General features: G+C 42.5%; 1 protein-coding gene across 1 annotated transcript; it reads left to right on the top strand.

Annotated features, from left to right (window-relative positions):
* The first annotated feature begins 33,379 nt into the window (after positions 1-33,379).
* On the top strand, positions 33,380-71,749 carry DRD3 (dopamine receptor D3). The gene is made up of 7 exons (XM_070403557.1): positions 33,380-33,517; positions 40,688-40,991; positions 51,071-51,183; positions 59,033-59,175; positions 66,443-66,639; positions 70,090-70,372; positions 71,529-71,749. Exons 1-7 carry the CDS (start codon positions 33,387-33,389, stop codon positions 71,723-71,725), a joined length of 1,368 nt encoding a protein of 455 aa, XP_070259658.1. The 5' UTR covers positions 33,380-33,386; the 3' UTR covers positions 71,726-71,749.
* Positions 71,750-72,089: the final 340 nt, after the last annotated feature.

The raw sequence follows: 72,089 nt of genomic DNA, 5'->3' as shown, positions 1-72,089 counted from the left end.
CAGATAAACAAATTGTGATACACATACAATGCTCTTCATATACATACATACACAGAGTAGAATCATGGAATATTTTTCAATCATAAAAAAGAACGAGGTTCTGAAATATGCTATAAAATGGGTGAACCTTGAAAATAATGTAAGTGAAGTTATCCAGACACAAAAAGACAAATATTGTATGCAATATCCACTTATATGCAATATCTAAAATAGTCAAATTAGCTGGCTGTTGTGGTTCAGTGTTGACCTATGAAGCAGGAGGTCAAGGTTTGATTCCTGGTCTGGGCACATGCCCAGGTTGTGGGCTCGATCCCCAATAGGAGGCAGTGGAATAATGATTCTTTCTCATCATTGTTTCTATCTCTCTCTCCTTCTCGCTTCCTCTCTGAAATAAATAAAAATATATTTAAAAATAAAATAATATAGGCAAATTCATAGAGCTAGAAAGTATATTAGAGATTATCAGGGACTGGGGGAAGGGAGAAATGGGGAATTATTGCTTAAGGGGTACAGAGTTTCTCTATAGGATGATGAAAGGGTTTTGGAAACAGAATAGTTATATTCATCATTATGAATGTAATTGATGCAATTGAATTGTATACCTAAAAATAATTTAGGCCCGGCCGGTGTGGCTCAGCAGTTGAGCATAGACCCAGGAACCAAGAGGTTGCCTGGTTAGATTCCCAGTCAGGGCACATGCCTGTGTTGTGGGCTCAATTCCCAGTAGAAGATGTGCTGGAGGGAGCTGATAGATGATGTTTTTCTCTCATCAATGTTTCTATTCCTCTATCTTCCTCTCTCTGTGAGAATCAATAAAAACATATTAAAATATATAATAATAATAATAATTTTAATGGTGAATTTTATGTTATATATATTTGGCCACACATTTATTAAAGATAATGAATATAGTGTAGTAGCTGCTCAACAAATTGTAGACTTAAGTACTTAACCATCAGCAGAGATCATGGAGGCAATAGCTTTGAATGCCTTGGACTATGGCCCTGCCAAATCTGGGATATAAAAGAGGTTGTAGAGAAGAGATTGGGGAACAAATATGCTTCCACCAACAGCTGCTTCCTTGGTTGTCTTTTCTGGGCACTGCACATTTTTCAGAAATTCTAAACTCTAATAATCTGAGAGGAATGAGGGGAGAGATTACTATATTCCCTGTGAAAGTTTGGGGGACAGACAAATGCTCATGGTCTCAGGTAAAACTTATACAAAAGCAAAATTTGCCTTTGTTAGGTCATCCTCTTTTTACCTCCATTCCCCTCAGGATTTGAAGTGATTTCACAAAGTGTTCTAACTTGGCCCAGCTGTCTTTCTATAATGGTTCCTTTCCCATGACAATCTGGACCAGCGGTTAAGGGCTCAGGCTTGAAGCCCTTAACCTGGGGTTTGAATCCCAACTCTGTCATTCTTGAAAGAGTGATCATGAGCTGGCTACCCAATCTCTCTAATGCTTCAGTTTCTTCCTCTGTAAAATGATGATAACAATGCCTAGCTTATAAGGTATTATAAAGTATAAATGAAATAATGCATATAAATAATTTAGAAGGGAGCCTTACACAAATCACAGTCAGAGTTGCAATAAATGGCAGCCAATATTACTTTAGAGCACTGTTACTTCCCTACTGAAGCTTATAAATATCTGTCTGTGAAACTTTAAGTGAGGAAAGGGTTATTTACCTAGTTTCTGGTATCTGATGAATAAATAGACCATTTATTTCTCCATTCAAATATTTAGTGGACATTTATTATGTGAATGGTATTCTATTGTACCTTATTATGCAATCTTGCTTCACTCAATGAAGATGTGGGAGCCAGGAAGGGAGGTGTAAATTGGATAATAGTCATGGAAGTAGTCACTGTAGGAATTAGATGAAATACCTAGAGCAATTAATATCTTCCAGGTAGAGTCTAGTGTCCAGATCACCTGTGTTACGAATGGTTTTGAAAAGTCAATGTGACTGTGCAGACTGTGCAGACTGCTTCCTGAGTATGGCTAATATGAAGAACAAGTCTATTCTAACCCTCCCTAGTAGGAAATAAGACTCATGTTTGGTACTGCTTATGATGATTATTTGATAGATAGAGCAGAAGGCAAAGGAACACTTGTTTGAGTTCAAATTGTGTAACACTCCATCAGACAGCTTTTCCTTTAAGAACATCTATAATAATAATAAAAGCGTAATATGCCAATGAGACCGGATGTCCTTCCGGATGTCCTTCCTTCTGGACAAAGCCAAAGCGGGTGGGGGCTGAGGCAGAGACAGCAGAAGCCCCTGGACACAGTGGCGGCAGGTAGGGGCCAGGGCCAAGGCCCTTGCACGAATTTCATGCATCGGGCCGCTAGTAAATAAATAAAAAGAGAAAGATGCAGCATTGAACCTATGAACCTTTCTGGGTTCTAGGGGCATGTCATAAACCATCCTATTCTGGTTTAAATTTCTCCTCCAGGATATTTTTATATTATTTTAAAACAGGTATTATAGTAGCCAGTTTCATATGCTGATTGTTCTGTATAACTGATTGTAATCAAATGAAACAGATTGACATATCTCAGAGGGTATAGGAAGAGATTAACCAAAGAACTCATGCTTGGTACTGGTTATACATATATGTATAACCAATGGACACAGACAATAGTATAGTGAAGGCCTGGGATGGGGCAGGGGTAGAGAGAAGAGGTAAAGGGAGGGGGGAGTTGGGGAACATTTGTAATACTGTAAACAATAAAATAAAATTTAATTAAAAAATAATAATTGATTTTATTTTCAAATATTTTTATACCCTATCCATGCCTCCTTACATCAAAATATTCTAAATTAAACATATTAGACAATTTTACCCTAGTCTTCAATTCCTGCTCTTTATATACTGAGCTGAGTATAGGTGAGGCTTAGTTCCAATGTAACATCTGGCATAGGTTGCCCTGCCAGGCAAAAATTAGAGACACTGCCCAGGCTATTCCATACCAAATACAGAAAAGATATCCTTTGACAAAGAGACAAAATTCTCTACAGAGTTTTCTTCTGGCTCCAGCTGCTTCTCCACTCCCTCAAGCCTTCAGCATCTCTATACTAGTAACACAGATTTATAAAATATGTAAACATTCACTTTACACTTTTTCCTTCATTTTCAACTTGGAAGTTGAGAAACTAACCACCTTAATCTCTTTAAATAACCCATTTTAACTAGTATTTTACAGTAAGTTAATAATTGTTGAGCATAACTTGACTTCCTAAAGATGAGTAAGCAGAGGAAAATTATTGGATCTTTATAAAGGTTCTGGGATTCAAAAGAAAAAAATTTGGTTCCTATTCCAGTATGGCAAAGTGAGATCCAACTAGACTGATTCTTCTACATATAAACAGCTATAAACTTTGCACAAAATACAAAAGGTCATCTGAAGACACTGAAGAATGAACAAAACCAGGTAGATTCCAGAGAAGTATTGGAACTTGTAAAAGTGAATGAACACATGGTGAGTTTTCATGTTTTATTATGGTGTTTATCTTGAAGGAAGGCTGCAGTCAGTAACTACTCAGAGCAGCTAAAACTCCACTAAAAATTGGAACCAACCTGGTTGGGAGAAGCAGAAGACAGAGTTGGAGGAACCACAGCCACTGGAAATTGAGAGGTGAATTCAAAAAGAGAAGGAACCCCAGTGGATGAGCCCTAAATTCTGTGTATAAATTCTGTGTAAACCTCTGGTTAAGTCCTGAATCACACATTTGTGGGGAAAACGCCAACTAAAAGACAAAGTCTACATTTTGAATGCAATCAAGTCAATTATCTAATAAAACAACAAAAGCAAAACAAATCTTTGGAAGAATATGGCAGAATCCATACCTACCATTCACAATGTCAGGATAAGATGAAAAATTACTCACCATACAGAGAACTAGGAAAATATGACACTTCAGGAGAAAAAGAAATTAATGGAGAATAACTCCAAGATGATCCAAATGTTGGATTAGCAACTATTGTAACTATAATTGATGAGTTAAAGAAAATTATGCTTTTAGTGAATTAAATGATAGGAAATCTCAGAAGAAGAGTATAAACTATATTTTTTAAATGTTAATTCAAGAACTAAAAAATTACACATTTTTAAAAATTACTGCATGGACATACAATGTGTTGGAGATGGTAAAGGAAAGATCAGTTATTTTAAAGATAAGTCAATAGAAATTATCCAATTTGCAGAAGAGAAAAATAATTAGAAGAAAAACATGGAGCTTTCAGAGACCAATGGGAGAATATTAAAAGATCAAACAATATAATTAGTCTCTGAAGGAGAAAAGTGTGAAAAGGGACTATAAAATATTTGAAAAAAATAGCCAAACTTTTCCTAATTTTGGTGAAAAACATAAATTTACAGACTTAATTACAGGCAAAATAAACACGAAAAAGCATCATAGTCAAATAGTTACAGAATAATAAGTAGCAGCATCAGAGCCAAACTTCTGATTATCAAAAATAAAGAGAAAATCACATTAATGTACTGAAAGAAAAAAGTCAATCCAAGATTTTATATACAGAAAAAATGAAGGCATAATAAAGAAAATGAAAGAATTTATTATCAGTAGATATGCAATATCAGAAGTTATAAAAGAAGTTCTTCAAGCTAAAGGAACATAAAACCAAGTTGAAATGAAATCTTCAGCAAGTAATGAAGAGCACCAGTGGGTAGGGAGTGGTCAAAGGTGGAAGAAGGCATAGAGGGGATAAATGGTGATAGAAAAATAAAATAAGGAATGAAGAGCGTCAGAAATGGTTAAATACCTGTTAAATATAGGGTGTCCCCAAAAAATGGATACATACTTTAACAGCTCATAGGTCGATTTTGAAAATGAAATGTATTTTAGTAAACACTGCCTTTATAATTATGTAAAGTGTGTGTATACATTTTTGGTACACCCTATATATAGAACTACTTATTCTGTTAATTTTCACAAAATACACACAATTGTCTAAAGTAAAAACAATAATATTACCTTGTTAGAGTTTTTAATGTATGTGGATGAAATACATACAACCACTATAGCGTAAAAGACAGAGGTAGAAGTAAATGGACCTTATGGTTGGAAGATGTCTACATTTCATGTGAAGTGGGGCAATATGAGCTATAAGAAGAAACAAAAGTTAAAAGGCATATTATAAACCCTATAGCAACCAATAAAATGTAATATAAATAGGCATAGCTAAAAAAAAAAAACGATAAACAAATTAAAATGTAATTAAAAATATATATATAAATAATCCCAAAGAAAAGGATCACTCTATCACAGGCAAAAATGTCTTCTTCAGGGGAGAAGTTTCTCCACAATACTCTTGCTTCTTTCATAATTCTCAAGAAAGAACATTTTTCTATATGAAGCTAAAACCAATAATTAAAAGAGAAAGCAATATAAAAGAAAGACTTCATGAAGAATTAAAATAAGCAGATCATTGTGATAATTGAAAACACTCATAAAACAAATAAATAGCAAATTGAATATTGAAAAAAACCCACAAAACACCAAAACCTAAAGAACAAAATTAAAAACATTGCAATTAGAGGAAACAGGAATGGTGTGGCATTTTGAGGAGAAGTATAAGAGTGCAGGTCTAGGAAATCCCACCTGGGAACAGTAAGTGCTATAGAGAGCAAGAGTGGACAGACGGATAAGTTGAACTGTGATGTGTCTCCATTTCTGCTTCCCATGGAAGACTGCCTATAAAAACTTATAATGAAAAATAATTTCTATTCACTGTTTTAATAATAATAATCCTATCTAATAAAAGAGAAACATGGTAATTAGCCGTACAGCCGCTACCCTTCCCATTGGCTAATCAGGGAGATATGCAAATTAACTGCCAGCCAAGATGGCAGCCGGCAGCCAGGCAGCTTAAAGCTAACAAGAGGCTTGCTTTCTTCAGTGATGGAGGACTCCAACATTCCCCACCTGCCGCTGCCGGCCTCTGAGCTTGCAGTTTGAAACATTGTAACAAATATAGAAACTAAACAAAACCCCAGTAACCTGTTTTCAGTCAGCCGGGATCTCAGAGCTCGAGTTGCAACAAAGTTTCAAATAAAGAAGGTAAACAAAGGCCAGAAACCTGCTTTCAGCAGCTGAGCCTCAGAGAGAAAGCAGGCTCTCAGCTCCAGTGACAGCCATAGAAGGTAAATAAATGCCAGAATAAAAAAAAAAAAAGAGAAAAAGGAGAGGTTTGGAGCTTCAGTCGCCCGCCAGCCTGAAAACAGCCCTCAGCCCCTCACCCAGACTGTCCAGGCACCCCAGTGGGGACCCCCACCCTGAAGCAACAAGATGGCGGCTAATTTGCATACTGAAGGCAGGCGGAAGCAGGCAAGGCTGTCTGTGGTCTGGGACCCGGATCTGTTACCCTGCCAGGCAAGGGGCAGTGCTTGAGGCTGTCCGCGGTCTGGGACCTGGATCCATGTCCTCGCGGGTGGGGCGGCAGTGCTTGAGGCTGTCCGAGGTCCCAGGACCTGGATCTGTGACCCTGCCGGGTGGGGGGCAGTGCTTGAGGCTGTCCGAGGTCTGGAACCTGGATCCATGTCCTCGCGGGTGGGGCGGAAGTGCTTGAGGCTGTCCACAGTCTGGGACCTGGATCCATGTCCTCGCCAGTGGGGCAGCACTGCGGGAGGCTGTCCGTGGTCCCAGGACCTGGATCTGTGATCCTGCCGGGTGGGGGGCAGCGCTTGAGGCTGTGCACGGTCCCGGGACTCAGATCCGTGACCCTTCATGGCGGGGAGGCAGCCATCAGCGCCCAGGAGTGACTGCGCAAAAATCCGCCTCCTGGCCCAGAAGGTGCAGGATCGCAGGGACAGCCACCATGGTGGGCCAGACTGACGTCCTCCTGGCCGCACCATGCGGGTTTGCAGATCCGCAAAGCCAGAGGCCTCCGGTGTGCACATAACCCCCTGGCGTGCGAACATCCCCCAGCACACTGTCACCCTCCCGCGCCTGCAACAGTTGCAAACCAAGGCGTGCACAGGTTCCCTCCGCCTCTCCACCGCACTTCCATATACCCAGCATGCCTAACACCCCCACAGGATGTGCACACATCCCCTCTGATGCGTTCACGTCCTTTGGAGAGTGGCTGGGTGCTCTGGGTGCCTGTGAGATGACAGTGAGAGGGCGGAGTGGTGATGCCCTGTTCCCACGGAGGCCAGTGCAGCTACGAGATCACCTCTGGGGGGTTAATGCAGGTGCTGAGTCAGGAGCAGGTGCAGATAGACACACCTGGTGGGCACGGGCGGCCCTCGCTGAGGTGCCTTCAGTCAGCGTTCAAGATCAAGAGCCCAGAGGCAGAGAGGAATTCCGTCCTCTCAGTGAAACAGTGGGATAGTCGGGGCGACTGTAGAGGAGGAATGTGCACTTTGGGTGCCAGCACCCATGAGTGAAGGCTGCCCTGACTGAGCCTTGCTTGCTTGGGGCCTAGCTCACTCCTGCCGGGCAACGGGTGACAGGATGTGCTTTTCCGAATTAATGAGAGAAAACATTGATTCTGCTGCCCACGAAGGTGGAAAGTGAAGTGGGGAGACATGTGGGGAATGAGCAAGGTTCCCTGGCTGGGGGTTCCAAATCTGCTGTTGGTTTCTTTCACCACTGACTAGAGATATACAGGGTGTCCCCCCAAAATGTATACACACTTTGAATACCTACTAATTCCAATGGTTTTAAGCATAAGAAAGGAACAACAATGGAGCTGTTATCTGTTAAAAGTGTGGGCACAAACAGGTAGTTGGAGGCAGAAGGGAGGGGAGTAAGAGATCAACCGAAGGACTTGTATGCATGCATATAAGCATAACTAATGGACATAAGACACTGGGGGGTAAGGGAGGGCAGGGGATTGTCAAGGGCGGGGTTGAGGGAAGGACACATATGTAATACACTTTGTAATACTTATTATAATATTTTTTTAAAAAAAGAATAAAAAAAATAAAAAAAAAACAGGTAGTTGGACATTCCCTGAGGGGTCTCAGATTGGAGAGGTTGAAGGCCAGACTGAGGGGCCCCTTCTCCCCCTCTACCCCAATGCACGAATTTCGTGCACCGGGCTACTAGTAAAATAATAATAATAATAATAATAATGCCAAGTATAATTCTCTAGTCAGAAAGATGATGAATAATCTAAAAGATAATAATAAAAATAATCTGGATATAACATCTCCAATTTTATTAATAAAATCTGGGACTTGGAAGAAGAGACAGGAAAGAAGTAAATGAGTAATAATGTTTTTACCCATCCCAGAGATTATCAATATACATTTCTTTCCTATTTAAATTAAAGCTATGAGAAGTCATTTTATATAAATACTAGAGGCCCGGTGCACAACATTTGTGCACTTGGGGGGGGGGGGGCGGGTTCCTCAGCCTGGCCTGCTCCCTTTTGCAGTTCAGGAGCCCTCGGGGGATGTCCTACTGACTGCTTAGGCCACGGAGCAGGCCTAAGCCACAGTTGGACATCCTTGGACATCCTTACCACTGCTGGGGAGGCGGGCTGCTGCGCTCGCATGCCAGCCATCCACCCAGTTTCTGGCTGAGCGGCGCTCCCCCTGTGGGAGCGCACTGACCACCAGAGGGCAGCTCCTGCGTAGAGTGTCTGCCCCCTGATAGTCAGTGCGCATCACAGAGACCAGTTGTCCCCCCTACATTTGGTCTATTTGCATATTACCCTTTTATTATATAGGATGACAGGAAAAAGAAAGTAAAAGGAAACCTTAGCTCACTGAACTTCAGAAATTTATTTATTCAAGACAAGAAATATTCTATCCAAAAGTTTTTCTTTGAGGTTAAAAGAAAAAATTAAGAAAATGACATTAAGAGGGTTAAATGGGTGTGTGAGTTTTTCAATGTTTCCTAATGGGAATCAGTTTAAGTTTCTAAAGAAGATATTCATAAACTAACCCTTAAGCATCTGAAGATACCACCAAGGCTAAATGAAAAGGAAAAAAATGTTTTTTAATGTAAAAAAATAAGTTTGAAACTTTGGAGAAAATTAATACGAACAAGCTTCTCTGAAAGGAAAAATAACCTATAAAAAAGACAAATTAGTTTCAAGAGGGGAAAACTAAATACATCACAGGAATATGATTAAATCTAGTGATTATGACAAGCCCAAAGAAACTACACATGAATACAAAATAGTTGGTCCTTTCCATCTTCCTGAAATATCTAAAATTTCGCTTCATTATTTCATAAAATGTTGCTTTTTCATTTCCATCAATTGCTCAAAACAGAATAATTTATTTCGATTTTATAATGTGACTTTCTCACATGCACTTAGTTTTCCCTGAATTTCTAATTGTATTTCTTTGTTGTTGCTGCTGTTGTGACTTTTCATTCATAGAGATATTTTTTTACCTTCCTCTTATCAGTAACATACTTCATACCTCCAGGTTCTTAATGATCAATTCATAATATTAATTCCTCTCTTTGGAGACATTTTTCATGGATCTTCTGATTTTATATTATAATTTGGACTGTTTAATTTTGGCCTGCTAATCAGTTGCTAAACTAAAAAATTTTTAAATTTCATTTTGAGGTTAGTTTCAATAGTTATTAACTCCTCATAATGGGGGCAGGGAAATCAATCAAAAATAACCCAGAACTCATATAGGCATTAGATTTAGCAGATAAGGACATTAAAACAATTATGACAACTGCATTTTTCATATTCAAAAATTTAAGAAGAGATATGCAAAAAAGAACCAATTGAATTTCTAGACACAAAAGCTACTATATGGGAGATAAAATATTTGTTGGATGGAATTAATGTCAGGTTAGACATCACAGAAGAAAAGATTAATGAAGCTGGCATAAAACAGAAACAATCCAAAATGAAACAGTAAGAATTTTTAAATATAAGAGGCAGAGAGAGAGAAATAAAAGTTAGCCAAATTAGACAGAAATAAAACTGTCATTTTCAAGTGACATGATCATCTATGTATAAAATTCAAAAGAACCTAAAAAACAGCTACTAGAATTAATAAGTGTAAATAAATACTAGAATTAATAAATACAAGATTGTAGGATACCACATAAATATATAAAAAGCAAATGAATTTTAACATACTAGCAACAAACAATTGGAAATTAAAATTATACAATAACATTATCTACAATAGCATTAAGAATATGCCTTGGAGATATATCTGACAGAGTGAAAGAACTATACACTAAAAACTACAAAATATTGCTGGAAAAAAAACTAAAGAAAACCTAAATAAATGAAGAACTATACTTTTGTTCGTGTGTTAAAAGATTCAATATTGACTTATAAGGTCCACCCTAACTTGAGCTATAGAATAAATACAATCCCCACCAAAATCCCTGCAGACTTTTTGGGTAGAAAGTAACAAGCTAATTTTAAAGTTCCCATGGAAATGTAAACATATCCACACAAAGATTTTTAGGTGCATGGTTATAGATGCTTTATTTGTAGTAATCAACAACTGGAAATGGATAAACAATGGAATACTATGCAACATTAAAAAGAAATGAAATTATTCACACACACACACACACACACACACACAAATAACTATGCCAAGTGAAAGGCAGAAAAGAATACATTTTGTATAATTCTATTTAAATGAAATTCTTAACAATGCAAACTAACTTATAGTGACGGAAAGCAGAGCAGTGGTTGCCTGGAGATGGATTGGATACAGAAAGAGATAGCTTGGAGAGGTCACAAATGGGCACAGGGGAATTTTGGGGGCGATGAATACCCTCACTATCTTGACCATAGTGATGTTTTCAAGGGTGTCAAACTTACATTAAAATTTATCAAGCTCCATACTTTAAATACAGGCATGCCTCGCTTTATTGTGCTTTGCTATAGTGTGCTTCACTGATGCTGCGTTTTGCACAATGTGAAGGCAAGACCCTCCACCAGCAAAAAGATTGAAACTTGCCTCTTCATGATACATTATTGAGATGGCCTGGAAACGCACCCACAATATCTTCGAGGTATGCCTCTATGTGAAGCTTGTCGATTATGCTCCAGTTTTAATAAAAACTTTAGGGGTGCTTCTGAAGCATAGTTTACGTAAGAGACACTGCATCGGTCCTCCATCGTGGGTACCAATCCCTCCAGTAACAGTCATCCTGCTCAAAATGTGCCCTCCGTCCACACCGACCTTCCAAAGACCTGGAGCTTTGGCAGCACTAAGGGAATACTCCCTGGTTTTGTAAACTTTTGTTTATACAGCCTACGGTTGCACAGTTTTGAAGTTTTGTGCATGTTTCCTTTCTTTTCATCAGACTGGTAAATATTTTTTAAACTTATAATCCAATCAACCATTTCCCCAACAGTCTTAGTCCCATAAGTACGAGTGAGTCAGATCTCCCTATCCTCTACTTACATCATGATTATTCTATATGCAGTGAAGATATTTTTATCATTTTAAACTCTCATTCTAAAATCTTTTATAATATTAAAAATACAAATGCTCTCTATTTAATCCTTTTGAGTCCTAATTGCACTAACATGGTAATATATTAGCTACCCCTCCCCCACTTTGCATTAACTTCAAACTGGAAAGTAAAATAATCTGGGTTTTTTACCACAAGGCCAAAAATTTTAAAAGTCATTCCATGTCTTAACTGTCTCTCTTTGCCAGTCTCTGTTACTACTAGTAATAAAGACTGCTGTGGAACTTAGTTATTGTGCTTAGTTAACTTGTGAGTAATTGAAATATTTGTATAATGTTTATTGACTGTGATTGCTGACATTGAACCTGGCCTCATTTCGACGCTCACACTTTTGCTAGGGTGCGTCGCCATCCTTGGGCGCGCCTGGTGAGCCAGCACAATGTCAGCTTGCATCTCCTAACCAGACCAAGGCTGCACATACTTCGTCTTCATTTCATAGAGCTTTCTGAAAGTATTTCCCAGTTACTGCAAATAAGACAAAAATGAACTAAAGTTACTTACATGAAATAAAATTCTCCCTTTAGAATTCAAGGTCTTCCTCTAGACAAGGTTTAGCTGGTATTTAGTAGCAGATTCATAAGCTCCCCCAGATCCTCTCTTCTTCGCCCACCCTTCTCGTCTTTCCCCAGCTCCCCACAAGGCCAAAAGCACTTGACAAGCTTCTGGCTCAGCCTCCAGTGGTTCCTTTTGAAAGAAAATCATTGATGAGTACATGAGAGTTGATTGGAGATACCTGCCTGGGGGAATTGCCTAAGAATTGAGCACAGACAAGCTTTCTCCTGTCTTGGGAAAATTGTCCCTCCTTCACTGTAGATGACTAGAGAAGCAGGTTTTGCTCTAAACGTTAATGACAAACGATTTGAAAGCAAGAGGAGACTTTGTTTTACTTGAGTGATTTCAAAAGAAAAAAAAAAATCTTTGTAGTATGATCCAAGACTATGTCAGCCTTTCCTGTGGAAGAAGGTAAGGTAGGAAGTGACTTTTGTGAGACAAGACAGCATGTCAAAGGAACAGAGAAAAGTGGGGAGGAAGTCCAAGTTCATCACATGGGAAACTGCAGGCAGGATGCACCGTGGTTTTGCAAAATCAGAAACACTAGCATTCCCGACACGTCCTTAAAGATCATGGAGGACAGAAAGTATGACGGATTCAGGACTCAGGTGTGCCTTCTGAAACACAACTAGACAGGAAGGCCTTCATCTGGATGGAAACAGAACAAGGGGACTGAGTTGGTGCCCTGGCTGAGCAGCTGGGTTACAGCATCTTCCCAATACACCAAGGTTGCAGGTTTGATTCCCAGTCAGGACAAATACAAAAAACAACTTGTGAATACATTAAGTGGAACAACAAATTGATGTCTCTCTCTCTCTCTCAAATCAATAAATAAAATAAGAAAAAACACTGACTTGAAGGAGGACAAAAGTCACATTGGCTGTGTCATTTTGAGATATCCTTTAGCAGTGGTTCTCAACCTTCTGGCCCTTTAAGTACAGTTCCTCATGTTGTGACCCAACCATAAAATTATTTTCGTTGCTACTTCATAACTGTAATGTTGCTACTGTTATGAATCATAATGTAAATATCTGATATGCAGGATGGTCTTAGGGACCCCTGTGAAAGGGTGGTTCGACCGCCAAAGGGGTGGCGACCCACAGGTTGAGAACCGCTGCTTTACAGTGAGTTATCTCAGTCACTACAGTGAAAGAGAATAGACGCTGATTGACACCTTGACCATATTTTATGAATCAAAAATCAGAACACATGACCTGTCAGCTACGAATTTACTGTTAGGACAGAATATTTTAAATTAAAATTGACCAGGAGACTCTCCAAATGTATGTTGGCAAAGGAATAGGGCAACAAGACAACCTAATTTGTGTCTACTCATAGAACTCCACAAATGAGCTAACTGAAATGGGCTTACACAATCAGACTATATGTGCGTATTTATTTATACCCAGAAAAAACTGAATAAATAACATTTAAGATGCTTAAGATTTTCTTTTCTAGGCTTTGATATTGTACCCCTCTGTGTCTTTAATGAAGGAAGCCAATATTTAGATACACATAAGCCCCAATAAGGGGAGGTGAGAGTGTTTGAGAAAAGTTCCAGTTAAGATACAAGGAAGGTCAGCTCCTTCCTCCTCACCCCACTTCTGCCCATCAAACCATAAAAGGCTCTCATATGCAATAGGGATGCTCTGGGTCAGCAAACCTTGTGCAATAAAAGCCTGGAGTAGACTCTACTGCAGCGGTTCTCAACCTGTGGGTCGCGACCCCTTTCTGCCACAGTGGCCTCTGTTTTGTACGCCTAAATACATCCTGCATATCAGATATTTACATTACAATTCGTAACAGTAGCAAAATTACAGTTATGAAGTAGCAGTGAAAATAATTTTATGGTTGGGGGTCACCACAACATGAGGAACTGTATTAAAGGGTCGCAGCATTAGGAAGGTTGAGAACCACTGCTCTACTGACTAGGGAAACCCTCTGAGAGGCAGGCAGAGGGGGCCTTTCAGGCTAGGAAAGCAGCCCTTCTTCAGTCCAGTCAGACACAGGTCTCTGACCACACACATAAGCGCTATTTGCTATTTTCTTACTTCCTCTTCTCATCATAGTTATTCAAGTGCTAACCACTGTAAGGGATCTAGCCTAGTACTTCTCAAACTATCTATAATAATAAAAGCATAATATGATAATTAGACCAGACATCCGAACGTCCTTCCAGATGAAGCCACAGCAGTAGGGACTGAAGCAGAGGGGGTTAGGGGCAATCAGGCAGGCAGAGTGGTTGGGCTGATCAGGCAGACAGGCAAGCAGTTAGGGGCAATCAGGCAGGGGAGGGCAGTTAGGAGCAATCGGGCCAGCAGGGGAGCAGTTAGGCATCGATCAGGCAGGCAACGTGGTTAGGGGCAATGAGGCAGGCAGGCGAGTAGTTAGGAGCCATTGGTCCTGGATTGTGAGAGGGATGTCTGACTGCCGGTTCATTCCCCGAGGGGTCCTGGATTGCAAGAGGGTTCAGGCCAGGCTGAGGGACGCCCCTCCTGCCCCTCCCCTCAGGCATGAATTTCATGCACTGGGCCTTTAGTCTGTTATAAAAGTCCAGGCTTTTTTTTCTTTTAATTTACAAGCCACACATTGAATTGATGAAATGGGGGGGGGAGGGAAGCACATAAGCCTAAAATTTAAATATTAAGTTCAACAGATATAAAATTATTTAGTCAAATTACTATAAATGTTTCTGAATGCTTACTCTCAATTTCTGTATTTTTCTGCCTCCGACCAGTAACCTTTGCCTGCCAGCACCATTTGGGATACCACACTTTAAACTCTAGAGGATATTCTTTTGACCATTGGAATAGGTGGACCTAAAATGTCATTAGGGCCCTGGCCGGGTGGCTCCGTTAGTTGGAACATCATCCCGTACAAGAAATGATTTTGGGTTCAATCCCTGGTCGGGGAGCATAGGGGAGGCAAGCAATCAAGGTTTCTTTCTCACATTGATGTTTTCCTCTCTCTCTCTTCCTCCCTTCCCTTCTCTCTAAAATCAATGAAAACATGTACTCAGGTGAGGATGAATTTTAAAAATAACCCCCCAAAAAATGACACTAGATAACCCCAGATCTTAGGATTGGAAGCTCAATTAATATCTGTCATAAAATAGTCACCTAGTGTAGGTGGATACTAGGCTTATGGGGTGATCATTTCATAATGTATATAAATGTCTAAACACTATGTTGTATACCTGAAACTAATATAATATTGTATGTCAATTTTAATTGAAAAATTTTCAATTATTAAATAAATAAATAAAACAGTCACCTGAGAGTGGTGAGCACTGTATGAACCACTGAAGGACAGTCTAGTTTCCAATGGAAAACTGAGGTATACACAGGGAACAATGAAGACATGAGGAGATATAAAACTTGCAGGAGCTTGAAGAAATACATAGAAATTTATAACCTGCTTTTAAATAAAAACAAGTATATCAAGACATTGAGAGACTGAAAACACAATCATAAGGTGGCCAGGCCAGACCATATGTAAAAATAGAATGTAGTCCCACAATATGCCGAAACCTGCCCTAGAATCCAGCCCCTTATCTACAAACAACCCAGGCAGCCAGCTTGGTCCAAGTCAGACTTTCAAAAGCAGAGATTGCTGTCTCTCGTGACAATCAGGAAGCTAAAAAACAGCTTATGTAATATCAGCCCCAAATAACCAGGGCTTGATTAATAACTGACAGCTTCCCTAATTTTTGTCCCCACTTCCAACTCAGGGCCAATCAAAGAAAGCCAGACAAGTACCCTTAACCATCACATATTTGCCCCACTTCTAGGGGCACGTCTACAGTTCCCCATGTCAATCTCCCATTGGGCCGTGCCTGAAGCCTCTTTTTGCCACCATAGGCTGCCCGCTCTTGAACCTCTGCCTAACTCTAAGGCTCTGCCAATAACCAAGCGACAGAGGCTGACTCCTCCGCTACAGCAAGCTCCTTCGGTTTTCTTATTGCGTCATTCTTCACTTATTTTCACAACGTGCTTATTTTTGTTTGGCGAGCTCAGTGCTGTGATGGAGGTTCCATAAGCATTTCAGAGAAACCAGTGCATTCTCAATAAATGAGTCCATTTCTGTCACTGTTTTAGCAACTCCATTTTCTTCATGCCCATATCTAATCTACTGGTAAGTCCTATCAACTCAATATCTAAAATGTAACCCAAATGTAGCCATTTCTCCCCAACCTCCAGCACCACCACTAGAATCCAGAGAATCATCAATGCGCTCCTCGGTTGCCACAGTGGCCTCTGTACTGGTCGCTGCTTCCTCTCTCACTCCTGTTGTGGCCCATTCTCCTGCAGCAGCCAGAGGGACCTGCATATCAGACATAGCATTTCTCTTCTTAAGCCTCAAAATGCTTCCATCCCACTTAGAATAAAATACAAACTCCTACGCCACCTGGCATATTGCCTCCGCAGCCTCACCTTGTTGCACCCTCACGTCATCCACTACATTCCAACGACACTGGCCTTCTCAAATGTGCCAAACATGTTCCCGTCCCGGGGAACATGCACCAGCTGTTCCCTCTGCGGGGAATGCTCTTCCCTGACCTTTGCATGGTTGGCTGCTTTTTGCTGTTCAGATATGAGCTTAGTTGTCACCTCTTCAGAAACGCAAAGAAAGCACCTACCCTACTGTTGACACCCAATCACTGTCACATCACCCAATTCTACCTCCCTGCAGAATGCTCACCACCACCTGAGACTTTCCTTTGTTAGTTGGTTTTATCCTCCACCTCTTTCTATCAGAGCGGAGATCTGTGTGCCATGATTATGCACTGTGTCCTAGGGCCTACAACAGGCCGGGAATAGAATCAATGCTCAATGACTATTTGTTGAATGAACAGGACGAATGGATGAATGAAGGAATGAAGTGTCTGAGGCTTTGGACTCTGGTAGGTGAACTGTTCTCCCTCACCACACCCTAGCTCAGCCCTCGCTCCTATGCACTGTAGGCCCCAAATCAATTCCCAGCTTCTCTGGAAAGTCTTCCTGTTCCACTCGAATGCTGTGCCTTTACCTTCTCCCCACACACAGCTCTGTCTGAAGGTTCGTTTGCGTTTGATCATATCTGACCTTGAAGCTATTCTCTTGCAGCCTGCTGCCTAGTCCTGTTAAACTCTTCCTTGCTTCCTAGTTTAGCACAGGTGCATTTTCTACTCACCCAAACACACTTCTTGGTACCTTCCATAAAACAGTGCAGTAAACATGGTGGGCACTCAATAACTAGTTGCTGAATAATTTTTAAATGTATATCAGGTAAAATTAGGGTAGCATCAAAGTTGTGCGGGATAGAGCCCACATGAAATGAGGTCAAAACTGAGAACTCAGAGCACTTCCCCATGGAGTCCCTGCTGTTGTAAATGGCCCAGGTTTCCCACGGCCCATTCATTGGTTTGCTCTGGACAAAGCCTAGTTCATCTCTTTTTCTCCTCTCCAGGATACATTCTGTGCTGCAACAGCAATGCTGTGCATGGACTGGGGTAGCATTTACTGAGGACAGGCTTATATGCCCAGTGGGCAGCCAGCCAGAAATTCCAGCTTGGATGACATTTTTTTATTGTTTGGCAAAGAGAGAGTTGCTTCACCACCCCAGAGCTTAAGCACCAGTTCACCTGGTTTGATGAAGGCTCCTTGCTAATTTATTGAAGTTACACTCCTGACAACTCGGTACTCACTCCCCTAGAGTCTGGTTTGTGATACTGGCTCTTTCTAAAGTACGTAAAAAAGCTAAAATAACGTTTTCAGGAGTGAATTTTCAAAAAGGATCAGCAATTCCACAGGTTATTCCCGACTTTTCTCCCCATCTGCTGTGACAGCAGGTGTGATTTCACAAGCCCACTCCCATCAATCATCCTCTCCAACCTGTCTCTGGTGCCTGACAAGGTGTTTATGTGCATAACAGGGAAAGCATCGCTGGATCTTGCGAAGGACTAAGGCTGCCTTTCACAATGCTCTGAAAGAAGACTTCCATGGAAACCTGGGTGCTGTGTTCAGGTGAGTGATTCATTTCATTGTCACAGTCTCATCTCTTCCAGAGAATGCAAACTCAAAGCCCTTCAGGGGCAAAATAGGTACTAGGGAAGGGTAAAGGAAACTAGTGAAGAACACCAAAAACTGGAGAAAACTGTGGCCAAAATGGATAGTGCATGCTCCATCGAAAATGTATTTGCGTTCACTTTACATTAAATGTGCTGACTAAACCCAAGGTTTCTACCACCAGTTTTCAATCTCTGGGACTCTGTTAAGTATTCTAGCCTGAGGCCCAAGCACTTAGGCTGTTCAAAGGATCTTAGAATTCATAAAATTGTGGACAATTGGAGCTGTAAATGATCTTAAAGTTTTATTCTAACTTTATCTTTTCCAAGTAAGGAAACTGAGGCCCAAGAGATTGATAAACCAGTCACGGGTGCACAGCAAGCATGTAGCGAGGTTAACAAAATTCCGGTCTCCAACTCCAAGCCTAATGATTTTCCAGCTCCTTGCCATCATTTTCCCTGTTAGTTAATATAAATATCCCCTTTAAAGGTTTATTGCAGTGATATTAATCATAAGAAAAGTCCCCTCCAAAATTTCAATAGTGCTGAGACTTAGAAACCTTGGTTTAGCAGGGGTGGGGAACATCCAGTCCCTGGGCCGTATAAGGCCTGACCTGCAAAATCATTTGCTCTAGACCTGCCAGGATATTAGGGGTGAGTTATTTAAATGTTTGACCATCCTATATAATAAAAGCCCAGTGACCAAACAGGGAAATGATGGGTCGACCAGTCACTATGATGCACACTGACCACCAGGGGCAGACGCTCAACACAGGAGCTGCCCCCTGGTGGTCAGTGCACTCTCACAGTGGGAGCACTGCTAGGCTGACTGGGATGAGGGGTGCTCCCACAGCGGGCAATCCCCACAGGCCACGCCCCCCACCAGTGCACGAATCTGTGCATGGGGCCTCTAGTGTACATATATGCATAAGCCATGGACACGGGCAATAGGGTAGTGAAGACCCTGGCATGGGGGGGGAGGGGAGACAGGGGCTGGGAAGGAGGCGGGAAATGGTGGGGAGGGGGAAATAGGAGATATCTGTAATGCTATCAACAATAAAAAGTACATTTAAAAAAGTGATGAACTTATTTACATACCTTTATATTGCTGTTCGAAATTTAAAAATAATAAAAATAAAAAATACATGTTTGACCAATATCAATTTTTAAATTGATATTTTGTATGGCCCACGAATTATGTTATAAATATCAAAATGGCCCTTGGCAGAAAAAAGGTTCCCCACCCCTAGTTTAGAGGGTACCCAATAGTCCTTTACTAATTTTATGTCTCTTACCAAGATTAAAAATAACAATTAATACCCTGGGAGGAAAAAAAGAAGAGATTCAAATGATAAAGAATGCATTAAAATGTTATATCAATTCAATAAAAGAGAATTTGATTATTAAAGATGAAGACAATAATGTAAAATGTGTCCAAATATTATTCACAATTATTTTACACTCAGAGGCCCAGTGCATGAAAATTCGTGCACTGCGGGGGGTGGGGGGGGGGGGTCCCTCAGCCCGACCTGCCCCCTCTCACAGTCTGGGAGCCCTCAGGGGAGTGTCCTACTGATGGCCACAGTCTGGCCTCCCTTTGTGGGAGGCGACCGGGATGTTCAGGGGAAGGCGCCACCCCCACCACCCTGCTGCTGCTGCCACTGCCGGCCACGGCGGCTGCGAGGCCTGAGCCCCGGGCCTCCCAGCCACAAGGGCTCACGGCTGCCTGAGCCCTGGGCCTCGCAGCTGCCAGGGCTCACAGCTGCCTGAGCCCTGGGCCTCGCAGCCACTGTGGCTTTGTCTGGATGAACATCCAGATGGTCATCTGGAAGATGTCCACCCTAATTGGCATATTACCCTTTTATTAGTATAGATGATAAACATAGACTGAGACATTAAGATTTCAACTGTGTAAAAGTGCATATGAACAAAGACTAGAATGAAGTTTGTAAAATGAAACTAATTCAAAAGGCAGGATTGTTGTTATTCTTTTTTTATCATTTTAATACTGTTATAATATTTTTATAGGATTTTAGAAGATTCTCTGTAACATGAGGGTTAGTTTTAATGTCAGGGCCTGCTCTTTGCCACTTCCTACCTTTTTCCTTGCTAGCAAAACCCTGTGTTTTGTTCAATTATCCAGACTTTTCCCTGGAGACTCCAGAATGTCCTTCTGTCAACAGCAATGTTCCCATTTCCTTGGTTCAAGTATGGACACATGATGTCAATTTAGCAAATGAAATATAAAGAGAACTTGCTAACGAGCTACGTGGGAAATTTAATATTTTTAAAAGCAGGTTTTTTTCTCCACCTCCAGATGTTGCGGTGAGAATACAAAGACCTGGAGCTGCAGCAGCTATCTTCTGACTCAGAGGCAAGCCAGCCTATGCTGAGACTGGCAGAGCAGAAAGATAGAAATGATCCCTAATGGATTAGTATGAAGTCACCTACCTCTGGACTTCTTAGGGGATAAAAGCACCTCCTCATCATTTAATTCAGTTGAGAATGGCATTTTCCGCTGTTTGCAAAAGCCAAAACAACAAATGTGATTCTCCCCTTTGTATTTTGGAACCCACACTTGAATTATCTTTATGGAGAGGGCAGTAACCCTTCATATTTTCTTCTTTCCTCTTCCTAAGGCATAGACAGCATGACTGCATTTCAATACTCAAGCGTCTGGTTTCAGGGGTGTGGCCAGGATGGATATAAGCATAATTCATTTGCCTGAGCTACCAGTTTCGGTTCTACTACATACTCAGATATGACCACAACCTGATGACCATCAGCACTTGTATATGGCATCTTTAAAACATGAGAGATTTGGAACCAGTTTGACAGAGAATTCATCTCTTAGGAGAAAATAAGATAAAAGAGGAAACAGACATTTCTAGGAAGAAAGATATCATCCCAATAAATCTGAGTTTTTAACTCCCTCAGGAGTTCTATTGGCACCAAAATGACCTTGTTTGGATGCTTAAATTTGTCCTTTCTCAAACCAGCTACTTTGTAATAGTCTGTCACTTTTCTGTACTCAGTAAGTGACCATATTTTAGTCATGGCAGTGCAGTAGGATATCTGGACAATAATGAAAAGTTTAAAATGAGGCTGTAGAGGAAACAAAAGCTACCACTGAATGCAAGATTATTGTTATTAACATGCAAGTTCTACAAGTCCTATCTGTTGGGAGAACTGAACTCTTGGGGATTAGAAAAGTATAACCTGTAGAGCAGGGGTCCTCAAACTACGGCCCGCAGGCCACATGCAAATACAAATATTGTATTTGTTCCCGTTTTGTTTTTTTACTTCAAAATAAGATATGTGCAGTGTGCATAGGAATTTGTTCATAGTTTTTTTTTAAACTAAAGTCCGGCCCTCCAATGGTCTGAGGGACAGTGAACTGGCCCCCTGTTTAAAAAGTTTGAGGACCCCTGCTGTAGAGAATGACCGCAGTTAAACTTTATATATAATGAGTATCTTGAAAAATCAGATATGAAGTTAAAGGGGTTCCTTTGTGCTCTAGGGCAGGGATCAAACCATGACAAAGGCACTTACCCAAGAGAGGCATGTTGTGTGCACACTCAAACTCCAACGTATGGCAACAATAATAACAGTCATTTTTAATCTTAGAGAACATTTCCTCCTGGGAAATCCTAAACGTCTTTAAAACTATTTTACAAAATAAACGTACACATTTTCATATATATATATAGGTATTTGAAACAAAAACACCGCCTATGTTGTCAGCTATGAAAAAATTAAAATATCTCTACTATTCCTCTACCTTATTCCCCATAATGTCCTTGGCCCACTAGAGTAAAATAGTTGAAATATGCCTCTCTCAGTCTAGAATCTCCAGGCCCCTTTTGGACTCCTCACTTTCCCAGCCATTTTTATTTCTAGCATAACACTTCTTTTCCATCTCCCTCATCTCCAACCCCACACAAACAGCCTCCTGATTCCCAGGGGGCCAATAAAAGCAACTGGAAAACAAACAATAAATTCTTTGTCTAGTGTCTATAGCTGCATCTGCGTGACAGATTTGTTCCTTACACCAGTGCCTCTCACACTCTAATAAAAACCCTGGGCATCTTGTTAAGATGCAGGTTCTGAATTCAGTAAGTCTTGGGTAGGGCCCTAGAGTCACCATTTCTAACAACGCCAAAAGTGAAGCTGGCGCTGCTTTGTCCTGGTCTATGGCCCATACGTTGAGTAACAAGATTTTATAAAATTTGTAAGATAAACAGCACCTGAGATTCAAACAAAACACACTAAATAATTAAAGGGCAATTGCTTTAAAATATGATCAAATTTGATAGAATTTGATATGTGCTCTTCTGGATACTAACTATGACAAGTTCTAGAAAAACTGGGCTTCTGTGTATCTATTATTACCACTACACAACAAAATTCTTGGTTTAAAACAATACATTTGTTTTTCTCACGAATCTAAAATTTGGGCAGAGCTTTCAAGAAATAGCTTGTCTCTGTTGTCCGCAGCATCAATTGGAGACAGCTCAATTGGAGATTGGAGAAGCCACCTTCAAAATGACTCACTGGTTTGTTTGTTTTTTAATTATTGAATTTATTAAGGTAAGTTTGGTTAATAAAATTATATAGGTTTCAAGTGTACAATTCTATTATACATCATCTGTATATTGTATTATGTGTTCACCACCCTAAGTCGTTTCTTTCGGTCAGCATTTACCTTCCTCTACCTTCCCCACCCCCCTTTTCTTCTTGTAATCATCATTCTGTTGTCTGTGTCCATGAGTTTGTTTGTTTTTTGCTTAATCTCTTCATCTTTTTCACCCAGCTCCCCAAATCCCCTCTGACAGCTATCAGTCTGTTCTCTGCATCTATAAGTCTGCTTCTATTTTTTTTGTTCATTAGATTCCACGTATAAGTGAAATCATATGGTATTTGTCTTTCTCTGACTGGCTTATTTTACTTAGCATAATAGTCTCCAGGTCCATCCATGCTGTCACAAAAGGTAAGATTTGCTTTTTTTATGACTAAGTAGTATTCCAATGTGTAAATGTACCACAGCTTTTTATCCACTCATCTACCGGTGAGCACTTGGGCTGCTTCCAAATCTTGGCTATTATAAATAACTGCAATAAACATAGGGGTGCATATATTCTTTGAATTCGTGTTTCAATTTCTTTGGATATATTCCCAAAAGTGGAATCTCTGGGTCATAAGGCATTTCCATTTTTAATTTTTTGAGGAAATGCCATACTGTTTTCCAAAGTGGCTGCACCAGTCTGCATTCCCATCAGCAGTGCACAAGGGTTTCCTTTTCTTCACATCCGTACCAACACTTGCTATAAGTTGATGTATTGATGATAACCATTCTGACAGGTGTGAGATGATTATTACCTTGTAGTTTTAATTTACATTTCTCTAATGATTAATGATGTTGAGTATCTTTTCGTATGTCTATGGTCCGTCTGTATGTCCTCTTTAGAGAAGTGTCTATTTGGGTCCTTTGCCCATTTTTAAATTGGATTGTTTGTTTGTTTGTTGGTGTAGAGTTGTATAAGTTCTGTATAAATTTTGAATATTAACTCCTTATCAGATGTATTATTGGTTAATATGTTCTCTCATACAGTGGGTTGCCTTTTCATTTTGTTCATGGTTTCCTTTGCTGTGAAAAAAATATTTTAGTTTGATATAGTCCCGTTTGTTTATTTTTTCTTTTGTTTCCCTTGCCAGAGGAGATGTATCAGAAAAAAATATTGCTAAGAGAAATGTTTGAAATTTTACTGCCTATGTTTTCTTTTATGGTTTTGAGTCCTACATTTAAGTCTCAAATAAGTTCATTTTGAATTCATTCTTGTGCATCGTGTAAGAAGGTGGTCTAGTTTCAATTTTTTTCATGTATCTGCCCAATTTTCCCAGCACAATTTACTGAATTGATTGATTACTCCATTGTATGATCTTGCTTCCTTTGTCAAATACTAATTGACCCTAAGTATATTGGCTCTCTATTCTATTTCATTGATCTATAAGTCTGTTTTTATGCCAGTACCATGATGTTTTGATTAATATGGCCTTGTAGTATAGTTTGATATCAGTTAGCGTGATTCCTCCAACTTTGTTCTTCTTTCTCAAGATAGCTGTTGCTATTTGGGGTCTTTGGTGGTTCCATATAGATTTTTGAAATATTTGTTCTAATGCTGTGAAATATGCCATTGGTATCTCTTTATTTATTTAATTATCTTTATTGTTGAAAGTATTACAGATGTCCCCTATCTTAATAGGAATTGTGTTGAATCTATAGATTTCTTTTGGATAGTATACACATTTTAATGATGTTAATTCTTTCTTATTTGTATCTCCTTCAATTTCTTTCTTCTTATAATTTTCTGAGTACAGGTCTTTTACATCTTTGGTTAAAAATATTCCTCGGTATTTTTTTTTTATGAAGTTGTAAATTGGATTGTTTCCTTAGTCTCCCATTCTTTTTCTAAAAATAATTTTTATTGTTGAAAGTAATACATATATCCCCCTTTTTCCCCCACTGACTCCCTTCAGCTGTCTTCCCCCGCCCTCCACCCCGCGCTCCTCCCAGGACCTTATCATCCCATTGTCTGTGTCCATAGGCCATGCATATATGCATACAAGGTCCTTGGTTAATTACCTCCTACCCACCCACCCTCCCCCGCCTTCCCTCCGAGATTCCACACTCTGTTCCATGCTTCCATGTCTGTGGATCCATTTCATTCATCAATTTATTTTGTTACTTAGATTCCACATATGAGTGAGATCATGTGATGCTTGTCTTTCTCTGACTGACTTATTTCACTTAGCATGATACTCTCCAGGTTCCTCCATTCTGATAGTTCATTATAGGTGTATAAAAATGCAACTAATTCCTACATGTTTATTTTGTATCCTTTTTTACTGAAGTCATTTATTAATTATAGTAGTTTTTGGTGGAATCTTTAGGGTTCTCTATATATATTATCATGTCATCTGTAAATAGTCACAGTTTTACTTCTTCCTTTCTAATTCGGATGCCTTTTACTTCTTATTCTTGTCCGATTGCTGTGGCTAGGCCTTCCAGTTCCTTTCTTGTTCCTGATCTTAAGGAAAACACTTTTAGTTTTTGCCCATTGAGTATGATGTTGGCTGTGGGTTTGTCATATATGGCCTTTATTATGTTGAGGTATTTTCCCTCTATTACCACTTTACTGAGCGTTTTTACCGTAAATTAATTCTGGATTTTATCAAATGCTTTTTTTTGCCTGTATTGATATGATTATGTCATTTTTTCTTTATTGTTGAAAGTATTGCAGATGTCTCCTTTTCCCCTCTGTGCCTCCCTCTACCTGATTGCCAGCTGCTTGTTAGGCTGAAAGAGCCTCTGGTAGTGAATTACATGAGTAGGTTCTCAGTAAGTCACAAGGTAGGGGCAAGTGGTGTTCACAGATTCAAACTCAAAGCCAGTGCTGGGCCTGAGACCACAGAACTTATACAACTCTACACCAAAAGTCTCAATTCACATCAAGGCCAGACACCACCCGCCTGGGACCTGCGGACTTTTGTACTGCGGCAGGGTCTCGGGGACTCATCAGGGTGAGGCCAGCAGAGTTCATCAGAGTAAAACAGATTAAGATTTGGCCATGTGGAGGGAGGGTTCTGCACAGAAACGGTGGTGCTGGTCAGACATGTCAGGGAAAAATAGCCCTCACCCCAGGGACACAAAACTCAGTCTCATCCTCCTGTCAGTCTCTGCCACTGCCTGAGTCTGCCCAGAACTTCTCCGGAGCCTTCCAATAAAGTCTGAACTAAGGGCCCAGGCTTTCCAAAGCAAGGTGACTCCTCCATAGGGAGTGAGCTTGGCAGGGCAGGGTCATAGGCAGTTGGAAGGTTGGGGCTAGCGCATTCCCCCAGGCTGATGCCAATAGAGTGGAATGTTCAACCCAGGAAAGATGGCATCTGTGGGCGGTGCAGGAGGTGGGCTCAGTACAGGGACCTTGCTAGCTGTCCCGCCAGCCCTCTCCTTTTATGACTCCAGTCTGCTCCAAGACACTGTCTTTCTGCCAGAGCACTGGTGAGTGCACACAAATGAGATTTTGTGCAGTAGCCCTTTAAGAGGGCACATCATGATCTGCCTGTGGAACTTGCAGAACCCCACCCACTTACCAAACCCCACCCACACATCCACATCTCTCCGGCAGGTAGAATCCCCACTGATTTTCATAGCCAGATGTTACATGAGTGCCTCTTCCTGGCTCTGGTGCCTGGGAATCTGCTGGGGCCTCTGCTTCATCACTTTGTCTCCATGGCTGGTCGCCACCAGACCAGAAGCCTGCAGTCTGATGGTGACAGTGCTCCCTCCCCAGTGTTTACAGTGTGTGTGTCCCCATCGGGGAGGTGGGACATCTCTGACATGTACTGTCATATGCATTGCCTCTCCTTGGAAGTGCATGGGTTGTTCCTTTAGAAAACACCAAATTTCAAGAGTGTATTGCAGCACAGGATGTTCCACCTTCCTCTGGCCTTGGGTTGTGAGGAATGCTTTCCAACTTGTGGCGTGTCTTTCCAGATTTTTGCATTTTTCTTGTTTTGGTTTTGGGCAAAGGAAGAGCCAGCCATTGCCTGACTGACTTCTGGCCCTGGGGTCACACTTAGCATGGTGGTCTCTACCCTGAGATTATGCACATACTTACTAAAAAGGCTTCTTTTTCTATATCTGCTCTCTAATCCACTTGGGATTTCCTTTTCAAATAACCAAAATGTGATTTCAGATAAAAACAAAAAAATATATATGAACAGGCCCTAGCCAGTTTGGCTCAGTGGATAGAGCGTCAACCTGCGGACTGAAGGGTCCTAGGTTCGATTCCGGTCAAGGGCACATGCCCAGGTTGTGGGCTTGATCCCATTGTGGGGTGTGCAGGAGGCAGCCGATCAGTGATTCTCTCCCATCATTGATGTTTCTATGTCTCTCTCCCTCTCCCTTCCTCTTTGAAATCAACAAAAACATTTTTTTAAAAAGCAAAGCTTAAAAAATATATATGTGAACAGACACAAAAGGCACCTACTGTAAGATTCCATTTATAGGAAACATTCAGAGTAGGTAAAGGAACAGAGACAGAAAGCCAGGGAAGGAGGAGTGGAGAGTGAGTGCTTTTGGTATAGGGCTTACTTTTGGCATGATGCAACATTCTGCAACTAGATAGTGGTGACGGTTGCACAGCATCATGAATGTAATTCATGCTCAGGAATGGCACAATTTATAATATACATAATAAGTTTTATTTCTAATTTAAAATAAATCATACCATAAAGAGCATAAAAATAAAACATTAAAATTAACAAATTTAAAAAGGTTAAAGGAGGGGGTGTGGAGACAAATTCTAGTGGGAGTGGGAGAGCAGGTTGAACAAATGACTCTAGAGCTGCCCTGAGGCATTTTTTAGAGCCAACTCCCTGTCTCTGACAGGAGCCAGGGCAGGTTCCGGGCAGGGTTCTTCAGGTAGGGATGGTGAGGCCTCAGTTAAGTCAGGAGATGTTGGCCAGGCCGGCCCTGGCTCCAGAGCTGCAGCTGGAGTGGCTGCAAGAGGTGGCACAGCCACTGTGGGTGGACATTCCTCCATGTCAGGAGTGGCCTCCAGGTCTGCCCCTGCATCTGGCTAGCATCTGGCTCCTCAAGATGTATGACAGGTGTTGGAGAAGGAGCAGCTCTGCCTCCCTGGCTGGTCCTGGAGTTGAAAGAGAAGAAAAGATCCCCCACCCTTTTTTTTGCCTTTCTTTCCATGTGCCCTCCCCCCAAAGGCAAGACACAGCCAGAACCTTCCAGAGATCCACAGCCCAGGAGCCACCACCGGATGTCCTCCTTGCTGGCAGGTGGGTGGTCTGAGGCCAGTCTTAGCTCTGTGTCCTTAGCAAGACACAGCCTCTGGGGGTCTTTCATATGTGTCTGGAACCAACCCCTCCCCATAAGCTCACATGTACCTCCATCCCTCATTCCACTTCCACCTCCCCCACCCTCTTACCATTGGGCTTTGCCTCCAGGGGTTCCAGGTCCTCTGGATCAGTGGATTGAACACAGCCACAAGCTCAAGGTCAGAGTCGGAAATCATGATCTGCCTGTGGAGCTTGGGAAGCTTAGGGGGAGGAGGCCTTCTCCAGCCATTCCTTGGCTTTGGTTCCCCAGAGTCCCGCCCCTACAGGTGGCCACACTCACTTTGAGCCTGCTCTGGCCCTCAGTGGTGGGGCATACCTGCCCCTCACTGGTGGACAGCTGCTCCCTGATGTCCTCAGTTGAGCTCTGCAATGACAGTGACCAACAGCCAGTCCGGAGGCCTCAAGCCATGCCCAGCCCTAGTTGCTGCTGCTTCTACCCATTGTACCTTCTGCTCTCTGAATTAAGCCCAGTCCTGTGTCTACATAGACCTCCACACAGGGGAAATGAGGTTCACTTCCAGGCCTCAGGATAAACCTCGGGCAGACGGTGCTGCCAAGTATTTCTCAACAGAAATACTTCAGGCCAGAAGGGATTGGCATGAAATATTCAAAGTGATAAAAAGCAAGAACTTGCAATCAAGGCTACTCAGCAAGGCTATCCTTTAAAATGGAAGGAGAAATAAACAGCTTACCAGATAAGAAAAAGGCTAAAGGAGTTCATTACTACCCAACCAGTCTTGAAGAAGGAGGAGGAAGAGGAGGATGACGATGACTAAGAGGAGGAGGAAGAGGAGAGGAAGGAAGGAAGGAAGGAAGGAAGGAAGGAAGGAAGGAAGGAAGGAAAAAAGGAAGGAAGGGAGGGAGGGGAGAATGGGGAGAAGGAGAAGGGGAGGAAGAGGAGACGGGAAGAGGAAGAGGAGGAGGATGGAAAGGAGAAATAAATCAGAGGAACACAGTTATAAACAATAAAATGACAACAAATGCCTACCTATCAATAAACACTTTAAAGGTAAATGGCTTAAATGTTCCAATTAAAAGACATAGAGTAGCTGGATGGTTAAGAAAATCAGACCCATATATATTCTGTCTGCAAAAGACCCACCTCAGAATAAGACACACATATCCTGAAAGTATAGGGATGGGAAAAGGTGTTTCATGAAAAGAAATGAAAAATTTAAAAAAGCTGGGATAGCAATACTTATACCAGACAAAAAGATTTTAAAACAAAAGCTATAATAAGAGACAGACAGGGACATTACATAATAATAAACAAGAGGATATAACCCTTATAAACATTCATGCACCCAACATAGGAGCACCTAAATATATAAAGCAAATCTTACTGGACATAGAGGAAGAGAATGACAGTAATACAGTCACAGTAGGGGATTTTAACACCCCACTGATATCAGTGGGTAGATCTTTCAGACAGAAAGTCAACAAGAACACAGTGGTCTTAAAAGACACCCTAGACCAGCTGGATTTCATTAACATTTTCTCTCTCTTATAGTTACCAAGTTAATGCTGGCTTTCAGCTGGAAGTTCAGCCAGAGCTTGTACAGCCATCTTGATTTTTCTCCATGTGGGCCCACCCAGGGCCTGCTTAACCTTTTTCATGGCATGATGAATGAGTTCCAAGTGTAAGTGTCTCAAGATAAAGAAATGGAAGTAAATGCAGGGCATTTTAATGTTCTGGCCTCAGAAATTACATAATGTCACTTCTGTCATACTCTATTAGCTGAGGCAAAGTCCTACCAGGTTCAAGAAGAGAGATGTGAGACTGTACCTCTTGATGGTGAAGTGGCAAGGTTCTGGAAGAGCATGAGGATGGGAAATATAATTGTGATCATCTTTGGAAAATACAATCTGCCATACTCATGAAGCCAAAACCGTTTTTTAAACAAGTGATAAATTAATTAAGATAAAACTTTTCTAATTCTACCTCAGCCATAGTCTATATTTCAGGAAATATAGACTAGATTGGAAGAAATTGAGAAAAGATAGAAGAATATAAGATTATCTGATGGTGAGTAGATAATAGGTGAAAAATGAAGAAGGAAATGTTAAAAAGGAAGATGCAAGCACACAGAAAAGTAGATGTAAATGTGAAGACAAATATCATTTATTTACTTCCTTCCCTACTCTTACTCTGCTACTTGTGAAAGAGTGGAGTGGATACCAATGTGATTGGTTGGGAAGCTTCCTCTGTTATTTGTTGCCATTCTCTGGTAGAAGAGAAGCAAGAGTGGAGCCCAGTACTGGATAATAATAAATGAATTTAGCTATTCTTTTCTTTAAATACATTTTTTACAGCAGCAGAGTGAGTTTACACACAAAGCCTAGGGCTCTCTCAGACAGCTCTCATTTATGGCAAAATCATTGTGTAATTTGAGAGGAATGGGGGCTGGTGTTGGGAGGAAGCAACAATATTGCCTGGTCCACTTACTGCTTTTTTTAACTTACATTTACACTCTACAACTGAAGTTCTGATTCCAGTGAAAAATACACTGAGGGGCTCTTCTTTAGAGTAGATACAGGTATCCATGCAATTTAAGATCATCAATCTCAATCTACCAGTTTACAGTGAGAAATGCTAGTTTGGGTAAGATGTGGAACCAAATGTCCTTCTGTTATACAGGACCCTGCAAATTGGCTCCCCACACTTCCTCCTTTGGTCTCCACACTGTCCTGCTGAGTGGGAGCCCTGGGGAGCTTTAGAGTGGTGTGAGAACATCATGTTACTGTGCATGTTTGATGCTAAAGGCAAGATTCCTGTGATTAAATCAAAGAATTGCTACCCTGGAGCAGCATTACAAAGACCAGAAAGGAATATTTTCACCAGAAGCTCACACCAATTCCCTTTCAAACAAAACCACTGAGCATGCCTATGAATTAGACACCCAATACCTCTTAACTGTACCTTTAAACCTTCCACTTCAGGTTCAAAAAATAATGCCTTACCTGAAGAAGCACTGTTGTCTAGGACATGAGAATGTTCCAGCCATGCCATTGATATGGGTTCCTGAAAGGAAGATAAGAAAAAGAATCTGTATTTTTCTTGATTTCTGCCCAAGCATGTCTGTTCTGCATCTTGGAGTTCTTCCCAGAAGGAAATCTCAACATCCTCAGTGGCAATCATGAATAAGAGTTCCATTTACTTAAAAGAATGAAACTTCTTCAGTGTTGTACAAATAAAATATGCCAGATTAAAAGTAAAAATTGTTGATCTTCATCTAAACTTCACCTGAAAGAAAGGACCGCTTCACTCACCACTCACCTTCCAGTCTTAGGGCATGTTCAATATAGCTAACAATGCATTTATGTCTTATAAATAATGAGCACCCTTCAATATGGCACCTCTAAGCCTCTATTAGTTTGCTATGGCTGACAAAACAAAGTACCACAGATTGGGTGGGTTAAACAACATAAATTAATTTTCTCACCGTTTTGGAGTCTAGAAGTTCAAGATCAACATGTCAGCAGATTTGATTTCTCCTGAGACCTCTCTCCTTGGCTTATAGATGGTTCCCTTCTTGCTATGTCCCCACAAGTGTCTCCCTGGTACCTTTTTCCTCCCTTAAGGACACCAGTCAGATTAGATGAAGGCAGACCATAATGTCTTCATTTTAACTTAATCACTTCTTTAAAGATCTTATCTCCAGATATAGTCACATTCTGAGGCTGAGGCTTCAATATATAATTAGTGTGGGGGGAGGGATATAATTCAATCCATAACAGCCCCTGTAAAATTGAGCATCCTGAAGATTTATGTAAGATGCAATCAAGAACATTAATTAGAAAATGCTTTATAAATTATGTCATCATACAAATATTGTATCATTGATATCATCACTTTTGTCACTATAATTATCTCTATGATATGTTGTCAGTCTCTTGGGAAGTATAAATTTTCCACCTTTTAAAGAATTATTGCATAGCAGTTAAGAGAACATGCTCTATTGTTGGCCGTGTGGCTTGGTTGGTTGGAGCATTGTCCCATGCACCAAAAGGTTGTGGGTTCAATTCACAGTCAGGGCATGTACAGGAGACAACCAATTGATGTTTCTCTCTCTCTATCTCTAAAATCAATAAAAACATATCCTCTGATGTGAATTTTTTTAAAAGAGAGAAAACATGCCCCAGAATTAAGATGTCTAGATTCAAATCTTGGCTAGCTGTGACCTTCAAAGTTTATTTTAGCCTCCCTAAGCTTAATTTTCCTATCTATAAACTAGTGATGTAAAAACAGTACCTACCTGAGGGTTACTGAAACTATTGAAAGAGGGAATGCATTAAAATGACTAGCTAATAGCACATGCTCAATAAGTGATGGTTGTTAGTAACAGCATTTAGAACTCGGTGCTGCTGCCTCTTTCTCAGCCAGCAGAGGTCCCCATCACAGTCACACTGAGACTGGCTTCCCCATGACAGTCTATACTGCAGCTGCCAAGCACATCCCCTGTCGTCAGAGTAAGCAGTGAAAGAATTAACACTCTGTCTGAAGGAAGAAGAAATCAAAACAAGAGAACAGGGAATAACTAAGATTCCATGGTAAATGTTATGTGAACAGGTGACTGACCATGAGTTAAGACTGCCTAAGTTCTAGTGCTGCTTCAGAAACAGACTTTCATCAGCATCATCCTTAGTTGCATCTCCCTTTAGCCAATTCCAAAGTTGAGTTAATAAACATTATTCACATATACCCCAGAAGAGCAGTAAGAATGAATTGGCAAATATTTTTGTTAAGTTCCATGAAAATAAAAGTGCTGGTAAATGAACATTTAACATTTCTCATAGTATTAAGCTTATTTCAGCTCTAGCACATTATATTCCACGCCTCGGTTTTTCTTCCACTGTACTATATTTTCTTTAGCCTTCTTTTCCCACACAGGATTACACCTCCAAGTTCAATTATTCTGTCAGTTGTGTTTTAAATTGTACTGATTTCTGTTAACCACTTGTGGTATGAATTTGTTGATCTGTTCCTTCTGCTGAACCAATCATCTTCACACCCACCAAAAGCTGGAACTGCAATTAAACTAAAGAAGATGAAGAAATAAAAGCATAGAAGGAAAGACAGTGGGAAAGTGGGATTAAGAATATCCCTGAGGGGAAAACACACATGAGCTGAAAAGCATAGCACGGAGTGGATAGGGGTATAGAAGGAAGAGTAGAGCAAGGTAGAAAAAAGATCCTTCGTCTGCCTACTACCCCTCTTTCAGCACCAAGGACAGAGGCTCTGAGGGCTGCCCCAAGCAACAGTCAGTTTAGGGTCCCTCCCAAATCTTCCACAGAAAACGGAAGCATTCAAAAGCAGCTATGACACATGCAGTAAGGTCTATTAGGGAAGCTGGAAAAGCAGCACGCAAGTGATGTCACCTTAGAGGCAAAAATGGGTGATTTTCTTTCTGTTCATGTCCACAGTCTCTGTGTCTTGGGAAAGGCAAAGTTTGCTTTGCTTGGGCATGTCTGCTGTCAGTAAATGGCTACAGGAGCTGAGGTGCCTAAACTTCACAGTCGTCAGAAATCAAAAGAAATCTTCAGGGTAAGTAGTTTTTCTTTTTGTTCCTACTTTAATACGCAGTGTTTTTCTGGAAGGTTATTTAATCAGTTTGGGGTTCTGTGATTCTCTAAGAATATGCATTGAAACTCTGTACTCTCTCTTAAAAAATCTAAAATCCTGAGGAAACTGATTGTATTTTTTTCTCATTTGGGGGGCAGTAGAAATCTGTTCTCTTCCCCCCCCCCAAAAAAATTAGATCCTCATGGGTTCTAGTAGCTAAACCAAGGCAGAAGTAAAAGATGGAAAATTTAAAAAAAAAAAAAACTGTTACTATTCCTGGGGTTTGTATGAAAGTTGATTGTATTCCTCTTAATAGTGTTACTTAATTATAAGGGTCTGTTATTTTCAACTCCCCCAATTGAGCACCCTGGTAATCCAGGACTGAGGGTTTGGAGAGGCACTGTTTTCAATGGTCTATTTAAAGCACGGCTCTTTCCAAGTCAGAATTCAATTATTCCCAACAGAGATATGCAGTACTTGAGATGATGATTGTGTATGTTTTCTGTAATGACGGCATATAATTTTGAGGGTATTGTTGTTGTTTAATTGTGGGACTTTCATTACTTACTGTAGCTTATTGGGTCAATGGAAGTTGTTGCAATTAGGCATTTGTTCCAGTTCATGCATTTAGTTTAATCAAACACTATTAAAATGTATGCACAAATAATAGTGCTGCAATAGCAAAGTGGAACTTGGATTTTAAATGTATCCTGCATACCAGTTTGTACTTTATAGGTGAAGTTCTTTGTTTACTAATAGTAAAAGATCAGTAGGATGTCCATCCTTGGATAAAAGTAAAGAATTGCTGCTTGACATAGCATTGGTTGGATCTCTTGTAGCCAAGGAGAAGCAGATACAATATGAGAGTCTTACTCAGACACTTGTTTATTTATAGCTGAACATTTTCAAGGGTCTGCATGGTTAACAGTGAGCAGGGATGTTGAGCAGAGAAAATACTGACAGTATCCAAATGAATATCTGATATTAAAGCATCTATACAGAACGCTGCTATGGTGAAATATGAATTAGAGCAAATATTTAACAGATCTTACTCAATATTAAATTCAATTTCTAATGCATTGAAGTTTGTCATCAATTAATATTTGCTCATTGATTGACTGATACATTGATTTCCCCATTTTATCTCTCATTAGAATGATAGGATGCTCAGTCCTTAATGGTTGTGATGAAAAGTGAGGATGCTCTTTGCTTTCCTGAGCAGGTTTAATTAGGGGGAAAGCATATTACCTTAGCTCTGAGATCTCAGTAACCAGCTATGGTTTTTCTCTGTACATTTGCCAATAATGTAAATGTGCTCACATATGTAAATATGCTATGTATTTCAATACACTTGTGAATATTCATTAGGAAAATAAACTAGGCTGTAATTTTCAAGAATAAAATGCCATACAAATGCTAAAGACTACATTTAGTAATAATGACAATGTAACTCCCACTGTTGCTATGTGCAGTGTGCACCTGCATTGACTTCACTGAGCTGGGTCAGGTGATGTGCACAAGAGACTCTTAAAGGGGGAGGTTTTAAAATTAGTCCCCATTTCATTGTCTCTCTCACCCCAACAGTGGGTAGTGAAGAACATAAACTCTGGAAGCAGACAGCTTTTAGGTTGAATCAGCTCTATCATTTACTGATGTACAACTGCAGGAAGACACTTAACCTTTCTGTTACTTTCTCCATCTGTAAAAATGGGGATAGTAAAGCACCTACTTCCTTTATGGGGTTGTTGTGAGGTTTAAATATGATAATGCTTATAAATATTAACTATAATTATTAACTTTTAAGGCAATATGGAAAGTCCACATTGAAGCCCAGAACCAAAAATATCTCTGGAGACTAGAGGTCAGAATGTAACTGAGACCCTGGCTGGTAGCTCAGTTTGTTGGAGCATCACCCAGATGCATCAAGGTTGAGGGTTCGATCCCTGGTCACGGCACATACAAGAATCAACCAATGAATGCATAAGTGGGTAGAACAACAAATTGTTTCTCTCTCTCTCTCTCTCTTTTTATTTTTTTTATTGCTTAAAGTATTACAAAGAGTATTACATATGTCTCCTTTCCCCCACTTGACAATCCCTCAGCCTCCCCTACCCCCCAGTGTCTTATGTCCATTCTCTCTCTCTCTCTCTCTCTCTCTCTCTCTCTCTCTCTCTCTCTTATAAAACTAATAAATAAATTAAAATTTTTAAGAATGTAACTGAGTAAAAGATTAGAGACAGCAAAGAGATCCATGATACAAGTGATTTGGCCATGGAACCTACCATCTAAGTGTTTTGTTCCAGGTTTAGGAAAACCATTTCTACCTGGAAATGACTGCCACATCAATTTCACTTCCAGCATAGACATTAAATAAGTCATGAGTTTTAGATTTAAGGAAACCAGAGATCAAAGCTGGGCTCAACGTAGCCCTCCACACATTGTGTAATCTTGAAAAAGTTACTGAACCTCTATCAGTTGTTTTAATCTATAAAAGAAAGATATCAATATCTATCTTCAGGGCTGCTATACGCATTAAAATGAGATAATATGTAGAAAGTACTAATATTTGGCACACAGTAGCAGCCATAAGTGTCAGTGACTATTGTCTTCAGGAGGAGGTTGAGAACTAAAGGTGTTTGGTTTGGGTTTTTTAACTCAATAGCCTTAAGGAAAGAAAAAAATATTATAATCCTGAACATCTTAGTAAGTATCTTCCTAACAAATTCAACAGGAACCTGGTATGGAACCAGGTGCCAAGAGGTACCCCACAAGTGTCTCAGGCAGACTGTAGCTCAGAACTGAGGACATATAGCAGAGCTGATGGGGGCGTGACCACTCTCTGTCCCTCTGCTTTTTAAAGATTATGCTCTCACTCTAAAAGATGCTAAAATAAACTATAAAGACCAAGATTAGTCAATACTTTGTAAGAAATTCAAAGGCTTATTAAAATTTTAAGTGGTGTTATATATAATGAATCCAAAAGAGTAAAACCAGCAGTAATCTTCTAGTCCTTGCCTTCTCCACTTTCTCACCTCCCATCCACTCTTCACTGCTCACACTCTTTGCTGAGGTCATCAGTAATCTCCTAATTTCCAAGTCCATTAGATACTATGCAATTGTACTTTATTTGATGACCCCTTTACTTAGTCCCACTTTTCCTTTAACAATAATAGCTGCAATATTTCAAATGCTATGTGCCAGACATTATGCCAGAACCATGACTCTCAATGGGGAGAGCAATTTTACCCCAGAAGGGACAATTGAGAATGTCCAGAGACATTTTTGGGTGTCACAATTTAGGGGAAGAGGAGTGCTCCTGTCATCCAGTGGGTAGATGTCAGGAAAGCCGCCAATCATTCTAGGACAGATGCTCAGGCCAATCCCTCTCAACAAACTCAATAGTTACAAGCCTTTGCATCTAATTTTATTTGATTATCATAATAACCCTGTGGAGTGGATATGATTATTCTCATTTCGCTGATGAGGAAACCAGGCTATCATTAGGAATTACTTAGAGATTGATTATTAAGTGAATGAATTCTCTAGGCTCTTTGCTTCTCCTACCTGAGACCAGTTTACTATCTGTTAGCATATCTATCTGAGGAAGAAAGAAAGGAGAAAGCCCAGCCAAGCTCTGTGTTATATAAGCTATGCTGGTTAAAAAAAAATCTAAGGAGAGAGGAAGTTGAAACAATTAGCTGAGAAATGGGGAGTCATCTAGCATCTCACTCATTTTCTGCTTTCATCTCCCACACCCGCAACTCATCAGGGGCTGCTGGACAACCTGCTGCTATAAAGAATCAAAGACCGGAGACAGTACAATGCAAAATAAATAAATAAATCCGAAATCTTTGCAGTTGTGGTTCCAACATCAGGCTCAGAATTGATTTTCAGAGTTGAAGGTTTCCCTTCGCATAATTAGTCATTGACATTCAGCTGTACTATTTTTAATTAGCTGTCAGACCTTGGCGGAGTAAAATGTCCAGCAAGGTGGTAACAAATAGCCCCAGGTTTCCTCGTCCCTCTTACCTGACAAGTGAGAAGAGGCAAAGACATTAGCCAACCGCAGACCCCAGGAAAGAGTGATTTCTGGCCACTGCTTTCCAAAGTGGCCCCACTGCAGACGGAAAGGCTTTCTGGGCCCTAGCCTGCCTCAAAGGTGAAAATATCCTTAACAATCAGAAAGCATTGTATTTTTCCAAAAGCTCTTGGTGGCAGCAGTGCTATCTCCAGGATAACAGCTGCCCTTCTACGAATAATGAGGAAATTATAATTATTATCAAAAATTATTATTATGCTTTAAAATATATCAAGTGCAAACAGTGTGCCAAAATAAAGAACAATTACATTGAACAAGTCTCTGAATTTGATCCAAGTCGGCCTCCCCTTATAATCATTTATTCATTTTAACACTTACACATTCCAGACTGAAATATGAGGTAGGAAATGACAGCCATGATTAGGCCAATCTCCTAATCAAAGCAGAGCTGCGGATATCAGGAGTGGTATCCGCCAACCTCTATCTCTCCAGGGTCTGGAACAGAAGTTCCCATGGAGGCCCATATGCTCCATGTCTAATATTTTAGCCATAACCAACAAACCATTGAATAAAATGCTTCATCCTTCTGCCTTGACAAATATGGCTTCCTAATCTGAAAGAACGAGTTTGAATTTAGCATTCCTGGGCCCTTAAGAGTTCCATACAAAATGTGAGAGGGCAAGAAAAGCTGTCCCCCTCACCCATCCTGTCCCAGGGACTCTGTCCTCTTCTCTCCCCACCTCAGGCTACACCCAAGCTATTCATCTGAGCTCCCAAAGAGCTACCACATGAGCCCAGGGCCCCCACATATACTTGGCACCATCTACGCTCAGGGCGACAGATCCAGAAAATATTGGTGCTGGCCTAGAAACAGGCTCCAAGCAGCTTGGGCTGAGAATTCTGTGATCTTAGTATGCAGAATGTTCTAAAAGGGGAGTGTGGAACCGGCTGGTGTGGCTCCATGGTTGAGCATCAACCTATGAACCAGGAGGTCATGATTTGACTCCTGGTCCAGGTTTCAGGCTCGATCCCCAGTGTGGGGCATGCAAGAGGCAGTTGATCAATAATTCTCTCTCATCATTGATGTTTCTATCTCTCTCTCCCTTTCCTTCCTCTATGAAATCAAGAAAAATATATTTAAAAAATAAAAGGGGAGTGTGGGCTCTTGGTGGACCTGCTCCTTGGTGATTATGGGAGGGTGTGGTCTCATCCGGTGGGGAGGATGTGACCAGATGGGGTCCAGAGTAGGGGCCTCTAAAGCACAAAGCCTGGGGCCAGAACCCCTCTTGCCCAGGACTCAGGGCCGTGCTATAGGCTGCAGCCTTCCCCCAGCACGTGGTTGTAATGCTCTGCTACTCTTGGCACACAGGCATTCCCATAGTTTTCTTTAGTACATGGTGACTCTTGATCCCCACAGACACACAAACTTGGCTCTACTTGACCAGGGGGCCCCAACAGACTGGTGTCAAGAGAGCAGCTGATGGGCTCTGATGCCTTTCCCACTCTAAGTCCAAAGTCCCCACAGTTGGAGGACTGGCTTTTCCCAGTGGGATAGTAACATGGCAGTTGTTATGGCTTTCAGATGCCAAGGACAGCATTGGGAGAATTAAAAGGCCTGTGTGCTAGTTCTACCACTAATAAACTGTATCACTTAAGACATGTCATTCATCTCTATGGGTCTCAATTTCCCTGTTTGAAGAGTGAGAGCATTGGACTAGGTCAGAGGGTGAATGGAGGTGGTGCATGAGTCACTGGCCCACGAATGTGGGATTCGTGGTGGATTAGGGCGGGGGGGGGGGGACTTCATAGGGCTTAAACACTCCTCTAATTGGTAACCAATCTTTAAAATTAAGTTTCAAATGAAATTCCACACATGGAGCCTCTAGACTCCACTACTCTTGAGGTTTTCTCTCCCAGCCCTCCTAAGCCCTATGTGAGATACCAGAGAGACTGGGAGATTGAAGGAAGTTGAGGGAGACAGAGGGAGGCAGAGGAAATGGCAAATGGGAGCAATATAGGATGGGAGGGAGGAAACAAGGACAGGGGGTGGGAAGCTAAGAGAAACAGACCAGTAAAAGAAAAAGAGCTAACACCTATAGTGCTTTCTACATGTCAGATTTGGTTTTCAATGTCTTACATATAAAATAGCTCCTTTAATCCTCACAAAAACCCTATGGGATGGGTTCCATCATGTCCCCCATTTTAGAGGAGGAACATGAAGCTCAGAGAGGTGAAGTAACAGAGTGAGGAAGTGGTAGGGCTGGGATTCTAATTCTGCGCCAGCTCCCCATCTTACTCAGCCCTGCCCAACCTCTCAACCTCATGCCCTTCCAAATGCCCTGCCTCACTTGCTTCAGCCACACTGGCCTCCCTGCTGTCCTGCCCATATGCCAGCGTCTTGTCTTTTTACCTGCTGCTCCTTCTGCTTGGACAACTCTTCCCCCAGAACTCTGCACAGTCGGCTTCCTTGGGTACCCAGGTCTTGACTCAATGGTCGCCTCCTCTGTGAGGGCTTGATTACACTGATTAGAAATTGCCCTCAGATACCCTACTCACACACACTCCTCTCTCTTCTTACCCCCTTCCCTGATTTACTGTTCTACAAAATACACACTACATCTTTTATTTATCCTGTTTATTAGTCTTTTCCTCCTGAATGGAAGCTTCAAGATGGCAGGAATTTTTTTTTAATCCTAACCTGAGGATATGTTTTTATTGATTTGTTTGTTTTTATTGATTTTTAGAGAGAGAGGAAGAGAGGGAGCGAAAGATAGAGAGACATGTGAGGGAGAAACATCAATCAGTTGCCTCCTATACATGCCCCCACTGGGGGATCAAACCTACAATCTAGATATGTGCCCTGACCGGGTATCAATCCCACAACCTTTTGGTGTATGAGATAACACTTCCAACAAGCTGAGCCACCCAGCCAGGGCAAGAGGGCAGGTATTTTATCCTTTTGCTCATTTCTGTATTTCCAGTGCTTAGAACAGTGCTTGTCATATAGAAAGTGCTCAATAAACATTTGTTGAAACAATAATCAGATTATGTATGCAAGCAGCCCAGCTCCAAAAAGTCTGATTTTGCCAACATTGTTTTCTGTCTCCTCCCAGGATACCATTGGGGTCACTGCTCTCCTTCTGGGCTATGGCGCCACTGAGTCAGCTGAGTGGTTACATCAACTCCACCTGCGGGACAGACAACTTCACGGGGGCCAACCAGGCTCGCCCGCATGCCTACTATGCCCTGTCCTACTGTTCGCTCATCCTTGCCATTGTCTTTGGCAATGGTCTGGTGTGTGTGGCTGTGCTGAGGGAACGGGCCCTGCAGACCACCACCAACTACCTGGTAGTGAGCCTGGCTGTGGCAGACTTGCTGGTGGCCACCTTGGTGATGCCCTGGGTGGTGTACCTGGAGGTGAGTGAGCTCAGGTTCCAGCTGCCCATGTGACTGTATTTGTCCTTGTCTTCCTTGAGCTCTGGGCCTTCTGGGCTCAAAATGCTCCTTTCTGGGACCTGTGGTCTGGGGAAGGAAGGAGAGCTCCTGACCTCCCTTTCATGAGGGAGCTGAAGACTTTGAGAATAGTCCTTATCCAGCATCACTTGCATACATCAGAACCAGGGAGCTGGGAGTGAGTCTGTTCCCAGGGCTCCAGTATCCAGGTAACCAGACTTGAGTGATGGGACTCATCTTTAAAATGCATGAAGTTGACTCTCCGTACCAGGCATGTCTCAAAGACATGAGGGGTTGGGGAAGACAGTCAAAAGACACCTTCATCAGTACATAGGAGTGAGAGTGTACAGGAGGGATTCAGGAGAAGGTGGGGGGAGGACAAAAGGAATTATAGAAAAAAAATGAATGAATGAGGAGAAAAAGTCTGCAAATAGATCAGACTTCTTTAGATAGTTCAGCTGCCCTCAGACTTAGTTCTTTCTTCCTGGGTATCAGCTCTCCACAGACTGCTGCTGAAGGAACAGACCAAACCTTCAAAGTTGTGTGTATACATATATGTTTAAATACTAGAGGCCTGGTGCACAAAATTCGTGCGGCGGGGGGGGGGGGGGGGGGGCCTCAGCCCGATCTGCACCCACTCCAATCCAGGAGCCCTCAGGGGATGTCCTACTGGCCTCCAGTCTGCCCTCCCTCTGCAAGAGGCAACTGGGCTGACCAGGGGAAGGTGCCACCCCCATCACCCCACTGCTGCTGCCACTGCCGTCTGCCGCAGCCACCAAGGTGTTTTCATCAACACAGACTCCAGTCCCTTCACCACAAAAAAATGACAACTTTCTTTAGGCATTTTCAAGATGTCTCTTTTATAGGATATGACATTTCTTTCTTTCTTTCTTTCTTTCTTTCTTTCTTTCTTTCTTTCTTTCTTTCTTTCTTTTTATCCTCACCTGAGGATATTTTTCCATTGATTTTTAGAGAGTGTGGAAGAAAGAGGGAAACATCAATGTGAGAGGGACACTTTTATTGGTTGCCTCCTGCATGAGCCCTGACCTGAGCCCCGGCCAGGCAGGAGCCTGCAACCGAGGTACCTGCCCTCGACCAGAATCAAACCCGGACCCTGCGGTTGACAGGCCAAGGCTCTATCCACTGAGCCAAACCAGCTAGGGCAGGATATGACATTTCTTAGCCCCTCCAGCAGCAGACCTTCATTTTTTTCCTCCAGGAGTGTGGTGGAAAAACCCTAGATCACCTTCTTGGATTCTTATTACACAAGTTACCAAGAACACTAAGAGTGGCTTACCAGGAGCTTAGCCAATGAGTGGTAAGAAAAGGTGTTTCCTCTGCAGCTCATGCACAGAGGCGGGACTGCCGGCGTGCCCTGGCTGGCAGGCCCTGTTCTCTGCGGGAGGGCCTGCTCTTTGCCGCAGCAGCTCTCAGGCAGACCTTGTTCCCTGTGGGCAGGACCTGCTCCCTGCTCTCTGTGGGCCTGCACCATCCATGGCTTGCTTCACTGGACATCAGTCCCTTCCCGCCCACCTGTGTGCACAGCCTCCTCCTGAGTGGTCGTGACTGTTATGGTGTCCCGGCTAATTTGCATATACCTCTTTATGTTTTTATTGATTTTAGAGAGAGAGGAAGGGAGAAGGGGAGAGAGAGACATCAATGTGAAAGAGAAACATCCATTGGCTTCCTCCTGCGTGCCCCCTACTGGACATTGAGCCTGCAATCCAGACACGTGCCCTGACTGGGAATCAAACTAGTGCATGGGAGGACGCCTAACCAACTGAGCTACACCAGCCAGGCCTAAATTTATATGAGAGAAGTATTTCTTAAATTTGAAAGTATTTTCATTCAAAAGTGTAAAGTAGAGTCGGGAGGTGATCAAGAGAAAACATCCATTTGCTAACAAAGAAATCAGGGTGCCTACAACTGTTCAAGAAATAGATATTCTTACAGAGAAAACATGCAATTTACTAAAGAGTTTTCTTAAAGACATCTTAATATACTATTCATATTTCTCCTCTGCACTGTGTATCATTCTAAAGAGGTATCCAATGAAGGATCAAAATGATGCTATGATTAAGAGAAATTAAAATTCATCAAATTAATATCTCAGTTAATATTAATAGTGAAGATGACAGTTAATTAAGTATGACATATCACGGGAGAGCAAAAACCTCCAACATAGACTGCCTAGGCTGGTTTTTGTATTAAAGAATGACTGGGAACTAAAATTAGACTTATGATCTCAACAGGAAGGTATTAAAAAAAAAGAAAGTAACAAAGAAAAGGAAAAGAAGAAAAACAACTAGGATGATTACGAATAGATTTAACGGCTCAAGCAGCAATTTTTAACCATTTTCATCTCATGGTATACATAGACTAATTACTAAAATTCTGCAGCACACCAAAAAAATATGTTGTTGGGTTTTTTTTTGCTGATCTGACCAGAAAAATAGGTATAATTTTTATTGATTTACCAAAAAATAATAATAATAATAGTAAATACCTACACTTTTTGCTCCAAAGTGACTTTTTTAAAAATCAGGTGCCTACATAAAGATTGCTGGTACCAAGAATTATCAATCAGATGCAACTTTATTAGGCAACATGACCACTAAGATGCAACTCTATTTTATGACATATATTTATGGTTCAAGACAGGGCATTCACACCAGACGGCTATTGCTCTGTTGTTTGTTATCATTTTTTTATTTGACAATCTAAGGGAAAAGAGGTCAGTGACCCTGACTCAATATTCAGGTATTGCATGTTTTAAAAATTCTTGCGGTACACTGGTTGAAAATCGCTGGGCTAAGAGAATACTCGGAGGGAAAAATATGCATTTACTCTTCCCAGTTAGGATAATCCTGATGGCAAAGGGTCTTGTAATTATCTTGACTTTTCTGTCAACCCAATTAGTCTGAGACAGTCTTAAAGTCAGAGGCTATGTGTTCTTTTTTCCTGTAGTCCAAACACACTGGTACATCATATGTGCTAAATAAATATTTGAGACATGAATGATTAAATGAATCTTTTCTGCAATGTCTGCATTACATGGTCAATTCCTGTTATATCGGTTGCTGCTGTGCCTATTATAACCATGAACTATTTTTTTAACATTCAATAATAATGAGGCTGAAAAGGAGTTAAAAGCATGTGATATTTCTGTTCAAAAGTGGGGCACACTTTAGGTGCTATAACCGAGTGTGGATTAGTAATAATTCAGCACACCACCATCCACCCACCAAAATGTTTCTGTCCATCCCTATACCTTACAAGGATTCTTAAGTCTTTCGGAAAGAACATCAGAAACAAATGCAGGAAGAGGACTTTCAGTCTAATAAGCATTTTAATTGCCTCTGACCAGGGTTTTCGTGTCTGTGACAAGGTCACTCAGGTGTACGCTTTGGCTGTCCATTTGTGATTGCTTCTAGGACTCTGGATGAACCATATTAGAAATTCTCTGTAGATATTGGTGTAGGAGAGGCATAGTGTGACTTTTCCACACAGATACTAAGGCGGCCTCTCTAGCCACACCTGCCAAAAAAGATAATGCCCCCTTCTGCTGAGCGTGAAGGACAACTGAGTCTGCAGAGGGCAGGCGTGAGATCTTGAAAAAGGCTCAGTGAACCCCCTGCAGGTTGGATGTATGTGTTTTCTCCTAAGAAAAGAATTCTGGTGGAGCCCTTGGTCTCCCCTCATGAAAACCAATATGCCCTCTGGTGTAAGTGTTCAGTCATCAAGAGCATAAGCCAATAAGTCTACAATAATAGAAAGAAGATCTGAGGCAGCAGAGACATCTCCCCACTGAGAAATGGGCTTTAGCGCCTGCATGTGGTCCTTCTCACTTGCTCCTAGGCTCTCGTCAATGCACCTGAATGTCTCTGCATCACTCCCTCCAACAGTCCACTCAGGATAGGTGGGGACTGCAGAGGCAAAAAATAGCCATTCGCCCTAGCTGGTTTGGCTCAGTGGATAGAGCGTCAGCCTGTGGACTGAAGGGTCCCGGGTTCGATTCCGATCAAGGGCACATGCCCAGGTTGCGGGTTCGATCCCTAGTAGGGGCATGCAGGAGGCAGCTGATCAATGATTCTCTCTCATCATTGATGTTTCTATGTCTCTCGCCCTCTCCCTTCCTCTCTGAAATCACTAAAAATATATTTTTTTAAAAATAGCCATTTCCCTAGAATGGCTTGAAACTTCTCACTAAGGGGCTTCACTTAAGTCTAATTGGCCAGAAATGAATCATAAGGCCACTTTTGGCTGAAATGGACAATAGAAAAAAAAATGAAAATGTGGATTTCATTGAAAAAGATGTGAAGCCCTGAGCAATGGTTAGAGCACCGACCCTTGCACCAAAGAGTCTTGGATTGGATTCTCTCTTGTGATATTTAATGCACTTATGTAAGAACAGAAAGGCAACCTAAGCAGCCAGGGCAACATCTGTAATATTAAACTCAAAGTGCTTGGGTCACAGTGTGGACAACCTAGGTTGCAGGTTTGATCCCCAGCCCTCTCACATAGATGTTTCTCTCTCTCTCTCCCTCTCTCTCTCTCCTCTCCCTCTCCCTCTCCCTCTCCCTCTCCCTCTCCCTCTCCCTCTCCCTCTCCCTCTCCCTCTCTCCCTTGCACTCTTTCTTAAAATCAATGGGAAAAATATCCTTGGGTAAGGATTAACAAAACAAAAAAGATGTGGAGGCAAGGAATTGCTGTGAGGTAGGCAATGAAATGTCACATATCACATAACATCATGCTTCTGATGGAATTCACTGGGATGAATGTCATTCTAACACAGACTCATGCTATGAGAAAGACTCAGAAATTGGAGTCAGAAGATGTGGGAATTAAGTGTTTAAAACGGAGGTGACAATTATTCTTATCTCACAGGGTATGTGTTAGGCTCAACTGTCATTCAATGAGGAAGTGTTTTGGTAACTAAAAAGTGTAATCTCTAAATATCTCAGTTAAGACATGTTTAGTTGTAAGTAAAAGGAAATTTACCTCCAATGGACTTAAACAGTAAACAGAATGCATTGGCTCTCATGCCAGGCACTTTAAAAATCTGGTGATAAGTGGGCTGCAGGCACAGCTGGATCAGGGGTCCATCTCCACTTCTCTATGATTCTCTCAGCTCTGTCTTTTTCCATGCATTGCCTTTATCCATAGGCAGAGGGTAAGCTATAAGCCTCACATGTGCACAACACAAGCAAGAGGGAAAGGCTATGTCCCCAAATTTCTAGTAGATGCGTCAAGATGTGCTTTGATGGAGCTGGCTTGTGGCACATGATTTCCTCTAAAAGAATCTCTGAATAGAAAAGTGGGTTTCGCAAAGAAGAGTTCCTTCCGTGGAGCACATCAACTGCGCAGGAACCTCAGGGGTTCCCAGTAGAATCTAAGGCCTGTTGGAAAGAGGGAAGGGGATAGTCAGCAAGTAAGCACCATGTGGCTCTCATTGTTATTCTCATCACTGAGGCATACAGGAGAGTGGGCTTGAGCAGTGTATAAAGGTGAACACTGACCCTCTTCAGTTTTCTCTGTCCCCGGGCCTAGCAGAGAAGTTTATGAGAAAAGCCATACAGGTGACCTCAGCATATATTCTAGAGGGCTCTGGCCTGGCTGTCTCTTTAATTCAGTTTGCAGTATTTTCTCAGAAACTCTTTTCTGTTCCACACCCAATAGCTCTATCTTAGGTTCCCTCTCAAGCTTTTAATTTCCAGCTTTAGAAGCTATCAGCTGTTTGGAGCTTTCCTCTCCAAGCAAAACTGTCCCATTTTGTGCCACTCAGTGAAGCACCTTTTGTGATGTTTAATGCACTTATATCAGAACAGAAAGGCAACCTAAGCAGCCAGGGCAACATCTGGAATACTAAAGTCAGAGTGCTTGGGTCACAGTGTGGACGGCAGAAAAGACTCAGCCATTCCGAAACCGGTTTGGCTCAGTGGATAGAGCGTCGGCCTGCGGACTGAAAGGTCCCGGGTTCGATTCCGGTCAAGGGCATGTACGTTGGTTTCGGGCACACTCCCAGTAGGAGATGTGCAGGAGGCAGCTGGTCGATGTTTCTAACTCTCTATCCCTCTCCCTTCCTCTCTGTCAAAAATCAATAAAATATATAAAAAAAAATATTTTAAGACTCAGCCATTCAGTAATGTAGACAAGCAAAAAAGAGCAGGGTGGGTTCCGGCAGGGAGACTCGCCACAGAGAGAGTGATGAGGATCAGAGAGTGATGACAGGAAAGAGCAGCTCTGTTTGGGGAGAGGGGAGCCTTGGGGCCTTGTAATGATGTTGATTATTAGAAATAAAGGAGAGTCTGCATTTCAAATGGGCTCCTCTGTGATTTTGATGCACTCCAAATACGGAGTGTTGGGTTTATCCACATCTACCAAACTGGAATTGCCAGAGGTGGCCTTGGAAGTGTATAGTAATTATAACCAGGCCCCCAGCCCCAGCCCCACTCCCAAGGGATTTGTGCAGCCAGCCACCATCTGCTGCAACTGACATTTAGGAACTACTAATCTGACAAACAAAAACACCCATTTCACAGATGAAGATATTAGAATTCAGAGAAGTAAACCTCCCATCTTGCCCCACAGCAATCCCCTCTTGCAAAAAAAAAAAAAAAAAAAAAATCCAAATGTGGCAAATAAAAATAAAATGAAAGAGGCTAATCTAAGAAGTAATTCTATCTTTGCCCTTTGCTGTCCCCTCAAATCAACTAAAAATCCATCCCTTAGAGCAAGAATTCTTAATCTGGGGGGTCCATCAACTTGGTTGTAAATAAAATTACTTCCTTATTTTCACTAAACTGAAATTTAGCACATCCATCAATTGTGAATGTAGGCATCAACCCACAGCAGAAGAAATCCTTAATATCACCTGTAGAAATCACAGATATTTACACTTTAGGATCGCATTGCAGTTGTTACACCTTGAAGTACCATTTAATTCATCAGTACTTTGAAATTATAGGAAGTTTGGCCCTGCCACTAGCTCTTGTCATTTAATGCATTATTGAAGAAGCACATAAACTTAAAATACTTTGGTAACTATATTTCAATGTAATTGGTATCCTTGGTGATCCATTGTATTTTATTATATGCACGTAAAAACATTCTTCTCAGGAGGGAACGATGAGGCCAAAGATTCCCGTAGAACAAAGAATGCTTAAGGAGCCCTGCTTTGGGACAACCATTTCTGAAGATAGTGCCAACACACACACACACACACACATACACACACTTCATACACACCCTCCAGACCAGCGCTTCCCAAACTTGCCAGGCAATAGGAATCACTCCAGGGACTTAGTATTCTGCATGGGGCCTGAGAATCATTTTGTTTAGCAAGAGCCTCAGGTGCTTTGGGAAATGCTGCCTTATAATCAGTAAATTGGGGAATGCTGCCGCAGGCTGTGTCTGTTGAAAAAAAAAAAAAGAAGAAAATCAACAGCCAACTTCTGTACCTGAAGACACTTTGTTGCTTACTCCCACTTTCTGTATTGCCAACGGGAGCTAGTTATACTCATTAGCAAGTGAGAGTAACACCACCTGGCTGCTCGATTATTCTGAAGTGAGTTATTTATTAGAATTTAGGGGAAAGGTAGAATCATGTCTCTAAAGAGGCTTAAATCAATCAGACTTTTTTTCTGCTATAATTTCAAAAATCACTTTACCTTTCGAGTTCTCCCAACCCTTTCTACTTACCTCACTGCCAGCACTTATCACTTCGTATTATAGTTACTTTCTTAGTGTCTATCTCCTGGGCCCTCAATTCACCCACACCCATTCACACGTTTCTCCCCCTAACATGCACACACTATATTCTGAGGTCCTGGGGACAAAAAAAAAAAAAATGGTTAATTCATTTCAGTGCACCTACCCAAGCAAAGTATCAGGCACATAATGGGCACTCAATAAACACTGGATGTATAGGTGGATGAAGGAGCAAATGCCAGCTCTTCTTCCTCCTGTGTTATCAGGATGAAGTTAAATTGCACGTCTCCCAGAAGCGGAGTGTTAAGGTGCTGACCTTTGAGAGGCAAAATAGAGTTCTGGTTAATATTCAGGGTTTGAAATGCCAGCTCCTTTTACTAGCAATGTGTTCTTAGGCAAATTGTCCAACTTCTCTCAGTCACCATTTTGTTATCTATAAATTGTAAATAATGTTTATCTCATTGGGTTATTCTGACTATATATATATCCTTTGTAAAAAGTTTTTCAGGGTCGGAGGAGGTGGAAGAGGTTATAGGGGGGATAAATGGTGATTGGGGGAAAAACAAAATAAAATAAAGAGAAAATAAAGTGTTTCGTTCTCAGAATTCCTATGAATTCATATTTGGCCTTTATTTATATAGAGCCAAATGGTTGAACTAAAAGACAGAAAGGAGCCCCGCTGGCGCTAGCTTAGTGGTTGAGCATCAGCCCATGAATCAAGAGGTCACTGGTTCAATCCCTGGTCAAGGCACCCGCCAGGTTGTGGGCTTGATCACCAGTCGGGGGCCTGCAGGAGGCAGCTGATTGATGTTTCTCTCTCATCTATGTTTCTATCTCTCTCTCCCCCTCCCTTCCTTTCTCTCTAAAATATAAATAAATAAATAAATAAATAAATAAAACATATTTTAAAAATAAAAGAGAGAAAGTAAATCCGCAGCCAAATGAGCAAAAATGATGACTTCAGAGCTAGTTTGGACTTCTCACTGATGCTTTTAAACAAGATATCTTTGATCAGAGCATGTCAAAATAGGGTCTGCAGATTATCAAATATAGTGATAAAATCAAATGCTACAGCACCATCTTTAAGCACTATCATTTCAACAATGTCTCCTTTTTTCGTGAGAAGCTACTTCAGAGGCAACTGGACCTATTTTTCACTCCCCCTTCCTCATAATTAGCCATTGGGCCTGCCCAGCAAGGACGCCCAGCTACAGCCAGGGACACAAAGCTCCACGGGTTTGTCCTTGAGAACTATGATCCCCAAGAATGGCAGCCCTACAGATAGGAAGCTGGCAAAGGAACAAAAGCTTGGCCCCTAGAATGGCATTTGTGGACATTCTGAAAGTGGCAGTCTCCCTGACAGATCGCTCTCATACAGTAAGGTTATATAATTTTTTAATAAAATAGAAATGTGCTAGAATATAAATTAAATTGTCTATTTTCCTGGCTGTTTTCAAGTATTACAGGAAGTTCTGGAGCTTGAAACATATGGGCAAATGCATGAGGTCAGAGTCATCCTCACTGATTCTGCGAGTGGTAGAGAGGATCCTTTCGAATGCCCTAGACCCCGCCTTTCTCCCCACTTCTTGGTGGATGGGACCCGGTGTTGAAGGCAAGCACATTGGCACAGACTTATCTTACATAGGTTTTTAGAGATGTTGCTCCAAGATGCTTTCAAGCTTTAGAACCAGAAGCCAGATAGAATTTCATTTTGGAGTTAAGTTTTATGAAAAGCGTGTTTGCTGCTTATTTCCTGGGTAGGAGGGCTTCAGAGAGGCAGCTTTGGCACAGTGCCCACCTCTTGCAGTACCCCACATTCATTTGCTACCAGCTATGCATCTATGGGCCTATCACTTAACCACATGAGCTTTCATTGCCTCCTGAGTTTGAACTCAATCAGTGATTCTCAAATTTTGGTGTGATTGCAGGGGGCGGGGGGGGGGGGGGGGGAGGGAGTATTGATTTTAAAATGAAGACCCATGGGCCCCAGCTCCAAAAAGTCTAACTCAGAAGGTCTAGGGAAGGCTTCAGAAATCTTCATCTCTAAAGAGTTCCCCACTGTAGGCCTCAGTTGAGAAACGTTGAACTAATTGATTTGGAGGACCCCTTCCAGCTCTAACCTTCTAACACTCTGTGATGTCGCCCTTTCTTGTGTGTGACCAATCTTGGGCAGCCTCTCACTCCCTTGCTGTCAGCCTGCCCTGGGAAATGGCGATGTACCAACAGGGAGGGCATGTCAGCGTCTGTAGGGGGCAGCCTAGGGAAGACATCGAGTTGATTGGGTTGTGTCCCTTCGCTGGGGGAGGAACACTAATATCTTTGTCTGATGCCAGGTGACAGGTGGAGTCTGGAATTTTAGCCGCCTTTGCTGTGATGTTTTTGTCACCCTGGATGTGATGATGTGTACAGCCAGCATCCTGAACCTCTGTGCCATCAGCATCGACAGGTAGGGCTGGGGTTCCCGCGCTGGCTGAGGAGAGGGGTGGGCTGGACCTGGTGGGGAGGCTGCTCTTGCTGTACTGGAGACACGGGCTTTGCATCTGAGGGCACTGGGGTCACTGCCAAGGAGAACTTCCCACTGGGACATGCTTTCTTCTTTTTCTTTTAAACTCTGGTTGTGGGTGAAACTCTGTGACAGGAGAGGAATGGTTGTTCTGTCAACTTTCGTAGCCTTGCCTTTCCCCCAGGTCACTAAAGGGGAGTCTGCTTTTGCTTTCCACCATCTTTGGGGTTTTCTGATTCCTAATGGGAGAAAGGAGGTGGGGGACAGGATGAAAGGTGAGCTGATTTGGGTGGGGAAGACAATTTCCTGTTACTATTTTGTTTGGTTTGGGTAAAAGGAGGGCAGAAAGGAGTCTTTTGTGTGATTTCTGGACATTTATTACATAAATGTGATATTTACAGAAGTAACAGACAGCCTCCAGTTTGCTGAATCATCACCTCCGCCACTAAATTCTTATACTGCTCCCTGCTGTGTCTATTACAGTGCCTTGGACAAAGAATAGTAAACTGAATTCAGTGGCCCCTGCCTGAGCGTAGCCAATGCTTATGTCACAAATACACATCTTCATACAGGACAGGAGAGAGTGGGAGAAGGTGAGCCTTGGAGGGGGAGGGAAGAGCTGCAGAAAGAGAGCTTCTGAGAGGCCTGGGACAGCCCCCTCCCAGCCTCCTACTTCCTGACCTTATTGTCTACCCCCTTGAGAATGCGCCTGTGCACTCCATCCTCACACACTCACATGCGGCTGGGGGGTGAGGCTGTGCAGGTTGTGCCTTGCGCACGGGTGTGGGGACCGAATTCGGCCAGTGCTTCACTTGCCAAGCCTGGAGTCCGCCAGGAGCGGGTGCCTGTTCTCATTTGCACGAGAGCACCATTTGCGCGCAGCAGCCACGCTTAACAAACACTTTTGTTTTCACCACTGAAGACACAACCAACAACAATTAGCCTTGAACCGGTTTCTGTCCCGAGCAGGAAAACTCCCAGAATGCATAGCACTCACCTACCTAAAACCTGAAGCTGCTTACACCTTGGACCCCCGTGGAGGAGGATGCTCCTTTCTGGGCTTCAGTTTCTATGTGACCAAATCCTCGCCAAACCTCCAACTGGAGCCTCCTTTCTAGTCTAGGAATGAAAACCTGTCTTGGAGAAACTGTCTCCATTCTCCTCCACCGCGGTTTGCGGTGCACCGTGTTAATTTCTGTTCGTGTGTCGCCAAAGAACTGGCCAATTCATTAAAAATGCAGTCCTTCAAGCAGACCTTGGTCTCCACACAATGCTAGTCACCAGTCTGACACACTGACCCAATGGATTCAGCATTTTTTGGTCATGAAGCCCTGGTCTGTAATGACAGGGGAGCAGGAGATAGGAAAGAAAGGGAAATGTTGAAAGCGTTTTTGAAAGCAAGGAATACTATTGTCATTAGGTCCTTAGGCATAGCTCTGATGCCTAAGAATTGGATTAAAGCCGCCTTTTCTTCTCAACAAAGCAGAGTGGGTGAGCACAAGGCCCCACCCCCTTGGCTCCTTGCCTCCCCAGGGGCCACATCCTAGGTCGAAACAAACTTGGGGAAGGGGCTGAGAAAGTGTCAGAGGAGAAGGACACGATGTGAGCGGGGAGAATGCCAGTCCCCCTCGAGAAGCCCGGGAATAATGCAACCAAATGCATTCACGGGGAGTCCTTTAAGTGGCTCTCAAATGGCGCCCATCACACAGGCAGCCTCTGCGTCCTTGTGGGAGCACAATAGGTACCAGATGGGTCACAGGCACCTTGGAGCTTTAGTTTGCATCTAAATAAGCACTTTATATCTGCAAAGGGCTTTCCAATCATTTGCAAGAAGCGTTTTTCTTCAACAATTCCATGAGGGGAGCCCACAGAACTAAAGATTTATTGAGCCCCCTGTCTGAAGAAATAAAAGGGGGTGAAAAGCAGCCCTCACAGAGCTCTGGGGCTCATTAAACCCAGGCCCTCCACCAGCCTGGCCTCCCACCTCCCCCACCGCCAGCTTCCTCAAGAGGCACCATCATCGGTTCCCCCACGCACACCTCCACCCTGGGACAAGGCTTTATTTTAGGCGGAGGTTGAATTCTGGGAGGATCTTGAGACCTTCAGAGTGACAAGCCCACAAACCCCAGTCACAGAATTGGGACTCAGAAAAGGCATACAGTTCAGTTCATTTGTGCAGAACTGCTACATGCTTGCACCGAGTCCTACAGCCTTTCGCTCAGGTCTGGGGCTAGAACCTGAGTGCCCCAGTTCCCCTGCCAGCACCTTTCCTTGGTGGAGGTGGGGAAGGGGCATCCTGGGAGGGGCCTCTGGCTACACCAGCAGCCCAGCTCTATCGGTGCTATTTCCCTGGAGTAAACAGGCAGAGTGCCTATGTCTTTAATGCCCCGGCTACCTCTGTGCTCATCCTAACTTGCCTGACGATAACAGCAACAATAAAAATAGCTACTATTTATTTAGCATGTACTATGTGCCAGGCACGACAAGCTTTTCATTACTGTTAACCCTCACAACACCCTGGCCAGGTAGGTGTATAATCCCCAGTTTCCAAACAAAGATGCTGCAGCTAGACTGTGTAGATAAGCTTGCCCAGGCCACACAGCTGGCAGACACAGGACTAGGGATCCCATCAGCCTCTTGCTCTTCTGCACACTGCCTTGAGCAGAGGGGCTTAGCCACACTGTGGGGCCCTGGCTCAGGGGCCACACTGCCCGCCTGCAAATCCTGGCCCTACCACTTAACAGCAATCCGACCTTGGGCAAGTCAATTAATCTCTCTGGGCCTCAGTTTGCTTATCTGTTTAGCATAATAGCAAAAGGTTGATATGAGGATTGAATGAGTTAATATCTGTAAAGTACTTCATACAGTTGCCTAGCACCTAGAAAGTGCTATATGCTTGCTTGATAAATAAATAAAATGTTCCCTAAAAATCAAGAATAAGGGGCAGACACCAATAAATCAACTGATATGAACATTCACAGGTCCCTTGGGCTTGCACAATAGTGACAATTACAGTACGTACCACAGTACTGGCTTTTGAATATTTAATATGTACCAGGCATTGTGCTAAAAAGCAAACAAACAACAACAACAAACCTTCACATTCACTATGCATAAGAGCCCTATGAAGCGAATCATTCTCCCCATTGTACAGATGAGGAAGATAAGTCTTAGAGACTCACAGTTAGGTAGAAGAACTGAAATTTAGACGCTAGTCAATCTGTTTCCGACGCCCTTGGACTTAACCACCTTGCACACTGCCCGTGTTCAGGTCACGCCAGAAAGAGTCCAAAGAATTAGGAGCTCAAACACCAGGGGAGAGGGCCTGGCGAGGGAGCGGCAGGGACAATGCAGCGTCTGGGGAGCAGGCTGGGCCGGGACCCCGCGGTGAGCGCAGCGGACCAGCGTTCAGAGGCGGCCCTGGCCTCCTGCTGCATCCAAGCCCAGCCCTGCCCGTGCCTGCGGTCGGTCATCTGCGATCGATTTGGGAGACGATCAGAAGCTGAGCAGCCCGTTAGGTGGGAATTCGGGGCCCCTGCAGGGCTCTAGGAACCAGGGGCCTGAGCTCTGCCTCCCTCCCACTGGGCCTCGAGAGCCCCCGGGTGAGCAATGAACTTCTCACCCGGCGGAGCTGGCGGAGTTCTTGCTGCATTATGGTGCCCTCCGATGGCGGATTCCGGAACAGCCTCTGTGTCTCAGTCCCTATGGGAAACCCCGGAGGCAAGTTTGGGGGCCTCATTTATTCTAAATGTTTAATCATGTTTAAAAAATAATTAGAAAAGAGTGTAATGTAACCATGGTAAATGTAGTCTCCTCTCTCACTGCTTACCCAAGTTAACCAGAAGTTAACAAGGTATTTTCCCCAGTGCAGACTTTCTCAAACTTGTCTAATCGTCAGGTGCACTTCCTTGCTTGTTAACAATACACATACCTGGGTTCCACTCCAGAAACACTCAAAATACCCAGGGATGTGTCCTGAGAATAAGCATTTTAACGGAACCCCCTCAGGCAAGTGATAGGATCCAGTTCACTGGGGAAACTCAGCTCTGGACATAATACCAGCCACCCTTCCAGCCGCCTTTCCTGAGGACACCCTTGACTCCACAAGGCCTCAGAGTTGGGAGACCAGGCTCTGCCACGACAGGCTGTGGGACCGCAGGTTCAGCATGTAGCCTCTCGGTGTCTCTGACGCGACGTTAAAATGGAGCTAGTGTTCCCTACACTTGCCGGCTTATTAAAAATTAACAGGAGCCTGCACGGAGTTGCTAAACATTAAAGCATGTTTAGGAACGTACGCCACTCTCCGTGGTGTGCTTGGAGCCGGCTGGTGATGGCTAGCAGAAGCGAATGGGCAAAATTTTAAGAATTTTTTGAGCCGGTTATTGAACCTTTGGTGTATCTTTAAAGAAGGAAGGTGGGAGATTTGTATCATGGAAATTGACAAATGGTACAAACTAGGGCTTTCTTTACCCAGAGAGCCAATTGTTGGCCATTTAACAGCACACCGCTGAATGTATGGGATAAATCAAGCTTTTACGACGTCAAAGGACATTGTGTAAATGGAAGGCCTGGGCCTAACCGCTGGTCTGGACAAGAGGAAGTGGATCGTATTTTTCCTTCCCAGCCCTGACAGCTGCTTCCCTATGACAGCTGCAGGACTCAAGGCTCCGTCTTCTCCAAGGTGCCTCAGCAACCAGTGCTAAAGGCCAGACTGGGGTAGACATATTTGACTTGAAGGCTCAGCTCACTGCCCCAGCAGGGTCTGAAGTCCTGAGAGGGGTAAAAGGCCTGGAGGAATGCCTGGTACTACTTGCCCTGCTCCTTCATCACCAAGTTAGGAACTCAAGGGAAGATTCGCAATGTATGTGCATCAGGAGAAGAAACCTGGGTTGTCATGGGCCTCCCTTAGGGTTAGCGGTGGGATCTTAATTTAACCTTATTAAACAAGGGCCTCTATTTCTCCCTCTCGAGAAAGAAGCCACTTCTGTCACAGAGCATGGTGGCACCGTGGTGCCAAGATCAAGTCCTGCAGAGTCTGACTCCATCTCAGTCCTCAGAACTGACTCTCAAGCTGCTTTTGGGGGAATACAAATGTTGATACATGAACTCTAAGGCCAGATGCACAAAAAGCAGGTGATTCAGGAACATATAAGAGGAGCATCAGGGAGCACTGTTCCAGCCCCTCCAGCCAGGGGTCTGTCCTTCCCTTCCTCAGCCAAAAGCCTGGGGTGCACAGAGGCTTAGCACCTCTGAGCACTTCCTGTCTGCATCTGGTCTCCAGGTTCCCCGGAAGCTGAGAAAACAAAGGAAAAATGAGCATAAGTAGACCCCACTATATCCATTAGATCCCTTGGGCCTGGCTAAGATTAGAATTGTTCTCTTATAGGGAAGGAGGCCTTCAGGATCCATGAGGAAATCAATCAATAGCTTTTTGCTACTTGCTTCAGGCAAGGACCTATGGGGAATAGCAAGGCTATAAGATGATTTGAGCTATCAAGTAACTTAAATCATATGGGAACTACCTTCACCACGAGGCAAGTTCAATAATAAAGCAAGACAACTGCATGCAGAAGAGCTACATGATTGATTGGCATAGGAGTGCATTGTGTTCAGAGTTAGAGGTCTCTGTAAGATGAAGAGGCCTGGGAATTTTGGAGAGCTGATCAAGAAAGAGCTCCCCAGGGAAGAAGGGATAATGATTGGACTAAGACACCAGTCTCTTCTGTTGCTCTGAAACAAATTGTCACAAATGCACTGGCTTAAATTATGCCTATTTTTTAATCTCACAGTTTCTGTATGTCAGAAGTCTGTGCATAGTGCAGGTAAGTGTCCTGCTCAGGATTTCACAAGGCTGACACCAAGGTGAGGGCTGGATTGTGTTCTCATCTGGAGCTTGGGGTCCCCTTCCAAACTTATTCAGGTTGTCAGCAGAACTCAGCTTCCTTGCAGTTGTAGCACAGAGGTCCCCACTTTCTTGTGGTTGTCATCCAAGAGCTGTTCTCAGCTCCTGGAGGCCTTTTGCTATTCCCTGACAAATGATCTTTCCCAAACTTGACAGTTTGCTCCTTTACAGCCAGCCGGGTAATTTCTCAAGCTTTTTTAATCTCTCTGTATTCAGGAAGGGCCCCATTCTTTTTAAGGACTTATCTGATCAGGTCAGGCCCACTGCGGATAATCTCCCTTTTGATTACTTCAGTCTCTTGATCAGTAATCGAATCATGGGGGCAACATTATACTGTATTCACATGTTCGGTCTACATTCAATGGGAGAAGGTCCTACAGGGATATCATAATGGGTAAACTTACAGGACTTTTTTCCTTCTGTTTAAAATGTCCTTCCCTTATCTTACCACATGGCCGGGTCCCTCTTACCCATCTCATTTCCCTGCCTGGTCTATGTTGGTTTACCCCTTCTTTACAGCCACCATTATCCTCAAACATGTCACCCAGCTTATTTCTTTCATGATACTCTTCATTGTATACTCACAATTTTTTGGTCCATCACTTCACTCAATTCCGAGTTCCATAAGGACAGGGACCATGTCCCATTTGCACATCTCTATATTTCCAGAATAGGGCCTGGCATATGGTGGGGACTCAATAAACACTGAATGAAAAGTTAATTGAATGAGTGAGAAAATTATATGGAGGGGCCAAGGGAGAGGCAAAAGGCCTGAGTATTGGGTATAGATGTCTTGAAGAAAAGCAGGAAGTACAACCAGATTAAGAAATGTGGGGAGGTAGGCAAATCTATTTTAGATAACTTGAATTTGAGATGACTATGGAACAGGTGTCCAGGTAATAAGTCCAACAAGCAGCTGGAAATGTGTGTGAGGAGTTGCCATAGAAAAGACAACAATGTCCAACAAGAATAAAGAATGGTGCTTTGACCATGTAAAAGCATGTGCTGTAGACTGAAGATTTGTGTCCCCCCCTCCACCCCCAAAAAGTTCATATGTTGAAATCCTAACCCCGAAAGTGATGGTATTAGGAGGTGGGGACTTTGAGTGGTGATTAGGTCATGAGGGTAGAGACCTCATGACTGATATTAGTGTCCTTGTAAAAGAGACCCCATCGAGCTCCCTCACCCTTTCCACCATGTGAAGACACAGTGAGAAGACAGCCATCCATGAATCAGGAAGCGGGTCCTCACCAGACACTGAATCTTCCAGTGCCGTGATCTTGGACTACCCAGCCTTCTGAACTGAAAAAAAAAAAAAAATGCATATGTTGTTTAAGCTTCCCAGTATATGGTGTTTCTTATATAGCAGCCCAAGCAGCATAAAAACTGGATTTTACTCCATTGGATAGTGTTCATCTCTATTTTCAATATCTCTGTTATTTGGAATAGTTGCCACTGAGAGAGTTAGAATTTATACTAGAATACAAGCAGGGATAAACATCTACTTTGTGCACAGTTCCGTCATTGTCTGAGAACTGTGGGATAAAGTAAAGCACACACCAGCATCCAGGGTGTTCAGGGTTCAGGGTGGTGAGTCCAGGGCTCGGATCTGCTGGGCCATCAGTCAGGACTAAATGAAGAAGCTATCCAGCACCCCACTGCTGCTATGCTAACTTCATTCTTTCTCCCTTTCTCTGATCACCCCACTTCAATGAGTTCTTCATCTATCTTATCTCAACATTTCTACTATTTCACCTTTTCTCTCTTTCTCCATCAAAATTATTTTTCTCTTGCACATTTACCAACTTGATTATTTTTCTAGAACCTCCTTCAGCTTGTCTCCCCTGTCCCTTCTCACCAAGTCTATCTTATCCTTCCTACCTTTCACAGGTACACTGCAGTGGTCATGCCAGTTCACTACCAACACGGCACAGGACAGAGCTCCTGTCGGCGTGTGGCCCTCATGATTACGGCCGTCTGGGTCCTGGCCTTTGCTGTGTCCTGCCCGCTCCTCTTCGGCTTTAACACCACAGGTAACAATTATGGCCCCACTTCCAAAACCCATGTGACTCACAGCACATGTGCGTGGCTACAAGTGGTGCTCAGCCCTGAAATTACTGACCTTTGGTCAGTGCACTTTGTAATCAAATGAAGATGCTGTAGACTGCAAAGCTTTGACCTCCTTTGTTGGTTATAATAAAAATATAAAGCAAACTTCATCGATTATTGGCACAGGGATAAAATTCTGCCCCTATTAATGAAAAACCTGGTTTATTCCTATTTTGAAAGAAATGTCATTGTATTCGTTTGAAGAAATGCACCAGTTAAAAAACTAAGCCATATTAATAATTTAGGTGAGGTTTGCTAATGAAAATATTACAATTCATAATTGACTTACAGTGCAAAGTAACACGTAAAAGCCCTCAAGTAGGATACACATTTCTAATTTTTGCTCAGTAAGAATCATTTCTATAATTTTGGAAATAGTACAGATCCCTAAGTTATTGATGGTTATATTTCTTATATTTTAATATACAAAAAATTCTAGCCATGATGGTTAGCACATGGTACAACTTCTTTTGGAAGGATGGATGGAAGGATGGATGGACAGATGGATGAACAATGTGTGTATCTGAGATATTTGAGATTTTAAACATGACACCAGTCCAAATTTATACCTCATATGGATCAGTGCCTTCTTGTATGTTCCATGTCCATCTTTGGGCCTCAGAAATTTCATGTGTTGAACAAAAACTACTTTCATATAGGAAAGCTATAGGTATTGGTGATAAATACTGAGTCTTTACTAAGAGAGAACTGATTGACTCTTTTTCTAATGTTAATTTGGATTTCTTATTTTGTCCATTTGAATTGGTTCATTCAATTCCTACTGCGTTCCAGGTTCGTGCTTTCTAGTATATGTGTACAAGTCACATAGCTAGCTATGTGTTTGGGTGTTATGCAGACATTCTATGTAACATATTACATATAAATACAGGAAAATTCTAACCTATAAATAGTCTTCAAAGAGCCATTTGCTGGACAATGATTTAGAAGTCAAAACACATTTAGAAAGACAGACAGAGACTCGAGTCAAAACAACCTAGATTCAAACTCCAATTCTACTACTTACCAGCTGTGTCTCCTTGAACAAGTCACCTAACTTTTCTAAGTGTCCTTATTGATCAGTTTGGAATAATAGTGTAGTGGAGCATAAACTTGAGCAAATTCAAATGTGTAGACTCGGTCTGTATATTCAGTTAGGAAGATTTCAATGTTTGCTGTTATATATGACTTCCTACAAATAAGCCCGGCAACTTCATCTCTAAAATTACACGGTGCGTTTGAACTCTTTAGAATGTATCATTCATTTTACTTATTACTGTTCAGAGCTGTAATCAAATCATGTATCTTTATATGTGATTCAGGGGATTTTTCTAAGCAAATTTCACTCTATAATTTTTACTTTACTTATTCATTGACTTTAGAATCTAACCCTACATATGGTATAATTCCACTTTACCTCCTTCGTAGACTTTTTTACAATTAAATGAGGATTAAATTGAGATAACATAGATAGACGTGGCCAGTACATACCAACTATTCAAGTTCAGGCTTGTTTCTCTGCCACATTAAAGGTTAAATAGCCAAATTATTCAACAAATACTTGCCTGGTTAACTCAGGGTGTTCCTAAAATACGATGTTATTATCATCTTTGCATTACTCTTTACCCTGAGTTATTTTGTTATTTTCACTGAATGACACTGTATACACCAGCTGTGGGCAAACTACGGCCCGTGGGCCGATCCGCCCCGTTTGAAATGAATAAAACTAAAAAAAAAAAAAAAAAGACCGTACCCTTTTATGTAATGATGTTTACTTTGAATTTATATTAGTTCACACAAACACTCCATCCATGCTTTTGTTCCAGCCCTCCGGTCCAGTTTAAGAACCCATTGTGGCCCTCGAGTCAAAAAGTTTGCCCACCCCTTGTATACACACAAGTATATATGTACACACACACACACCCCAAAGTAACATTCCCCAACATGATGATAGAGACTGACTGGCACTAAAGTACCAGTTTTGATGAGTGTTAAGTATGCTTTCTGGGTAAGTCTGATAACTAAGCCAATTTATATATCTTTGTTTCAATACAAAAAATGCATTCTAAGTTGGTATTTTTAGCATGGGGCACTCACTACCACTGTTAGACCAAGGCATTGCTTAACCGTCCCCTCTCCCCTCCCTGGTCAGCAGCAAATCCCCACCAACGTTTGCAGGACTAGGTAGGTCCTCGTACTTATTCTTGGAGACTGGTGGAGGGGTCTTATTCATTCTCATACACACAGGCACACACACCCTGGTAAGAGTTAAAACAGTCTCAATATCTGGCATTAGAGGTCTCAGTTAATGTCAACATCTAAAGTGAAGAAGAATGATGAGCTCATTGCAGTGTTGTTGCCACCAATGAGATCATTATTTTTCCAGCAACAAAACTCAGAAAAAAATCCTTCCAAAAGGATTTTCAAATATAGAATTGAGATAGTAGAGAATGTCCATGACTTAGCGTGTACACTCTCACTTCTCTCGTAATCTCTCACTCTCTCTTACCTTTAAGATTACTAATAAGGCCATGGTAAGCCCTCCACATATTCATATCTTATGTCAAAGTGTTGGGTCCAGCAGAAGACCCCATTAGACATTAGCTAATGGTGTTGTTGTTGTTACGTATTAGGAATGGTTTCTGTGCCTCAAAATTTAACTCTGTACCTGTTCCAAGGAAAAATCTGAACAGTTGTAATTCTAGTAGTTATAGAGGAGACCAGTTGTCTCATCCGAAAACTCGGTTCAGGGATTAATGAGCAGAACTCAAGGCGGGAGTCCCGGCATCCTTCTCTGCCTCAGTCAGTCCTTCACAGAACGGCATCATTATCTTGATAGATGTGGGTTCCTCCAGCACCTCTTCCATCTATAAGGAAGTTCCCAAGGCCACTCAAAAGCCCAATATAAACGACTTCTCTCAGCTATGTTTTTCTACTCTCTCTGTGAAAAGCAGAGGAGAAAGGGGCAGGATACTGCAATAACACCTGATATTGGAAGTAAATAAACTTTCACTAACAAATGAAACACAAAGGGACATTCTGACAGAGTTCTTTCTTTTTATGAAATGGGCTGCCATGCGGGATTGTGAATTGTCAGAGAACAGAAGGGAGCGAAAAGTTGAACTTCAGTTTCTTTCAACTTGGAGTTGCTCCTGTTGACTGAGGAAAGGTCAATATGTACTTCTGGATGTACGTTTAAGGCAGGGTCTTGAGTCATAGAGAGTTTCAAGGCTGTGGGGCCTGGCTGCCCAGCATTGCCCCTGATCCCAGCAGAATATAGAGGCCCCGAAGTCTAGCCCGATATCACACCATCAACAGCCCCCAACAGCCGTGGAGCATGGAGTGTTGGTGCTAGAGAAAAGCCTAAAGATCCCTGAATGAGCAGCCCACTCCTTTCATTTCACAGACAAGAAAAATAACTAGTATTTAAATTTTTGCTAAATCAGATAGCTATTGTGTTATAAAAAAATTCTAGAGTGAATAAGCAATAGCTGGTAATGAGGGTGTAAGAAATCTTCAAGGGAGAAAAAACTTAAAGCTGAGAAAATCCTATCAGGTAGCTTAACTTTTCTTCGAAACAAAGACACGGCGGAGTGCCATGATTCGGTTTTAGCAATATAACACCTCACCTGACCTTCAGAGCACTGGAGCTGGGAGGAGTTTGGTTGAGAAGCACAAAGTTAAAAGAATAGTAGGCTCATTCTAAAATCAGACTCATCAGGATCTCCTGCCTTTGCAAACAAGTAGAGGATAGACCTTTCGATGAGCTTCAAGTCCATTATCTCTCAGGTCAACCTGCTCTGGCCTTGCTGCTCACATCACTGTGGGACCAAGTTGCCAGGCTAGCCCACAAGAGCCTTTTAGACTCATTAGCAAAGCTACTGAGCGTTTTATCACCCCACACAGTGCCTCGAACATAGTAGGTGCTCCATAAAATTATGTTGAATGACATAATTCCTCCTTCTTATCATTTCCTCCTTAAATGTCGAGATGAGTTGGGATAAACATCTCAGTCTCAGAGAATGAGGAGTAACCCCCGGCCTCCCCTTTATCCTCCAGTCAGTGACTCTATGTATTTCTGTAAAATGCTCATCTACTTTGCGCACTTATTCATCATTCATGTATTCGTTCAATAACTATTGGGGTGACCGCACAGTACTGTGTTGTTGTTTTTTAATTCTTTATTGTTGAAAGTTTTACATATGTCTCCTTTTTCCCCCATTGACCTCTCCCCACCCACTCCCACCCCCCCCCCCAGCACATGCCCCCACCCCCATATTGTCTTTGAGCATAGTGCTGTTTTAATTAAATAATTAAAACAAGGTACCTCCTGGGGCATCTCCTGGGGAAGCCACAGCTCCCGTGAAGGACTCACTGCCCTCGCCTCCTCGGGACTCAGCAGAAAGAAGCTTCCAAAATTGCTGGTGTGGGGGCCTTACTCTACCCTGCAAATAGGACCTACACCCAGGTCAGACCTGGTGGGGACTGGAGTAGGGTCCCACTCGCTGGCCACTTACCTCCTATGTCACTCTGCCTGTTGACAGTCCTCCCAAGATTCGGGGAGAGGCTGCCAAACATGGTGTGAGGGCAGACAGCAGGGGAGGAAGGATGGGATGACAATGTAGGATCGGTGATTATACATCAGAGCCTTCACTGATTAGCGACCCTGAAATCACTACATGCTCTCTTCACTCTGTTTCTTATATATATGCTTTCGCTATTTTTACTGCAAAAATAAATATCTGCACATGATAAAACATAAGCTGTAATGGGAGACATATGCATACTTATATGTATCTCTCCCTTCTACCCCAATTGCTAATTCATCTCCCTCCCTAGGAGCAAACACAAGTACATACACTCAGGCATGTGCACACGCACATACATGTTTGTGTGTGTATGTGTGTGTATCCATTTTTACACAAGTAGAAGCACAATATACCTACTTTTGCTCCTGGCTTTTTTAAAGTAGTCGTTAATATATAGAGTTTAGAGGTCAGCCTCCCAGAACCCAGAGGAGGGTAGACAAGGGTAGAAGGTATACCTGGAGGGACAAATGGGGACTATCTAGCACACCTAGGAGGCAACAAGGTGAATAGCAGGGACGTAGCCCTGCTACCCCTCTAGCCCACTTCTTACTAGCAAAACGTGCTGAGGTGCCTCTCATCATAAATCATGGTCAGACGCTGATGACAGGAGAGCTCATGGCTGTTTAAAAGTTCAGAAGACCACCTGCTGCCACCCTATTCCTACCTCTGACCCCAGCCCCCTCAGGCCAGAAGATGCCAATCTGTGGCCACTGCTCAAAGCCTCATGAGCCATTTCCTGAAGGACACTGACACCGACTTTGGTAGGATGGTACTAATGTGACCTAAATTTCATCCCCTCCCCAGGAGAATCGGAGAATTGGCAAGTAGCTCATGAAGATTCTGGTGGCAGTGCTGTCGTTAAAATCCTCACTAAGCTCTGAGCACTCTTTTTGGTTGTTTGTTTTAATTCTTAGCTGTTACTTCCTCCCCCCCTCCACTCCCCAAACATTGTTCCCTGTAAGTCTCACTCCAAATTTCTATTCCAAGTGATCCCATCCCTTTTCAGTTCAAAAAGCTCAGAGGAGGTAAAACTTAAACAATAATAGTAAAGAATAAATAATTTATTCTCATTTCCTCTATATGACACAATATCTTTTAGAGATGCTGAAACTGAGGCTTGGCTAGTTAAGTAATTTCTCTAAGATCACACAGTTAATAAATGGCATACTGGGTCTCACACCTTGGCTGCCTGCCCTCTGCTACCTCAGAGACCAAGAAGCAGAATGAGGGGCCATGTGGCCGCAGCCTTCTTCCTGCCAACTCACACCTGAGTCTATATCTTCTGAGACCAGGTTTGGGTTGGAGAATGCCCAGCTCTTTATGAAGACTGGCCAGGTGTACCAACAGCTGTTGCTGACAGTGCTGGACAAAGCACAAATATGCCATTCCCCACTGGTTAGAGGGAGGTGGAGTGTCCAAATCACAGAAAGAAGATTAGCTTGGGGGTCAGAGTGGAGGAATGTATCCAGGCTCCACCCCTTTCAAGCTGTGTGATGTTGGGTCACTTACTAAACCTCTCTGAGCCCTAGTCTGCTCATCTGAGAATAAAGTCAGTAATAGCACCTGTGTCACATAATGTTTCCATAACGATTAGGTAAGATAATGTGGATAAAGCCGTTGGCATATCACCTGCAAGGTATTAGTTTGCTTTCCATTTCTCTTTCAAGAGGGGCAAGCTCCAGGCCCTCTTCTGGGCATTGTAAGAATCACAACATCTGCTAGTGATGAAGTCAAAGCTACAAGGCCCTCCCAGGAGGAGTGGCAGGTGCATTCCCGAATATAGAACAGAGACAAGGACCCTCCTCAATTCACATTGTCCACAATGACAATATCCTTACTGGTCCTCTTCCCATCTCACTGCTGGCCGTGGCTGGAATTCCTTGAAAAATCAAATGCCTGTCTCATATTCAGCCACCACCTGCCCCATATCCTGGATTCAAAATGGAGACCTGGCATTCTCAGCAAAGAAGGCTTCCTCCATTCAGTGCGTTCAGCAATCCTTTCAGGCCTCCACCCCGCAGGCCCCTTCCTGGGGCTGCATCCCTCCCGCAAGCCTCTGGCTCATTGCTCGGTGACACTCGCCCCAGCCTCCCAGGCTGCATTCCTCCATGGCACTTAGCACAGCATATGGAAGGGATCATCTGTCTGTCTAGAGTCTATGAGCTCCAGCCTGTGTGCTCCTTCAAGGGCAGACACGGTGTCATGCCTCTTCACAGTCCCAGTGTCTGGCATGTAATCATTGATTTTTTTAAGTGAACTGTGAGCAACACAAAGCTACATGAGACCTCCTACCCTCAGTGAGCTGACAACGTGGCAATCAGGACCTGTGTGCTAACTACACAAAACAGGCAAAAGTAGAGAGTTGTGAGGCACAAAGGAAGACAGAGTTGCTTCTGAATAAGAAACTCAAGTAAGCCTCCCGGATGAGGCAGCGTGTGAACTGGGGCACCGTGAGGGTGTAGGTGGGACCGGGAATCCCTGCTCCTCCAAGCTCCGTGTGGATCAAAGGGTGCAGATACCACATATGGTTTGGGGCCATAGCTTGTGCTCCCCATTGAGGTCTCATATTTGGCAAACTGCTTTGCTTTCTCCTTTTCTGTCACAGGAGATCCCAGTGTCTGCTCCATCTCCAACCCTGATTTTGTCATCTACTCTTCAGTGGTGTCCTTCTATCTGCCCTTCGGAGTGACTGTCCTCGTCTATGCGAGGATCTACGTGGTGCTGAGACAGAGGAGACGGAAGCGGATTCTCACTCGACAGAACAGTCAGTGCATCAGTGTCAGGCCCAGCTTCCCCCAACACGTAAGCATGTGGGAGGGGCAGAGGGAAGACAGCACCCGACTCCGTGGCCTCCCAGCCTTGTGTCCAGCAGTGAATGTTTTTGCCTGAACTGCCACTTTGGAGACACACATCTGACCCCCACCTTCTAATCTGCTGGTCTTGGCTCTGCTTTAGAGATAGTAAATTCAATCCAAAAAGTTCATTGAGAGTCTTTCCTAGAACACATCTTACTTGGGAAGATGATAGGATAGTTTCTAAACATGTTCTGCTTCCCTTCAAAGTCTTTCATTGTCCCCAAATGGCCAGAAGTTCAGATGTCACACAGGGTTCAAAGTTTTAGTGTGACAGTTGCATCATGCACTGCTAGAAGGTTCCCGAGACGGACTTTCTGGCCAGATCACTCATTCCAAAAATTATTGGGGTCCATCAAAATCTCTTTTCTGTACTACATCAGTCCCTGTATCCAGGCATTGACAAGCTGGTAGACTCGGGTGCTGATGATGCATTTTTGGGATGTTGTTAGGCTCTGACAAGGAAGATTGTTGCCTCAACACTGATCTTCCAATTTCTGGGGTTTTAAGTTCTGCTTATCCCAGTGCCCAGTGTCATAGTAGTTTACCCACAATGTACTTAAAGCATGAATGGAGACATACCAAACACTTGAAATCTTACAGGGAAGGGACAGCAGGAACATTATACAGCCTCTGCCTTCATGGAGCTTGGACTCTAAACAAGCAGATAAGCACACCTCCACCCAAAGTTAATGAGCAGCCCAAAAGTGAGTGAGATGTTTGCCAAATGTTAAGTGAAGACAATTGAGCCCTCAAATATTGAATGCCTTTGAAGTTATGAGAAGAAAGAGATCAATATGCTCAGGAAAGAGGTTCAGAGACAGAGTAAGAACTGAATTTGATCTTTAAGGCATTTGGATGTCTAGATCAATCTGAGTGAGGGTCAAACTCTCAAAGTTGAAGTCCCAAGGCTTGAGTAGAACAAGAATATTAATCCTCATGAAATAGGAGGGCGGCGCTGGAGGATGAGAATACGAACATACTGTGTTTAAACCATTGTCATCTTTATGGTTCAACGGTGTAGAGCTTAACCTACAACTATTTCTCCTTCAACCTACCCTAGTCTTCCTGTCTTCGGCTGCACCCCATTCGGCAATTTTCACTAAGGGCCAGATTTCCATCAGATGCCACAGGGAAAATGGTAAGTAAACCACACCTTTAATTACAGGAAAAGAATAAGAGATATTTTCTCAAAGATTCTGGCTTGACTTGATTCCACTTCCATTCCAAAATAGAATATAGCCCAATCCCACACTTGTATCTACAATATAGAACAGATCTGAGATCCTGCCTGATTTGAGCTTCAGAATAAGAATCAGCAAATGACACTCAAAAAGCATATGGCTATTGGATGAGATCCCAGTGACTGGAGCCAAAGACTCTTGGAAAGAAAATAGGATTCCAAAGAGTCTCCTATCTACCTACTCCAGGACTTCTGTGAGGATCAAATGAGATGAGGCACTGGAAAACGCTTCACAGACATTTGGTTAAAGTGTAAAATGTTTCCACCTAGCTATAAAGCAAGTCATGTTCCTGGGCTGAAGAAACTCCAAAGAGACTAATCACTAGAGAGAGGAAGCCAGGCATTGCTACCTGACATCATTACCTGATGCCCACAGCCACCGTTTCCTGGCTGGGTTGGGCTGTGGGCCACATTTTGCGCCATGGAATCTCAGCAGCATCAGCTGCGATTTGGTGGGGTGTCGCTCCAGCATGGTTGCAGGACCTGTGTCCCACTTTAGGGAAGCCGAGCGTTGCTTTGTGGGTGACAGGTCCATGGTGCCATTTATTGTTAAATGGCCTGTTGCTAGGGAGAGGAAGCCGGGCATTACTATGTGATGTCATTACCTGGTGCCCACAGCCACTGTTTCCAGGCTGGACTCATGGCCAATCTTATTTCATCTATACCCCCACTTACATTCACATAAATTCATTGGATTTTTATGAAACAAATCCCAAATATCATAGCATTTCAAAATACTTTGTAAGACTCTCTAAAAATATTTTGTGCCATGGGGTCTCGGCAGTGTCAACTGCGTTTTGGTGGGCTGTCACTCTAGGGTGATGGCGGGGCCTGTGTCCCACTTGGGGGAAGCCGAGTGTTGCTTTGTCGGCATCAGGTCTGTGGTGCCGTTTCTCTGTACATGGCCAGTGCACATCACGACAGCTCCCACGTTGAGCATCTGTCCCCTGGTGGCCAGTGCACATCATGGGGACAGGTTGGATGGTCGGACACTTAGCATATTAGCCTTTTATATATATAGGTTTCCAATATGCAAATTTTTCTCAATTGTCTCATAAATTTTTTATAGTTGGTTTATTTGAATCAAAATTCAAGTAAGATCCATATTTTGCAACTGGTAAATGTTATTGTTGTCATCATTGCAATTTATTTGTTGAAGAAACTGAGTAGTTTGTTCAGATTTTGTTGCTTACATCCCAGTGGTGTCAGTTAACATGTTCCTCTGTATATCCTAGCCATTCTAACGTAAAAAGGCCAGGCTATAATCCTATGCTCTCCCCCTCCAGGGATGACTGTGATTCTCCATGTTGTACATGTGGCAGGTACTTTTAAGTGTAGAGTCAAAAGCAGATTTCACTTACCTTAACTTTCCATGGTCCAATCACTCTCAGATGCGCCCTCTGCAGGTTTTGTGTGTGTGTCTGTGTGTGTGTGTGTGTGTCTGTGTGTGTGTGTCCCAATAAATTTTTATTCACCAAAACAAGTAGCAGACCAAATTTGACCTGCAGGCTATATAGCCTGTCAATGCCTGGCCTTTATAAATCAAAGAGAAAAAAATTATTGCACTATCATTGATCAGATCATGAAAATGTGTGGGGAAAAGATATATTAGCAATATTTGCATCATAAATTAATTATCTGATGATAACACACTTTTTCTTTTTTTCATTTTTCTTTATTGATTAAAGTATTACATATGTGTCCTTATCCCCCCATTGTTCCCCTACCCACCCCCCCACTCATGCCCTCACACCCATAATGCTCTCCAGTTCCATCCATGCCATTGCAACAGTATGGACGGAACTGGAGAGCATTATGCTAAATGAAACAAGCCAGTCAGAGAAAGATAAATATCACATGATCTCACTCATTTGAGGAATATCATGAACAACATAAACTAATGAAAAAAAGCAGATCCAGAGACAGAGAAGCATCTATCAGACCATCAAACCTCAGAGGAAAAGCAGGGGAGGGGGGCGGGTAAGGAGGAGAGATCAACCAAAGGACTTGTATGCATGCATTTAAGCCTAACCTCTGCAGGTTTTACACAATGATGGATTCCCCTTCCTTCGTTGCCTCCTCTTTTTCTTTCAGGGACATTCAGAAGATAAGCAATATCCCCAGAAATGTCAAGACCCTCTCTTGTCACACCTGCAGCCCCTCTCCCCTGGCCGGGCACACATGGGGCTGAGGCGTTACTATAGCATCTGCCAAGATACAGCCTTCGGGCCACCAGGCTTCCAAGAAGGAGAAGGAGAGTTGAAAAAGGAGGCAAGCACTCGGAACTCCCTCAGCCCCACCATGGCACCCAAGCTCAGCTTAGAGGTTCGAAAACTCAGTAACGGCAGGTTGTCAACATCCCTGAAACTGGGGCCCTTGCAACCTCGGGGAGTGCCACTTCGGGAGAAGAAGGCAACCCAGATGCTGGTCATTGTGCTTGGTGAGTTTGGAAAAGGTTGAGCTGAGCTGAGTTAGGTTGAGTTGGGTTAGGTTGAATTTAGTGCAGCTGGCAGAGGGTTAAGGTAACCACAGTTGACAGAATTGGAAATCCAATGACGGTTATATTTATAAATGTTTATCATATGACTGAAAAGGGTTTGTGTATAAATGTTAACTGGTGGAAATTACAAGACCTAGACCAAAATTTATGAAACATGAAACTCAGCAGGTCACCTTATCAGGCTGCGCTTATCCATTGTGTTTGTTGTCTTTCACATGGACTTACAATAATGGATAAATTAAATAATAAGTAAGATAATGATTAAGTAAAAGTGTGTGGTATTTACCAGGTATTTAACAAATGCTTACTCTAAAATATTAAGTAAAAAAATAGGGATGCAAAAAACGATGGTCATGTGGTATGATAAAATCTAGATGATATGAAATACAGAGAGAAAAAAAACCTGAAAATTAATTCACTAAGATGTCAAAAGTGATTGACTTTGCGTGGTGGGCATTTTTCTTCTTTCTACTTTTCTGTATTTTCCAAATTTTCCATAATATATAAAATCAGAGCTAGCTTTTATAGTAAAATATATATATATATAACTTATTAAATAAATATTAATTTATTTAAATTTAAAAAATTGAGAAATCACAGGTACCATATAGAGTGGAAGTAATTCATCCTCTTATCACTGACAAACCACGCCTCCTCATACCTCAGGGACTTTATGAGAACCCCTAGAAGTAATCTCCTCAACAGCAGGAATTGCGTCAATTATGTCTCTAGGGTCTTCTTTCCTGTCAGTGCCTAACATCAAGCCTTGATGGATAGACATTAAATAAATATTTGGTTTAAATTAACAAGTAGAAAAAACTAGTAAAGAACTACCTAAAAATCAAACTAGAAAACCGATTTAGGAACAAAGGCCTAAGATGAATCAAAGATATTTTGATGTTTTCTCATCAAAAAAAAGAAAAGAAAAAGTGGCTAATCACACCTACTTCACAGGGTTGGTTTAAAAATTAAATGGGTATGTAAAACTTCCTGCATAGTAACTGGCATAAAGGAAACAAGCATGAGTCATTTTCATGTTATAACAAAACAAGTACGAAAACCTGTTACCCAGTTTTTCTCTCCCTTTGTGACCTAGGGACCTTCATTGTCTGCTGGCTGCCCTTCTTTTTGACCCACGTCCTTAATACCCACTGCCCAGCATGCCACGTGTCTCCAGGGCTTTACAGAGCCACAACATGGCTGGGCTACGTGAACAGCGCCCTCAACCCTGTGATCTATACCACCTTCAACATTGAGTTCCGTAAAGCCTTCCTCAAGATCCTGTCTTGTTGAAGGAGAGGAGAGAACACCTCCTATGTCCACCTTTAGCTGCCATGCCATTGGGCCACTGGCCAGGGCCTGCTCCTAAAGACTCTGCCATGACCTCTGGCATGTAATAGGAAGAAGATTGCTGGAGCCAGGATGTCTCCGAGTGGCACATGCAATCAACTGCTTCCTGCAAAACAGAATGGTCTACCTCCCCAGCTAAAATCTGACTTCATCTTGGTAGTCTTCAAATGGTTGGAAGGCCCCTGAGTGATAAGCAATAATTCAGAAAGAAGCTGATAAAACATGACTCTACGCATACACATAATTATCATCAGAGGCATGATCCATTACAGTGAAGGAAAAATGAACAGATCTCATAATTCTCAAC

This window comes from Myotis yumanensis, unplaced genomic scaffold (genome assembly GCF_028538775.1).
Source record: "Myotis yumanensis isolate MYYU_CA2020_CCGP unplaced genomic scaffold, mMyoYum1.0.hap1 SCAF_2, whole genome shotgun sequence".
NCBI lineage: Eukaryota > Metazoa > Chordata > Mammalia > Chiroptera > Vespertilionidae > Myotis > Myotis yumanensis.
Note: the sequence above shows the minus strand (reverse complement) of the source record. Positions and strands in the feature narration are given on the sequence as shown.

Bases quoted from the DNA above. Each gene is read 5' to 3' on its own strand.
- DRD3 (XM_070403557.1), top strand. From the start codon at position 33,387: ATGTCCACAGTCTCTGTGTCTTGGGAAAGGCAAAGTTTGCTTTGCTTG. The intron at 66,640-70,089 runs GTAAGCATGTGG...TCACACCTGCAG, and splicing joins GGCCCAGCTTCCCCCAACAC to CCCCTCTCCCCTGGCCGGGC. The intron at 70,373-71,528 runs GTGAGTTTGGAA...TTTGTGACCTAG, and splicing joins GATGCTGGTCATTGTGCTTG to GGACCTTCATTGTCTGCTGG.